A 66,033-nucleotide genomic window follows, 5' to 3' on the forward strand; every position below is an offset into this window, starting at 1 on the left:
TCCCGAGCCCGCTTGGTCAAAACCCGAGGTTCGGACCAAAGTCCTCTTACCCATTCACCCCCGAGCCCGAATATGTAATTAGTTTTGGAATCTGACCCCGAATTGAGGTCTAAATCCCCAAATTCCCGAAATCCCTAGTTTCTACCCTAACCCCTAATTCTACCATGAAACTCTAGATTTTTAGGTTGAATTCTAGTAAAATGAAGTAAAAGATTGAAAGAAACTAGTTAAGGAATACTTACCTATGATTTGGGGAAGAAAATGTCTTTGAAAAATCACCCTAGGCCTCCTTTTTGAAAACAAGAAGCAAAATGGCTGGAGTCCGAATTAAATGCTCACTGCCCAGTGACTTTCGCACCTGCGCATCCGCATGTGCGGACGGGTTATGCTCTTCTGCGGAGAAGGACTGGGCCAACTGGGGCTGCACCTACGGACAGAGTTCCGCTTCTGCGGTCCCGCTCCTGCGGACTAAAGTTCGCATCTATTAAAAAATGAAGTCCAGGCCTGGGTCGCATCTGCGGGGATTTCGCTCGCACCTACGACCAAAGGCTCGTAGGTGCGGGCACACCAGATTTGGTGCACCAACAGCCTTGTTGAGGTTTGAACTCAACTCGCGCATTGCCCGAATGGCACCCGAGCCCTCGGGGCTCCAAACCAAACATGCACGCAAGTCTAAAAAATCATACGGACCTGCCCGCGCGATCAAATCGCCAAAATAACACCTAGAACTCTAAATTTAGCACCAAATCAAATGAAATTCTCAAGAACACTTTAAAATTTCTATTTTTTCAAGTGGACGTCCGAATCACGTCAAATCAACTCCGTTTCTCACCAAATTTCACAGACATGTCTTAAATATCATAATGAACCTGTACCGGGCTCCGGAACCAAAACACGGACCCGATACTAACAATGCCAAATATCAATCAATTCTTAAAAACAAATAATTTTCAAACTTTTAATTTTCATCAAAAATTCATAACTCAATCTAGGGACCTCCAAATTCGATTCCGGGCATACGCCCAAGTCCCATAATTCGATACGGACCTACCGGGATAGTCAAAGCATGGATCCAAGCCCGTTTACCAAAAATGTTGACTGAAGTCAACTAAAATCAACTTTTAAGGTAATTTTTTTTATTTTTATCAGTTTTCAACATAAAAACTTTTCGAAAACCTACCCGGACTGCGCACGCAAATCGAGGAGGGTAAAATGAGATTCGTAAGGTTTAAGAGCGCATATTCGAGTTCTAAAACATAAGATGACCTTTTAGGTCATCACATTCTCCACCTCTAAAATAACTGTTCGTCCTCGAACGGACATAGAAAAATACCTATGCTGGTGAAAAGGTGGGGATATCTACTCCGCATATAGGATTCAGACTCCCAAGTAGCTGCCTCAGTAGGCAGACCTCTCCACTGCACTCGAACTGAAGGGTAACTCTTTGACCTCAACTGACCAACCTGCCGGTCTAGAATGGCCACCGGCTCCTCCTCGTAAGTCAAATCCTTGTCCAACTGGACAGAGCTGAAATCTAACACGTGGGACGGGTCACCATGATATTTTCAAAGCATGGACACATGGAATACCGGATGAATTGAGGATAACCCTAGAGGCAACGCAAGTCTATAAGCTACCTCCCCCACTCTCTCGAGGATCTCAAATGGCCCGATATACCTAGAGCTCAACTTGCCCTTCTTCCCAAACCTCACAACACCCTTCATGGGCGATACCCGAAGCAATATTGTTTCTCCAACTATGAATTCAATATCACGAACTTTACGGTCAGGATAACGCTTTTGCCTGGACTGAGTTGTACGAAGTCTATCCTGTATAATTTTGACCTTGTCCAAGGCCTCCTGAACTAAATCTGTACCCAATAATCGAGCCTCCCCGGCTCGAACCACCCAACTGGCGACCTACACCGTCTACCATATAATGCCTCATAGGGAGCCATCTGAATGCTCGACTGGTAGCTTTTATTGTAGGCAAACTCCGCTAACGACAAAAACTGATCCCAAGAACCTCTAAAGTCAATAACACATTCGCGAAGCATATCCTCCAAGATCTGAATAGTACGCTCGGACTGCACGTCCGTCTGAGGATGAAATGATGTGTTCAATTCAACCCACGTACCCAACTCACGCTGAACTGCCCTCCAAAAGTGGGAGGTAAACTGCGTACCTCGATCATAAATGATAGACACGGGCACACCGCGAAGACGGACGATCTCACAAATATAAATCTCTGTCAACTGCTCCGAGGAATAGGTAACTGCCACAAGAATGAAATACGCTGACTTAGTCAGCCTGTCCACAATAACCCAAACTACATCAAACTTCCTCTGAGTCCGTGGGAGTCCAACAACAAAGTCCATAGTGATGCGCTCCCACTTCCACTCAGGAATATCAAACCTCTGAAGTAAACCACCAGGTCTCTAATGCTCACACTTTACCTGCTGGCAATTTAGGCACTGAGCTACATAGGAAACTATGTCCTTCTTCATTCGCCTCCACCAATAATGCTGCCTTAAGTCCTGATACATCTTGGCGGCGCCCGGATGAATAGAATACCGGGAACTGTGGGACTCCTCAAGGATCAACTCACGAAGTTCATCCACATTAGGCACACAAATACGACCCTTCATCCTCAAAACTCTATCATCTCCAACAGTAACATGCTTGGCACCACCGTTCCACACTGTGTCTCTAAGGACAAGTAAATGAGGATCGTCATCCTGTCGATCTCTGATGCGCTTATATAAAGAAGACCGAGCAACTGTACAAGCTAGAACACGGCTGGGCTCAGAAACATCTAACCTCATGAACTGGTTGGCCAAGGCTTGAACATCCAATGCAAGCGGTCTCTCACCAACTGGAATATATGCAAGGATACCCATAATGACTGACTTTCTACTCAAAGAATCGGCCACTACATTGGCCTTCCCGGGATGATACAATATGGTGATATCATAGATTTTCAATAGCTCCAGCCACCTCCTCTGCCTCAAATTGAGTTCCTTCTGCTTGAACAAATACTGCAAGCTCCAGTGATCAGTGAATACCTCATATGTCACGCCGTAAAGATAGTGCCTCCAAATCTTCAGCGCATGAACAATGGCTGCCAGCTCTAGATCATGAACAGGGTAATTCTTCTCGTGAACCTTCAGCTGTCGTGAATTATATACAATAACATTGACACCCTTTATCAATACCGCACCCAAACCAATACGAGATGTGTCATAATATACTGTATAAGATCTTGAACCTGTGGGTAACACCAATACCGGTGCCGTAGTCAAAGCTGTCTTGAGCTTCTGAAAGCTCGCTTCACACTCGTCTGACCACCTGAACGGGGCACCCTTCTGGGTCAATCTAGTCAACGGGGCTGCTATGGATGAAAAACCCTCCATAAATCGATGGTAATAGCCCGCCCAACCCAGGAAACTATGGATCTCTGTAGCTGATGTAGGTCTAGGCCAGTTCTGGACTGCCTCATTCTTCTTAGGATCCACCTGAATACCTTCTGCTGATACAACGTGACCCAAGAAAGCAACTGAACTCAACAAAAACTCACATTTTGAGAACTTAGCATATAACTGGTTGTTTTTCAGAGTTTGAAGAATGATCCGAAGATGCTGCTCATGCTTCTCTCGACTGTGGGAGTAGATCAAGATATCATCAATAAACACAACCACAAAGGAATCCAAGTAGGGTTTGAACACCCGGTTCATCAAATCCATGAATGCTACTGAGGCATTTGTCAGCCTGAATGACATCATTAGAAACTCATAATGCCCATACCGAGTTCGAAAAGCTGTCTTAGGAACATCGGATGCCCTAATCCTCAACTGATGGTAGCCAGATCTCAAATCAATCTTTGAAAACACCTTGGCACCTTGAAGCTGATCATATAAATCATCAATCCTCGTAAATGGATATTTGTTCTTGCTGGTGACTTTGTTCAACTGCCGATAATCTATACACATCCTTATCGATCCATCTTTCTTCTTCACAAACAACACAGGTGCACCCCAGGGTGAGACACTAGGTCTAATGAAGCCCTTATCAAGAAAATCTTGCAAATCCTCCTTTAATTTTTTCAACTTTGGCGGGGCCATACGGTATGGCGGAATGGAAATGGGCTGAGTGCCCGGAGCCAAATCAATACAGAAATCAATAACCCTGTCGGGTGGTATCCCCGACAGGTCTGCAGGAAATACCTCTGGAAACTCACGAACAACCGGCACTGAATCCATGGAAGGAACCTCCGCACTAGAATCGCGGACATAAGCCAAATAAGCTAGACACCCCTTCTCGACCATATGCCGAGCCTTCACATAAGAGATAACCCTGCTGGAAGAATGGCCAAGATTCCCTCTCCACTCTAATCGAGGCAACCCCTACAAGGCTAAGGTCACCGTCTTGGCATGACAATATAATATAGCATGATAAGGTGACAACCAATCCATGCCCAGTATGACATCAAAATCAACCATGTCGAGAAGGAGAAGATCTACACGAGTCTCAAGACTCCCAATGGTGACCACACACGAACGATAAATATGATCTACAATAATAGCATCTCCCACTGGTATGGACACATACATAGGAGCACTCAAAGAATCACGAGGCACAACCAAATAGGAAGCAAAATAGGAAGACACATAGGAGTAAGTAGATACTGGATCAAATAGAATTGAAGCATCTCTACTGCAAACTGAAACAATACCTGTGATAACAACGTCAGATGACTTAGCCTCAGGCCTGGCTAGAAAAGCATAACACCGGGGCTGGGCCCCACCAGCTGGCTGGAGTGGAGGTGCACTATTATGACTTAACCTCTAGCTGGCTGGTCTCTACCTCTAACGGCTTGACCTCCACCTCTAACTGTCTGGACCCTACCTCTGGCTGCCTGACCCCTGCCTCTGACTAGCTGAGCAGGTGGTGCAGCAACTGGTGCCGGAACTATGGCACGAGAACTCTAATGTTGTGAGTTGTCCGTTACCCGAGGGCAAAATCTAGCAATATGCCTCGGATCACCACAAGTATAACATAACCTTGGATGTTGTGACTGCTGACCCTGAAACTGACCCTGTCGACCTGAATAACTACCCTGATAACTCTGGAGTGGAGGAGCACTATTATGAGCTTGTGGTGCACTGTAGGCTAGCTGGTCGGAATAATGCATCTGAGGGCCACGACCACCTGAGTCATCGTGGGATGCCTGGAGCGCTGAATGAAATGACCTGGGAGGATGGACTCTACCAAAAGTACTCCTGCCTCTAGATGAGGCACAGCTGAACTCACCGGAATGACAAGGCCTCTTGTTAGACCCCTGACCTCCCTGAGTAAGAACTATCTCGACTCGTCTAGCGACATTAGTAGCCGCTTGAAAAGAAATATCACTCCCAGTCTCCTTAGCCATCTGCAATCTGATAGACTGAGCAAGTCCATAAATAAACCTCCTCACCGTCTCTCTCTCGGTGGGAAGCAGAAGAATGGCATGACGGGCCAAATCCACAAAACGGGTCTCATACTGAGTAACTGTCATACTGCCCTGCTGGAGACGCTCAAACTGACGGCGACGCTCCTCTCTCAATGTGATAGGCAGAAACTTCTCTATGAAGAGCTGAGAGAACTGGTCCCAAGTAAGAGCAGGCGAACCAGCTGGTCTGGTCAAGAAGTAATCTCTCCACCATTTCTTGGCGGCACCAGTCATATGAAATGTAGCAAAATCGACCCCATTGGTCTCCACTATACCCATGTTCCATAGAACCTCGTGACAGCTGTCAAGATACTCCTAGGGGTCCTCTGAAGGAGCACCACTGAAGTGAACAGGAAAGATCTTGGTAAACCTATCCAATCTCCATAAAGCCTCAGAAGACATAGCTGGCCCATCTCCGACCTGTGCCGCAATAACCGGCTGAACTAATCCGATTGGCTGAGCTGCTGGAGCCTGATACTGGGGATCTATCTGCTCCGAAGCGGGAGTGGTAAGAGTCTGGGCTCCTCCTCCAGCCTGAGAGACTGCTGGTGCCATAGGAAATGTGCCAGTATGGGCCACAATCTCAATAAGGCCCACCAAACGGATCAAAGCGTCCTGAAGTACTGGGGTAGCAATGAACCCCTCCGGAACCTGAGTTGGTCCGACAGGAACAGTCTGGGCTGGAACCTCCTCGTTAATCTCTATATGAGGCTCTACTGCTAGGGCTACTACTCGAGCCCTAGGCTCAGCCCTGCCCCTGCCTCGGCCTCTGGCATGGCCTCGGCCTCGACCTCTGCCCTGCGTAGGAGTTGTCACTGGAGGTTATGGCTGCTGCTCAACTGAGGAAGCGGTACATGTTCTCGCTATCTGTGAGAATAAGAGTAGAAGAGTTCAATCAGTATTGAGAAAGCAAAATCGCACGATAGAGAAAAATAGAAGTGAAACTTGTTCCTAAACTTCATAGCCTCTGGAAGATAAGCACAAATGTCTTTGTACCGATCCTCCAGACTCTACTAATCTTGCTCGTGAATCGTGAAGCCTAAGAAACCTAGTGCTCTGATACCAACTGTCACGACCCGAAGTTTCCCACCGACGGGACCGTGATGGCGCCTAACATTTCACTTGTCAGGCAAGCCAACGTTAGAGAATCATTAAACCATTTCCTTATTTCGATTCAGTAAATAACAATAATTAACTCAAATAAAAAATAATATGTGCGGAATATCATAAAACTGTATTAATTACTACAACCCAGATCTGGAGTCACAATTCACGAGCATTCTAGAATTTACTACAAGTAATAGTTTGAAAGAAATACAACTGTCTGGGACCTACCGAGACTGTCAAAGCACGAATCCGGGCCCGTTTACCAAAACTGTTGATCGGAGTCAACTAAAATTAACTTTTAAGATAAAAATTCTTATTTTCATCAGTTTTCAACATAAAAGCTTTTCGGAAAACTGCCCGGAATGTGCACGCATATCGAGAAGGGTAAAAATGAGATTTTTAAGGCTTAAGAGCGCAGATTCGAGTTCTAAAACATAAGATGACATTTTGGGTCATCATAGTATTACTTGCGTGCGTGGTTGAATTTAGCTACCGGATGATTTAGAGTGATTTGGGATACTTGGTCCCCAAAACGGAAGCTTAAGTCTTAGGATTTTTACCATAGTCAGAACTGTGTGAAGACAACTCCAGAATGAAATTTTGATGATGTCAATAGCTACGTAAGGTGATTTTGGACTTAGGAGCGTGTCCGAAAAATTATTTGGAGGTCCACAATGGAAGTAAGTTTGAAATGGCGAAAGTTGAATTTTGGAAAGTTTGACCGGGGGGCTGACTTTTTGATATCGGGGTCAAAATCTTATTCTGGAAATTTGAATAGTTTCTTTATGTCATTTATGACTTGTAGGCAAAATTTGAAGTCATTCCGGATAGATTTGATATGTTTCGGCATAAGATATAGAATTTGAAAGTTCAAAGTTCATAGATTTTGTTTTGAGGTATGATTCATTTTTTTGATGTTGCTTGATATGATTTGAGTCTTAGAGTAGGTCCGTGTTATGCTATGGAACTTGTTGGTATGTTCGGACGGGGTCCCGAGGGCCTCGGGTGAGTTTCGAATGCTTAACAGATCGAATTTGTATTTGGAGGAGGAGCTGAAGCAGCTGGACTGCTGGTGTGATCGCACCAGCGTGAAAACGGGCCGCAGGTGCGAGCTCGAGGATACGAGGAATGATTCGCAGAAGAGAAAATGCATGGGCTATCTAGGTACTGTGGGTGCGAAAAAAATTATTGCGGGTGGGAAGACCGCAAGCGCGAAGAAATCATCGCGGGTGCGAAAACCGCAGGCGCGAAGAAATCATCGCGGGTGCGAAGACCGCAGGTGCGAAGAAATCACCGCGGGTGCGAATACCGCAGGTGCGAAAAAATCACCGCGGGTGCGAAAATCCCGGACGGAATGTTAAAAACAGAGGAGTTCCGAGTTTTGCCATTTTTGGGCCTTCAAGCACGGTTTTTGGGGAGATTTTGAGAGAGAATTCAAGGAAAACTTGAGGTAATTCACTTGTGATCATTTTTACTCCATAATATTGAATTACCATCGACTAATTCGACTAGATTACATGTTTTTGAGGAGTAAATCGGGGGTTTGAATTTAGGAATTTGAAAGTAAGATTTGAAGATTTGGAGGTCGATTTGAGGTCGGATTTTGGTAAAATTGGTATGGTTAGACTCGTGGTTTAATGGGCTTTCGGATTTTGTAACTTTTGTCGGATTCCAAGATGTGGATCCCACGGACGATTTTTGAGCGAATTTCGGATTATTTTGTTGGAAAATTAGTATTTTCTTATGGAATTAATTTCAATAAATTTTATTGACTGAATCGAATTATTTGTGGATAGATTCGAGGTGTGTGTAGGTCAAATTCAAGCAAGAAGGAGATTATGGAATATTGGCATAACTTCAAAAAGGTAAGTATCTTGCCTAACCACGAGTGAGGGAATTATCCCTTAGGCATTGAGTCTTATGTGGAAATTGTGTAATTGAAAACCATGTACGCGAGGTGACGAGTACGTACTTGGTTTATATATGCAAATTATATCAGTTGAAATTCGTAGATGCCCTTAAGTATTAAGTTGGAGAATTTTTGTAACTTATTAAATCCCTTATTTGTCATGCCTCATTCTTTGTTTGCCGAAGTTGTTTTTATAGGATAAATTGGTTTGATTGTCACTTGACTTTTATGTGAATTCTGTGTTTATTTGAGTTGCCATTTTTTATGGAAAACACTTTTATTATTGATTTTACCTACAAATAATTAAAATGGAAAATTTAGTCAATAAGATGAATTACTTTTCAGTTCACGTTGTGAAAAATTTGATATTGAATTATAAAGGTCGTGAATCATATTGAGACAAAGTGCCAAATTGTGAAATATTATTCGGTTGAGTTGTTCACTCCCGAATATTTTGTCAAGATGTTGTGCACATTATGATGGAGTCATGACTCCTTATTGTGGAAAAATAATGTGTTGTTGATTTCTGTGGCAAGTTGTAATATTTGAGCACTTGATGTGCAATTTGTGATATGTTGTAATATTTGAGCACTTGATGTGCAATTTGTGACATGTTGTAATATTTGAGCACTTGATGTGCAATTTGTGACATGTTGTAATATTTGAGCACTTGATGTGCAATTTGTGATATGTTGTAATATTTGACCACTTGATGTGCAATTTATGATATGTTGTAATATTTGAGTACTTGATGTGCAATTTGTGATATGTTGTAATATTTGGGCACTTGAGGTGCAAGTTGTATTATGCTGTGATATTTAGGCACTTGAGGTGCGATTTGTGAAATATTATGATATTGATATGCATGCGGTGAGATAAGGGTGGCTTGAAACGCATGGCTAGTAGGGGGACTACTAGAAGTCAAGCGGTGATATAAGGTCTGGGTGTTGAAACGCATGCGGTGAGATAAAAGTGGCTTGAAATGTGTGGATAGTAGGGGAACTACTAGAAGCCACGCGGTGAGATAAGGATGGCTAAAACGCGGGATGCCATTTCGGGAAAAATGATTTCTTTAAAAATTAAATGTGAAGGCTCCCGCGGTGATATAAGAACATGAGATATTCTGAATTTATTTATGATTTAGGACTACGAGGCGGTACCTCGGGAGTGCCCTGTTGATATTTCATTATTTATGTTCCTGTCTTGGTAATTTTGTTTCATTGAATATGTAAATTCTTGTCTTCTTCCGTGAAGTACTAGTTGACTTTATTATCATGTGTTTTGTGTTCCTAGTTATATTGTGTTGGCTTTGGTTTTTTAGCACGTGACTCTGAAGAAGTATATTTCTGGGTTTTCTTACTGATTTTCGATGATTGAGTTGATTTAAATAAAAAGAAATTATTATTTTATTTTAAATTAAATAATTTTATAACCAAACCAATAGTTTATCTGATGCCTTAATTTAAGTGAAATGTTACTTTCTTCACCCAAATGAATTCTAAAAATAAATTTAATTCTTTGTTGATTTCTTACTTGATTTAAAAATTTTAAACTCACTTTAGTGGAAATAGATTGATCATGTGGATCTTATATACATTGAGGATATTTGGCACATGAGTTGTTCGTGCAGTTGAAATATGAATTGAGGGCACGAGGTGCCGGAAAAATATGATGATTTAATTATGGGCACGAGGTGCCGTGGAAATATGAAAATGGGTTGAGACCCGCGTTTACGAAAAATATGAAAATGGATTGAGACCCGTATTTTTTTTATGATTATGAAATGAGGTGTCACATGGTGACTTTTTAATTGAAAGAATTATATTCAAAATATTTATTTGGAGGGATTTTTATTCAAAAAGAATTATATGTGAAAGACATTTATTTGAAGGACTTGATTTAATTGGGTGTAATTGTGTTTATTAATTGTTGAGGGATATTAATGGTATTCTTGTTGTCTGTTGTGCATATCACTAGTTATTTTATCTTGCCCTTATTGTTATTGTTTCCTAGTATTTTGTATATTATATTGCACAGGTTATTAGGCTAGTGAGTGTCTTGACTGTACCTCGTCTCTACTCCATTAAGGTTAGTCTTGATACTTACTGGTACCGCTGTGGTGTGCTCACTCTACACTTCTGCATATTTTTGTGCAGAGCTAGGTATTGGAGGTATCGGACTTGAGCAGAGTTAAAGCGCGATCGTAAAGATTCAAGGTAGAGCTGCTTGGCGGTCGCAGTCCCATGGAGTCTTTTCATTTCATTGTACTGTTAATTTGTAATCAAACAGTATTGTATATTCGATCTTCGTGATTATTCCATGTATTCAGTTAGAGTTCGTGACTCAGTACTACCAGTCTTGGGAGGTTGTATATTGTGATTATTTCCGCTGTTGGTTAATAAAAATAAATGGCTTCAAAAGGTAATTGTAATCGGCTTACCTAGTCTTAGAGACTAGGTGCCATCACGACGCCTATGGTAGGATTTTGGGTCGTGACAGTTTCAGATATTTCGATGAATGTTATAACAGCTCGTTAATTCATGAGAAAGGGTGCACATTTCAGAAAGCGCGTTGTGTTTTGACTTACGGATGTTCATCGGTATTACAGTACTCATCTGGTTAATAAACTGCTGATATTCAAATTATTGTTATGTGGCACGGAAGAATTATGAAAGTATTCCTCATGGGATTATACTGAATGAAAGATGTGTTAGTCATTTTAGTGCTAGGGTTGGGGTCAGTTACGGTGATTCATATGTTCGATAAATTTGGAGACTGGGAGTTCTCAGAAGTATATTGTTTTGGGGTTGCGACCTATTTGAGGTGACTATTTTATTTAAAACTCGGTGGAGGCACTAGTTTCGTTAATAATTTGTAATAGCTATGCGATATGAGTGCGCATATATGTGAGGTTTGAGCCCATGTGCGGGCATTAGAGCAAGTATTCATACTCGGAAGAATGCTTAGGCTATAATATGCTTAGAGTTGACTGTTAAGCGTAAAGTTATAATATTTTCCGTATTCGTACATTTGTTGAGAACTATCTGGGCTATACTTGAGGTTACAAAGAAGATGATTCCCTAAATAAATGGGGTAGTTACTAATTTTGCATTAAAAATTACAGATTTGAATTGTGATAGCAGACTTTGCATACGCTTACACTATGGCGTGCTATTTATACCAGTCTAGGAGCATGATAATCTTATTTTAGTATCATATACAAGTGTACTTGTTTAATTGCTCCTGTATGATATGCTAGGACTCGAGGCCTGTGACCATGCCGGGTGATTCATATTATTGGCACGTGAGTTATCCGTGCCGTGTGTGGGAATTTTATTTCTATGGCAATTTATCTAATTCATTAATTTCCTTCCTCTACAATTGTGCACATTCGCCTAAGGTTATCCTCTTCATGAAATTTGAGGAGTTGGTTGTAACATTGTGGTTGTGGGGGTGCTTGTTGAACTTGCAATATGGTTCTCTTCCTTGAGACATCTCCCATATTTGGGTACACGGATTGCGCAGTGGTGGTTGGAGTTATATTGATATGGTGTATCTATGGAATAGTTGTGTTTAATAATATAAGGTCATTGGACCTAGAATGGATACTATCAGCCTTGATTATGGTATATTCGAGAGGGTTATGGTTTTGGTTGGGGCGAGAGAGCTTCATGGCTAGTTAATCTGATGAGTGATTATGAGTTTTTGATTGTTTCTTTCATCATTGGCAGTGTACGAAGGTTTTGGAATGAGGTTCTGTTAAATGCGGGGTTTTATACTAGTACTTGGTTGGTTTTGAGTAGTTATTGTGATTAGAAATAGTGTTACGAATATGCGAGTTGTGTAGTATGTTATGCGATTGTATCTGGGATTATAGTTACGGCTGGGTACAGATTGTTCAGGCTTATACAGTGGGTAGATGTGAGATTCGACTCTTGAAAAGAATTCTGGATGTTAGAAATTTGGCTCCAAGGTTGTTGGGCTAAGGTTAAATTAATGATTTTTCTTGTTATATTGTGTGGTCAGGCCTATATAGAATAGGGTGACGTGATGATCACCCCCGGGTAGGTGCGTGGTAAGATGGAATAGTGATTTGATGGCTTGGAAACAACTCTTGGCACGTTCGAGGATGAACGTATGTTTAAGTGGGGGAGAATATAATAACACGTCCGTTCGTTTTGAGTATTACAGCACCGTTCCCCCATTTACTGCTCAATTTATGCTTTACAGTCATTTTAAGACTTACCGGGTTAGTTGGTTCAGGTTCGGAGGGAATTCAGAGTGAAATGAGATACTTAGTCTCATAATTAAAAATTTTAAGTTAGAAAAGTTGACCGAATATGGACTTATGTGTAAATGACCTCGGATTTGAACTTTGATGATTCCAATACCTCTGTATGGTGATTTTGGACTTAGGAGCGTGTCCGAAAAATTATTTAGAGGTCGGTAGATGAATTAGGCTTGAAATGGCGAAAGTTGAATTTTTGAGATATTTGACCGAGGGGTTGATTTTTTGATATCGGGATCACAATCCGATTCTAAAAATTTTAATAGGTCCGTTATGTCATTTATGACTTGTGTGCAAAATTTGAGAACAATCGAACTTGATTTGATAGGTTCCGGCGTCGTTTGTGGAAACTTGAAATTTCAAAGTTCATTAAGCTCGAATTGGGGGATGATTCGTGGTTTTAGCGTTGTTTGATATGATTTGAGGCTTCGACTAAGTTCGTATGATGTTTTAGGACTTGTTAGTATATTTGGTTGAGGTCCCGTGGGGCTCGGGTGAGTTTCGGGGTGGTTTCAGACCATTTCTAGGCCATTCTTAGTTATTGGTTTTTGGCCACAGAGGTATGCATCGCGAAGAGAAATTTTGTTGTTTGGGCACTGTGAATCGCGATCGTGGAAACCTTTTCGCGATCGCATAGAGGAAAATCATGCTGCACTGACCCATCTGTAGAACCTTATATCTCGCAATCTATAAGGAATTTGGAGATGATCCAAAAATAAAAGTTGTATCCCTTTGTGTCTAGTTTAGAGAAAGGTAAACCATTTGTCATTTGGATTGTGTACAAAACGTTATGGTGGATACATTATAGGCTGTCTGGGAAGAGTTTGGAAATCTTTGTTGCAGAAGGCTGACTTTGGGAGCATATATCTCACAATCTATAAGGATTGGGAGGTGAGAAATAAATAAAAGTTATAGCCCTTGGTGTCTAGTTTTCAGAAAGTTAAACCATTTGCAATTTGGAGTTTTGTAAAAACAGTTATGACCATTAAACTAGAGGCTATTTGAAAGAGCTGGGCACTTGTTCTTCGCTATCGCGAAAGGAAAATTTTGGGCTGGAAATTTTTGTGCTTAGCGATCACGAAGAGTAAATGACTGGACAGAAGATAAAATCGTGGGTTTTGGTTTTTTCCTTCTTTTTTGGATTTTGGAGCTCGGATTGGGCGACTTTGGAGAGGAAATTTTCCATACAACTTGGGGTAAATGTTCTTCACTCCCTTGTGATTACATTCCATGAATTAATCTTCATTTTCAGCGTTAGATTATTGATTTTTCAAGAGAAATCGGAGGAATTTCTATAATTTCATAAAACAAATTTTCGAGATTTGAACACCGATTCAGAGTCGGATTTGAGTGAAATTAGTATGGTTGAACTTGTAATTGGATGGGTTGTCGGATTTTGTGAGTTTCGTCAGATTCTGAGAAGTGGGCCTCAAGGGCGATTTTTGAGCTAAATTTTAGATTTTGTTGGAAAATTAGTATTTTCTTATGGAATTAATTCCAAGAAATTTTATTGACTGAATTGAATTAATTGTGGCTAGATTCGAGGTGCTTGGAGGCCAATTCACAAGGATAAGGCATAACAGAGTTAAGAATTACACAGTTTGAGATATGTAACACTTCTAAACTTGGTTTTGAGGGTATAAATCCCCAAAATTTGGTATGATATAAATTGTTTGGAGGTGACACACACGGTAGGTGACGAGCATGTAGATGCACACCACAGAAATTGTATCTTGAATAAATCCTGTGCAGTTATAAAATTTATGAATCATATTATTATCTGAACATGTTCCACGTGTTAGAGAAATTGAGCCGAGGCTCTTATTAAATATCGTGTTTAGGCTATGTGCCAGTATTTTGGGACCCATGGGGTCGTGTTGCTGTTGAATTAATTATTTTAAAAATATACATTTCACACTCAGTCATATTCGTTCATCGTGAGGATATTTATGGGATCGAGTTGCGCACCGTAACAGGACATATTGGCTTATTATATGTTATGAATAAATGGATCGGGGTTGCCCGCCTGCAGCAGGCTAGAATAACTTTATACATTATTATTATATGGATCGGTGTTGCCCGCCTGCAGCAGGACTTATACGCTTTGTTATTATACGGATCGGGACTGCCCCCCTGTAGTAGGCCATATAGGCTTTATATCACGCTTGGGCTGAAGGAGCTCCTCCGGAGTCTGTACACACCCCTAATGAGCGTAGACGATTATATATATATTCGGGATGAATTTTCCAGGGCATGAACTTGCCTTACTTATTTATATTGTAATGAATTTACCTGAACATGGATCTTGTCCGTATTATTTATATTTGGGGATAAATTACCCTAGGGATGGATTGGCCTTATACGGTACTGAGTGACTAACTATCAGTCGATATATACGGGTTGGAACACCCCTGGGCTGGATTGTCCATAACCAGTACTGAGTGACCGAATAATTGGTGACCAATATTTACTTGAGGTCTTTCTACTGAGATGTCGTATTCCTCATATCATGCAGTATTGATCTATTTTACTTGTACTGAGTTTAACTGTAGAACTTGAAAGCATGCCTATATTGTTGTACCATTATTTATACTGGACTGTACCTGCGGAGCTCGTCACTACTTTCAGCCCAGGGGTTAGTCTTGTTACTTATTAAGTTAGTTGTACTCATACTACACTTTGCACCTCGTGTGTAGATCCAGGTGTTCTCAGATACGGCGACTGCTAGATTTCAAAGTTAATTCTGTTGGGAACTATCAAGGTAGCTGTTTGACGTCCGCATACTCGATTCCTTTCCTGTTTAATTATTGTAATATTCTATATTTTCAGACAGTGATTTTTATCCGTCAGACTTTGCATTCATATTAGATGCTCATGTACTTAGTGACACCGAATTTTGGGAGTGTTATATTTGAAATTGTGAGTTTCTTCCGCTGAATTTAATTATTTTGTTCTCAAGCTTAAAAGATATGGTGGTTTATTTAGATTGTTGGCTTGCCTAGTATTGAGATAGGCACCATCACGACATGTGAGATTTTGGGTCGTGACAGAATAATATACTTTGGAGTTTATATCTCCATTTTGAGGGGGTTTGGTTAAGTATAGAATTGGTTTTAGGTTAAATTTCAGATTGAAACTCAAAGAAGAAGAAGTTGCAGGAATTGTGTCATAATTGTATAGTAATTGCATCTGATACATCAATACCTAAAACATAATTATATCATACTTGTACCACAATTGTATCTAACTTGTATTTTATACATTAATATCTAAAACAATACCTGATACAATACAAGCACAATTCTCATACATTTGTGATACAAATTGCGACACATTTACGAAAATTCGTGATACAATTGTGATCTTCATCTTGTTCAAGTTTCAATCACAACTCTAAACTTAAAGTCTGATATAATATTATATTTTAATTGTATCAGATATTATTTTATGTATAAATGTATCGGATACAAGTAATATACAAGTGTGATACAATTCTAAAACAATTGTGATACATTTATCATACAATTCCTGCAACTTCGTTTTCTTCAAGTTTCAATATGAAATTTTAAGTAAAACCAACTCTAAACCTAATCAATTTCCCTCTAATTTGAGATATAAACTACAAGGTATATTCTCCATTATTTGCAAGAATACCCAATCCAAACAAATCATAAATTCGTAAATTTCTAACAATGAATTCAAAGTTTCGAAACTTTTTAATGAATGTCGATGGAGAATCCTTTGCTGCTGCAATTTTATAGATAAAAGTTTGGCCATTTTCGTTGACATTGCGAGAGAAGTACCGATTTTGAATGATAAGTATGAGGGAGAGAGAATGGGATGTCAAATCTTTTGGAAAATAGATAAAATTCGAATTTTTAGAAGGGGTTGGTGAAGGAAAGAGAATGACATGCTAAATTTAATGAATCTTCTTTTTTTATTTTTTTTATTTTATGATTTTGTACATAAATGGTAAATATAGATATAGAATGTAATTAAGTATGAACCTAAGCAAAAATTGTAAATAAATTTTTATTATAGTATAGCTAGGTAAACTTTCCTAATAAATAAATATCAAATTATTTAATTTCATGAGGGCCGTTAGTTTTAAGGGAGAATCAGATTAAGCCAAATCCAATGCCAAATTTTATGATTAAATGGGCCAAAGACTCCTCATAAAATATGAATATTTATGTGTAGATATTCTGATATAATTTCTAATTAAACGATAGATTATAATAGAATTAAAGAAATTATATGTGCAATCATAAACAAGTTTACGGTCTTTAAATCAGAAGATTTATTTTCTGATATCATATTGTTAGAAAGAAAGATTGCTTATGTCTTGGTATGGAAAATAGATAATTGAAAGACCCAACAATCTCCACGGTAGTCAATGGATTCAGCTAGGCTTCTGCTTTTAGTTTATTTTTTATTTATTGACTTCACGTGATAGATCATGGAAAAGATGATGATCTTAACTTAAGATAATTTTGTTCCAATAGATTGGTTTATGGCTCATTTTTTACTTTATCTTGACCTATCTATCTCAGCCCTCTATTGATCAGTTCATTTATTGATTCAACCATTTTGACCCTCCGAAATTTAGTTTAATCTGCCTATTTGACACCCCTTCGCTGGGCATTGGTCTTAGAATGTCACGATCCCAAATTTCCTCCGTAGAATATCGTGATGGCACCTAATCTCTAAGACTAGGTAAGATATCAATGCGGAATAATAATAAATATCTGAAATAAATAAACTATAATTCAAACAATTTCAACTCCCCAAACCCGGTAGAAATAAGTCACAAGTTTCTAAGAATTTATTCTCTATGTCTCTATACATCAGAGTCTAAAGCAAATAAGGAAGACAATATAGTAAGATAGAAGGGGACTCCGGAGTCTGCGGACGCTGGCAGATATATCTCGAAGTCTCCTCGTACAGCTAGTTTACTGATACCTGGTCTGATAAGATATACCTGGATCTGTACAAAAAAATATGCAGAAGCATAGTATGAGTACACCACAGCGGTACCCAGTAAGTACCAAGCCTAACCTCGGTAGAGTAGTGACGAGGTCAGGTCAGGCCCTACTGGAGAATAAATAATGGCATGGTAAAATGTTTAGATAATATTATAAGAAAAAATGATAATAGAAATGAATCAAGTAGTATGTCACATTTAGTTACACCAAATAATGGCAAATAAATACCTTGTGGAAACAAAATAAAATTCTTTTCAGCTTTAAGAAAATCACAGCAATAATCAAAGGCAACTGCGGCCATAAATCAATATCAACAAAGGCACTCCCGAGGTACCGCCTCGTAGTCCCAAATCAGAAATAAATTCACAATATCTCATTTTCTTATCTCACCGCTAGAGCCTTCACAATTTATTTTAAAGAAAATATTTTTTCCGAAATAACATCCCGCGTTTTAGCCATCCTTATCACACCGCATGACTTCTAGTAATTCCCCCTACTAGCCACGCGTATCAAGCCACCCTTATCTCACAGCATGTGTTTCAATACCCAGACCTTATACCATCGCATGCGTATCAATATCACAATTTATCACAATTTGCACCTCAGGTGCTCAAATAATTTAACTTGCCAAAATAATTCAACAACAATATTTTTTCACAATAAAGAGCTCACGGCTCATGTCAAAATTATTTAACAATAATATTTTTTTCACAATAAAGAGCTCACGGCTCATGTCAAAATAATTCAACAATAATATTTTTCTACAATAAAGAGCTCACAACTCATGTCAAAATAATTTAACAATAATATTTTTCCACAATAAAGAGCCAAAATAAATCATCAACAATATTTTTCCACAATAAAAAGCTCATGCCAAAATAATTCAACAATAATATTTCAAAATCTTTAATACGGTGATTCAATATCAAGTTTAAAAATGTCAAATACTTCATATTAATAATATTTAATTTAAAGAAAATCAACTTTCAAATAATGCACAGAATAAAAGAAATCAAGTTCCAACTAAGCAGATAAAATAATTAGGAAAAGGTCAAGCAAATTTAAAAATATAAACATTAAATCAATAATGAAGAATATAACAAAATGAAATAATTTAATTAATGCGCAACAGTGATCTACACAATTTAAAACATAATCTTTCACATTTAGCCCGTGTACACACTCGTCACCTCGTATACACGACTTTCCATACATTACAATTATCAATCCTAGGGAAAATTTCCTCCCCACAAGGTTAGACAAGGCACTTACCTCGACTTGCTCTAATTTAACTAAGTATTATGCTTTTTCCTCGATTTTGCCGACTCCGATCGACTCATATCTAGTCATAATTAATTCGATACAGTCAACAAAAATTATAGAAATCAATTTCATAAGAAAATACTATATTTTTCAATAAAATCCGAAATTAGCTCAAAATCGCCCGTGGAGCTCACGTTTCAGAATCTGACGAAACTCACAAAATATGACAACCATTCAATTACGAGTCCAACCATACCAGTTTCACTCAAATCCGACTTCGGATCGATACCGAAATCTCAAAAATTCATTTTTATGAGATTTCTAAAATTTTTCCAAATTTTTATCTCAAAACCCTAATTAAATGGTGAAAACAATGATATATTCGTGTATATTAACCAAATCCGAGTTAGAATCACTTACCCCAATATTTTTCTTTGAAAATATATCAAATTCGCCTCTCTTCAAGCTCCAATTCGTCAAAAATGAAAAATGGGATGAAGTCTCCTGTTTTTTATAACTTACAGATTTGTCAGGGTGCCCGATTTTTTAGGGAGTCCGATTTGTCACGAAGCTCGATTTATCAGGGAGCTCGATTTGTCAGGGAGATCGATTTGTCAGGGAGCCCGATTTGTCAGGGAGCCCGATTTTGTCACGAAGCTCGATTTTGTCAGGGAGCTCGATTTGTCAGGGAGCTCGATTTTGTCAGGGAGCTCGATTTGTCAGGGAGCTCGATTTAGACAGGCATTTCTAGCAGAAAAATTGCAGCAGCTAAGTCTCACTTTTGATCCGTGAACCATCCGAAACTCACCCGAGGCCCTCGGGACCTCAACCAAATACACCAACAAGTCCTAAAATATCATACAAATTTATTTGAAACCTCAAATCACATCAAACAACGCTAAAATCACGAATCGTGCTCCAATTCAAGCTTAATAAAACTTAGAATTTTCAACTTCTACATTCGATGTCGAAACCTATCAAATCATATCCGATTGACCTCAAATTTTGCACACAAGTCATAAATGACATAATGGAGCTGTGAAAATTTTCAGAACTGGATTCCGATACCGATATCAAAAAGTCAACTCCCCGGTTAAACTTCCAAACTTAAATTCCTATTTTAGTCATTTCAAGCCTAATTTCACTATGGACTTCCAAATAAAATTCCGATCACGCTCCTAAGTCCAAAATCATGATACGAACCTACCAGAACTGTCAAAATACTGATCCGAGTCTGTTTGCTCAAAATGCTGACCAAAGTCAACTCAGTTGAGTTTTAAAGCTCTAATTCATATTTTAATTCATTTTTCACATAAAAACTTTCCGAAAAATTTTACGAACTGTGCATGCAAGTCGAGAAATAATAAATAGTACTTTTCGAGATATTAAAATATATAATTAATTATTAAATTTAAAGATGACATTTGAGTCATCACATAGAATTGGTTGAATTGTTCCTTCAATATGATCAATGTGTACGAGAATTCAATTTGAGGTTTGGAACAATACTCTCAAAGGACACCTCATACTACCTTGAACATAAAGTACCACTAACAAGCATTTTGTTATGTGGAGTTCCTAGCTAAAACATAGATGTGACTTTTCTATTTCTAGTTAATTTAGTAGGCACTTGGACATAAAAATTATAATTTTTGAAAAAAATAATATTTGAAATTAAGTTAAAAATTTGTATTTGAAATTTGAAATTATGTTTGGATATGCATTTCACTTGAAAAAATGTTACAGTTTTGTAAGCGGAGAAAAAAGTTTTTTCTAAAAATTTTGATTTTGAGAAACACATTTTAAAAATAAAAAAAATTTATGGACAAACGGGGCCTTGATTAAAATAGGTGGAAGGGTAGTATCTTATAGTCCTCTTTTAGTTGAACTTGTTTCGATATTTTAACTAAGACTGTAATTTTTGTGTGTTATTAAGACAAATTAGGGGTGAAACCAAAGACGAAATTCAAGCAAAGATACACAAAATTTGATATAGAATATTTAAGTTTCTTGTTGTTATATATATATGTTGTTATTGATAGTAAAAAAACTCTCCTAGTTGCCATAGATTATTAAGTACGTACTATATTTCTTTTGAGAAAAACCCTCAAATTAAAAATACTACAAGACATAATGGTATGCCATAAAATTGAGTGAGAGAATATAGATGTTTTGGTCATTAGTTCAACCTTTCGGAATCTTATGAATAATAAAGCTTATCCGCTCATATTTGTAAAAAGTAATACAAAAAGAAAATTCTATGAATCATACATGCTTGTAAAAGCAAAACAAACAATTTTATTAGTTACGTACATGCTTAACGAACTGAATTACAAACTTACAATACAATAAAGGTTTACCACCATAAAATTACGTTCCACAAACTAATCAGAAAAGAAAAGAATATCCATAACAGAGATCCCATAATTAAACATAACAATACAAAAAGGATTAAAATTTGGCAAGGGAAATAGCTTATCAAAGTTTCTCTTAGTTTCGGAAGGCACAATGCTTTCTGATTTCACCTGCTTTACCAGTAAGAACTCCAATTTTGCCCATTTTTATCATTGATTCTCCAAAATCTTTGAAGAAAGTGGATCCATAGGGATTTACTTGAGACAAAACATAAGCTTTTGTTTCACTATCAGTGAGAAGAGCTGCATCAGATGCGAATAACCCTCTTCTTTTGCTAACCATAGTGTAATAATCTGTGTCAAAATTCTTGAAACTTCCGGGGTCCATTTCGACAATGGTGGTCACATCTCCTGACTTACATTTGATCTTCAAACGACCTATGTAGTTCTGATCCATGTTCGGGTCCATGTCACCTTTGCCAGTGAAATTGTACAAACGGCTTGAGAAGGAAAAACAATGTGACATTCCAATAGTGTGTCCTCCTACGAATAAACAAGGAGAAAATAAAAGAATATGAATTTTGGATTTGTTGAATTAATGTAATTCTTCCACATGTAGTTGTTTCACGGTAAAATATCAATTTTACCTGATAAAACAACAAGGTCTTTGACATTTAAGCCCAAGGAGCCAAATGTTGTTTTAAGAGTAGTAAAGTTATCAAAAGGAGTTGGCAAATTCTTTAAGGCATCTGAGAGTATTGAAACTCTCCCATCTCTTCTTCCCAAGGGAACTGCCCAAGTTGGTCCATTAATCTGAAATAACCCTATAATATGTTAAGTATTTGAAATTCTAATAAATTGTTTGAATTTACTAAGTATTTATTTAGTTACCAGTTCAACAGCATCACGGGCTGCTAAGGCTAAAATATCAGAGCAAGATACAATGCCAGGACACTCTTTCTCTAAAGCAGATTTAGCAGCATCAATTACTTGGAATCCCCTCAGGCTTTGATTTGGAATTGCATCTTTCTCTGCTTGATTACCTTTTGTTGAATTCAGTAGTACCGAACCATCACATCCCTGCATCATTAAGTGAATATGTTATAGTGCATTCGACATGAAAAAGATCAAACAAACTAAGGTAAATACATAAGGCATTAAATCGCGGTGCTTACCCTAACAAAACAATCATGAAAATGCATTCTCAATAAAGGGGCAGCCAGAGTAGGAGCGCGAGAAATGTAGTGAGCTGTTGTTTGTTTGACAATTGCCTCTACATTTGGACATGTTTTCTTATAGAACCCTACTTCTACACCTTGACAATTAGCAACCTCTAATATGCAAAAAAGTTGAAGAATGAGAAATGAAAGAAACTTAAATGTTGCCATTATCTGTTTTGGACAAAGGATTATGAAAATCTCAATGTACTTTCTTGCTTAAAGTGATGATTGGGACACTCAAATACATGTCCTTTAAATAGGAAGATGATTGTGATATACAAATCCTTTAGTTTGATTTGTTAAATAGGCATAGCTGCAGTAATGGTAAGTTGATTTTTAAATTTAGCAGTTAGCACCTTCTAAGTGAAGCATTTTTTAATGTTATTATTGCTAATATATGCGAAATGGACTGATTACCAGAAAACAAAACAATCAGAGAACAAAAAGGAAAATGAGAAAGAAAAGATTTTATAATTTTTCTTGCCACTATTGTATGATTGATTTGTTACTATTCTGAAAGAAGATTCAGCAGACTATTAACCACATCAAATGCATGTCATTCATGTTTAGTTTGCAAACAAGATTATACTGGGATTAATATTATGCCTCTTTTAATATATATACTTTATTTTGTCGTCTTATTTATCGTTATCAATGTTTGCTTTGTTTGCTTCCGCATGACATCTTATTTTTTTCGGTTCCAAAATGGATAATCTAAACATGTGTTTAATTTTAGAATAAGGGAAATTTATTGCGATCCATTTTACTTGTATGTATCCAGGTATAACTAATTGTTGGATTGTTATATCACAACGGTACCAAGATTCCAGTATAAAATCATATTATTATTAGTAGTTATATGTTTACTTATATAGAAAATAAAAATGCAACCAAACGAAGTAAAAAATGATACCGACTTTTATACCGGAAATATTATCATAATCATGGCAACCAAAAGTGTAATATTATTCATTTTGAACCAAATCTGTACGGTTTTTTCCAAAAGATCTCGCACCGGAAAGGGAGCATAGTAGAGGAGTTCTAAACTTACAACTCGTTCAAGTTAAAATTTGATAAAACTGTAATCGACTATAAAACAGACTGAAGTTAAAAAATAATTCACTTAAGTACTATAAAGTTCTATAATAAAGTTCTTGGTTTAAGTACAAGTCAAATATTTGAAGATAACGCTGTGATATATACAAAGAATGCGTTGTTTAGGTAGTGTAGACGGATAGAGTTGAGTTAGTATGTTTGTATGTCATTTATATATCCCAAGTCAAATAATGAAGAAGAATGCAGCTAACCAGTTCTTCAAAGGGCAAACAATTGAACTGGTTCAATTGCATGGTGCCAACGAAATCGAGTGCTAATTATCATTTTATTGAATTAAGCGATCGACGTGCTAGCGGACATTTATTTTGAATTCGATAATTTTTGCAAAAATATTTCGACATATTTATTTATTTTAATATTATGGGAATCAATCCTACTACTTATGGTTCTGGGGTTTCCACGTTTGAAAAAAGAAACCCCGGCTGTGTCATCTAAATCATCGATCCGATACTACATATAGCCTTTCCCCCGAGCAGGATGCCAAATATTTATAATGCTCCGGTGGTTCAAGGTCTAGATAGTGTTGGTCAACTAATTAATGTGGCTTGTGAGGTACAACAATTATTAGGAAATAATTGAGTTAGGGTTGCAGCTATGAGTGCTACATACGATCTAAAGAGAGGAAAGAAAGTGATTGACACAGGAGCACCTATAAGTATTCCGGTCGGGGGAGACTTGATTAATAAACAAGGATATGCCATAAGCATCTATATTTGAGCTGTCCTGGCTGCTAAAGTAGCGGGTATTTGTTCATGTTTGTTAAAAGTACTTGGACTTCACATGCACCATTATGAACACAGATGATAGATATACTACAAGAGCAGGTCGAGGCGGATGGAGCGTTACAACCAGGTTTATCTGAATCCAGTGCTTTCGAAGCAAAACATAAATTTATGTATAATCACCACTATAAAAGACGGGGAAAACCGACCGCCAAAACCGACCGATGTTGATCGGTAATTGGCAAAAATTGACCGAAAACCGACCGATTTGTGGCGGTCGGTAGAGCTAACCGACCTACTTTGGTCGGTATTTTTCGACCGATTTCGGTCGGTCAATTAAATTTCAAAATAAAAATTACCAAAAAAACTGACCGAAGTCAGTCGGTATTTTAATTATATAATTAAAAAATACACCATCTGGGAATCGAGCAGGCGTCTGTACTGTGGTAGAATACTATTCTATCACTAGACCATTAGTGCATTTAGTTTTAAGACTGTCTTTTATTTCATTTATACTCTTTAAAAATAACAGACCGATGTGGGTCGGTTTTATTAAAAAATAAAATTACAGACCGAATTCGGTCTGTTTTTTAACATGACCGGTCGAATTAACCGACAGATTTCGATCGGTTCTTTTAAGCTTTGTATAGAATGTAATATAAGTTTAGCGAGAAAAAATCGCGTCCCTTACAATGACAACTGAGCTCATTATTTATAGATACGTCTAGGGAAGGAGGTCATAGGATCGTGTCCTCCTTTAATGTCGATTATGAGGGTCATTGGTGAAGATGTAACGGTAAATATAAATGCCAATTTTTCTGTAACGGACCGTCGCTCTTAATGCTTCAAAATATTCCTTATTAAATGCTACCTGCCGCAGAGCATTTAACACATTTTTATGAACGTTATCCTTTCCGGTGATAAGCGGAATGCTGCGTTCGGTCTTCGGCCATCCCCGTCTTGAGTTCTACGGGTTTTCCTTTTAGTCGACCACGTGTCATATTATATTTCACCCATATACATTTTCATAATCACAGCAACCAAAAGTGATACTCCTATTATTAGTTTTGAGGCCAAATCTGGGCGGTTTTTTCCGAGCATAGTAAGAAGAGTTCTAAAATTACAACTCGTTCAAGTTAAAATTTGGAAAATAAAACTGTGATCGACTATAATACACACTGAAGTTAATAAACAATACACTTAAGTACTAAAGAGTTCTATAATAAAGACGTACTTGGTTTAGGTACAAATTAGATATTTCAAGATAATGCTGCAATACAAAGAACGCGCTGTTTAGGTAGTGTACACGCATAGAGTTGAGTTGGTAAGTTACTCCTTTAGTTGTCTGTTATTTTGTATATCCCAAGTCAAACATATACTGAAGAAGAATGCAGCTAACCAGATCTAGGGCAAACAATTGAATTGGTTCAATTGCAGGGTGCCAACGAAATCGAGTGCTAATTCTCATTTTATTGAATTAAGCGATTGACGTGCTAGCAGACATTTAATTTGAATTCGATAATTTTTGCAAAAATATTTTGGCATATTTATTTATTTATTTATTTTATTATTATTAGAATCAATCCTACTACTTCTGGTTCTAGAGTTTCCATGCTTGAAAAAAGAAACTTGGGCCGCATCGTCCAAATCATCGGTCCGGTACTAAATTTAGCCTTTCCCCAAGCAAGATGCCAAATATTTATAATGCTCCGGTAGTTCAAGGTCGAGATAGTGTTGGTCAACCAATTAATGTGGCTTGTGAGGTACAACAATTATTAGGAAATAATCGAGTTAGGGCTGTAGCTATGAGTGCTACGGACGGTCTAACAGACGGTCTAATGAGAGGAATGGAAGTGATTGACACAGGAGCACCGATAAGCATCTGGTCGGGGGAGTGACTCAGGGACAAATTTTTAACGTGCTCGGAGAGCCTACTGCTACTATGGATTGTCACCAAATTAAATATCAGAAAAATGACTTATTTTTCACAAACACATTTTGTTTCTCAACATGTTGAAAGAACATGTTTATTTTCATGGGCAAGTGTTGCATTTCCAAGTATATACAATTAATATCTTAAAAGTTTTTATAAAGAAAATTTGTGCTTGCTTGGTTCCTACTTTCTTCTATCTATAGCGAAGACTGCATCTCACTGTATATATATGAAATAGAACAAGTAGCAAAACAGGTCATAGACTTGATTAATAAACTAGGATATGCCACAAGCATCTGTATATAAGCTGTCCTGGCTGCTATAGTAGCAGGTATTTGTTCCACTTTGTTAAAAGTATTTGGACTTCACATGCACCATTATGAACATATATAGATGATAGATATACTCCAGGAGCAGGTAGAGGCGGATACAATGTTACAGCCGGGTTCATCTGAACCAATGCTTCAATGCGGAACATAAATTTATATATAAAAATTCACTTAAATTATAATGAATAGTAGATTTGAACCCATAATTCTAAAGATACGTACAATGGATTCAATGCTAAAAACTTTAAAAATTGAATTTATAGATCTTAAATCCTGAATCTGTCTTTGCTACAAATAATGTTATATACCTATTGAGTTAGTACTATTCAACTTTGATGCATGTCATGGCAAATGTTTTGATAAAGAAAAGACAAGAAAGATGATTATAAGCCCAACGATTTGGTTGATTCATTATTGGGAAGGTTAATTGGTCAACGTGATTATGATATAAATGATCGATATGACTGAGCATGTGCAATAGGGACAGACTATAACTAATGAATTTTCTAATGAATTAAAAAACTACAGAAAGAAAGAAGAAAAAGAGATGGTACTAAAATAAACACATGTTAGTTGGATCAAACAAGCAAAGTGCCTATAAATTTGCTCTAATGCATGCTGTTTGAGTACAAAAACGCAACAAAACAAAAATCTCTTTGAAAACTAAGTAGCATTCCAAAATGGCTACATTTAGCTCTTTGAGTTTTCTAGTATTGATTTTTGTAGGAATCCTAGGGTCTAGCCATGCCCAGTTACAACTCAACTTCTATAGCAAGAGCTGCCCAAATGCAGAGGAGATTATTCAAGACTACGTCCAGAAACACATTCCTAACGCTCCGTCTCTTGCAGCTGCCTTACTCAGAATGCAATTTCATGATTGCTTTGTCAGGGTAAGTATATACATACATTTATTGTTATTGTTATTGTTATTGGATTGAGATGGAATTAAATAGCATGTCATGAATGAAGATTCATATAACTGACGTAACATGCTTGGGATTGATGCATAATTGTTGTTGTTCACAATTACGCATAATAGACCATTGTGCTCCGGCCCTTCCCCGGACTCCGCACATAGTGGGAGCTTAGTGCATCTGACTGTCCTTTTTAAATTCTTTCTCTTTTTGGCTATTGGCAGGGTTGTGATGCTTCTGTGCTCCTGAATTCGACTAAGAGTATAGGAAATCAGACCGAGAAAGTGGCAATCCCAAATCAAACACTGAGGGGATTCTCCTTCATTGATGGTGTGAAGAAAATAGTTGAAGCTGAATGTCCTGGAGTTGTCTCTTGTGCTGATATTGTTGCCTTGGTTGCTAGAGACTCTGTAGTTGTCACTGTAAGCAAATATTTTAGCAAATAAATAATTAACTTCTTGAACCATTTCTCTTTTCACATTCTTCCCAATGATATATAGGGAGGTCCATACTGGAAAGTGCCAACTGGTAGAAGAGATGGAAGAATATCAAATGCCTTAGAAGCCTTAGCAGACATTCCAGCTCCAACTAGTAACTTCACCAGACTTCAGTCATCTTTTGCCAAAAAAGGACTTGATCTAAAGGACTTGGTCCTATTGTCTGGTAAGTCAAAATACACAATCTTTTAATTTTTCTAGTCCACATGTACATAAGATTTAATAAGACTTGACCTCTGCTAATGAATTACGTGACCATCTTATTGAAAAGTTAGCCGGCTTTTATTTACTACTATATTTTAACATGTTTCAGGTGCTCACACTATTGGAGTTTCTCATTGCCCATCATTTTCCTCACGTCTGTATAATTTCACTGGAACTTTTGGTACTCAAGATCCATCTCTAGACAGTGAATACGCGGCCAATCTTAAGGCCAAAAAATGCAAATCCGTTAATGACAATACAACAATAGTTGAGATGGATCCTGGTAGTTTCAGAACATTTGATCTTAGCTACTTCAAGCTTTTGCTCAAGAGGAGAGGTTTGTTCCAATCTGATGCAGCCTTAACAACGAGTTCTACGACAAAATCATACATCGACCAACTTGTAAAAGGATCACTCAAAGAATTCTATGCTGAATTTGCTCAAGCCATGGAAAAAATGGGAAGAATTGAAGTGAAGACAGGTTCTAATGGTGAAATTAGAAAGCAATGTGCACTTGTGAATTAATAGGTTAAAGTTCTCTTTGATTTCTTTGGTACCAAGTTTCAATCATTTTGTGTTTTGTATTTATGTGTGTTGTGTGACAGTGTGAATGATTTGAGGTACATGCATCATGTTTGGTTTTGTATATATTCCTTACTATTTTTGTAACTGTATGGTTTTTTCTTGATAATAAAACCAAGATGGTACTGTCTCCATAACCTACTGCTCAAGTTCAAGTTGTTTACATTAAAATTAAGGAAAGATAAAAAAACATAAAAATAAAATGATTCCTGAAAACTTGATCTTTTCTTCTTAAAGTTTTCGAATATTAAACAATTTCCATGGATTTTATATTTTTCTTTTTTAAGAATAATCAAGTAATTAAGAAGTTCCAAGGTGAGAAATGTTCTCTGTTATTTTTAAACGATTAACGAGAGCTATCGGCATAAAATACTTACTCCCTCTCTTTCAAAAAGAATGAACCTATTACTATTTGGGAAGTCAAATAAGATTTTCTTTGATCATATTTTTTGCAAATAATTTTTACTTATTTAAAATGTTAACTGTTATAGCTTATAGTACTTTTTATATAATTGTAGTCGAAAAAGTATATTAAATTTGTATAATTTTTGTATATAACATACTAAATGTATATATATACAAAAATATATAAATTTTATACATTTTTACGATTATTATATTTACTACGGCTATACAATGTCATTTTTCCTTTATAGTTTCTAAATATGTAAATTTTTATTTTAAAGAACTAAAGAATCTATGTCCAAATTTACACCGATATTTAGACAATTTGATTATCATACTCCGCAAAAATTCAAATAAATTGTAATATAATATAGTTTTTATTGAATAAATTATACTCCATCCGTTCTAGTTTATGTGAACCTATTTCCTTTTTAGTCCGTTCTAAAAAGAATGACTTTTTTCTAAATTTGGAAATAATTTAACTTAAACATCCAATTCTACCCTTAATGAGAAACTTTTATAACCACACAAATACTCTGGATCTTTTTTGACTTGTTTAGGACCACAAATTTCATAAATTTTTTATTATGATAAAAGTAAGCCGTAGAAAGTTGACTTTAGTACCTTTGTCATGTTAAGTATCTTTGTCTTTGTCACTTACATTCAATCTCCCTCTGACACCGATTATAAATTATTTAACGGGGATGTGGAAGGTATAAACATGTGCTACAAGCGAGAATCTTTAACATATGATCAGATTCCTAATCTTCTTCATTATTATCCCTTTAAGTAACAAAAACCGTAAGGCTCACCTAAATCTTTTAAGTTGACTTTGTGTGATCTATAAGTCACGATTTTAAGCCGTAAAATCAGTCGCTAATATTTGTATTAGGGTAAGCTACTTACATTATACCCCTTGAGTTGTAATCTTTCCCGTGACCCGGCAGAACACAGGATGCTTTGGGCTGCCCTTTTTAAAAAATCTTTTTAAATCCAAAACTCCATAAACAGCCCCTTGGAATTTTCTTGGATTATTTTTCAGATATTAATTTTTAGAGTTATCATTTGAAATATAATCAACATTCATGTTGAAAGCGGAAAATGAGCTGAAATCAAGGGAAATTTGCTCCAGGATTTACTGTGTTCGAGAGAAAGAAAGAGTTTCTCTCATATCTGTGCAAAATGTATACTTTCATTACATTTGAGACAGACCTCTTTGGTCTTCTTATATGTCACCCGGCCCAGACTATAGATTGTGGGCAAAAATCATATCAAAGAAGTGGTCTTAGCCCAATACAAATAATAAATTATTTCTAACATGTGGGCCTAACTAATCCGGATTGTGGTCAATATTTCCAACAGCCCCTTCAAGTTAGAGGGTGATAAAAACCCCCAACTTGGTTAGAATGCCATGATGAGCAGCACCGGACAAGATTTTGGTGAAGATATCAGTCAATTGAGTAAAGGAAGAAGTGTGAAGCAACTAAATAAGGCCTTTAGCAAGCTTGGTTCTGACCAAATGGCAATCCAACTCGATATGCTTAGTACGCTCATGAAAAACAGGGTTCTTGACAATATGAATAGTAGCTTGGCTGTAACAAAATAGAGGAATAGCAATAGAACAAGGAACACCCAAATCCAGAAGCAATATGTGCAGCCAAGTAACCTCATAGACAGCCTTGCTCATGGCCTTATATTCAGCTTCAACAGAAGACATTAACGCCACACGCTGCTTCTTAGACTTCCAACTTATAAGGTTGCCCCCTAATAACACACAAAAATCTGTGACAGGCCTTCTAGTATCCGGGCAGCCAGCCTAATCACTATCACAAAAAGCAGAAACAGAAAAATCAGGGACATTGTTGAGGAAGATGCCAACCTCAACAGTACCCTTCAAGTACTTCAGCAAATGGAAACCAACATCTAAATGAGGCACACCAAGGAGACTGCATGAATTGAGAAAGGTGTTGCACAACAAAGAAGATGTCTGGCCTTGTGTGAGTGAGAAAATTGAGTTTGCCAACCAAATATCTATTCACCTCAAGCCTGGGAGAAGACACACTCTCATTGGCTTTAAGTTTGACAGACAAGGAAAGAGGACAGACCACAGGTGGGGCATCAGAACAATGAAACTTACGGAGAAGTTCATGAATGAACTTCTTTTTATGCAACAGAACACCTGAAGCTGAGTACAACACCTCTATGCCCAAAAAATAGTTGAGAGACCCCAAATCCTTGATTTTGAACTGATGGCGAAAGAAAGACTTAAGAGTAGAAATCTCAGCTCTATCAGTGCCACTAAAAATAATGTCATCCATATAGACTGCAAGCATAACAATAGAATCTCCAGAAACCTTGTGAACAAGGAATAATCATTGAGAGAATGGTAATAACCTCTATAATATAAGGCATGAGAAAGCTTGTCATACCATTGCCTGGAGGCTTGCCTAAGCCCATAAAGAGATTTATGCAGCCTACAAACCATCTGCCCAAAGGTAGAAGGGGAAGAAATATTGTAACTAGGAGGCAGCTTCATATAAACCTCCTCATCAAGGTCACCGTGCAAGAAGACATTGTTTACATCTAGTTGAAATATAGGCCAATGTTTCTTGACTGCAACTTCAATCAGAGTCTTGATTGTAGACATCTTCATCACAGGGGAAAAGGTCTCATGAAAATCAATATATTCAATTTGAGTATCCCCCCTGATAACCAATCTAGTCTTATATCTCTTAATATCCTCATCTGTCTTGTGCTTGATCTTGTACATCCATTTGCAACCAATGGGCTTCTTTCTCGGAGGAAGCTCAACAACAGACCAAGTGCCATTGGCTTCTAAAGCCTCAAACTCCTTGGTCATGGATTCCTTCCACTCAAGCATACAAGAAGCCCGAGAGTAAGTGGTCGGTTCAGACAAAGGTTGAGAAGAAGAGGAAGCTGACAAGAAGGAATAGGGAAAAGTAGAAGGAAGAGAACAAAACATAATCCTTGAGATATCCTGAAGGATTATGAGGCCTAGAAGACCTCCTCACATAAGCATCAACAATAGAGGAGGAGGGTGGAAGATCAGAAGAAGGTGAAGGGGAAGAAGCAACAAGAGTAGAAGATGAGAAAAAGGTGGAGATGAATTAGAAACAGAAGGAGGAATGAAAGAAAAATTAGGAGGAAGGGAATAAGGAAAGGTAAATACAGAATGAATAGGGGAAGGATTGGTAGAGAAAGGGAAAATGTGTTCATGGAATTGAACATCCCTAGAAACAAAACAAGTCTTGGAAGCAAGATTATACAGTTTGTAACCCTTCTTGGCAAAAGGATACCCTAGAAAGATACAAGGAACAGACCTAGGGTCAAATTTGTCCATATGGACCTTAGGAATATTAGCATAACATAAGCAGCCAAAAGTCCTAAGGTGAGCATAGGATGGGGTAGAACCATAAAGCAACTCAAAAGGGGTTTTATTCTTTAACAAGGGAGAAGAGAATCTGTTAATAAGATATGTGGCAGTCAAAATGCAATTCCCCCAGAAGGAGATGAGGAGCTTATATTGAAATAATAAAGCTCTAGCAGACTCAAGTAAATGCATATGCTTCTTTTTTACCACACCATTCTGTTGTGGAGTATGGGGACAAGTGATCTGATGAATGATGCCTTTATCATAAGAGAATTTGGAACCAGCGGAACTAGAGCAATGAAAACTTTGAGTAAGTCAAAAGCATTGCTCTTAGCACCCATCAAGTGAGTCCAAGTAGCTCTAGAATAGTCATCCACATTGGTAAGGAAATACTTAGCACCATGAGAAGTAGAAGAGTGATAAGGGCCCCAAGTATCAATGTGGATCAACTGGAAAGGAGCTGTGGAATGAATGATACTGTCAGGTTGAGGGATATGGGTTCACGTGAACCCATATTCCTCTCCCTAAACCATGTATAATAATGTTATATTTCTTCAAAATTACTTAAATATATGTGCATGAACCCATACTCAATGACTCTTATGGAGTTATGGTACAATTATTATTGGGTGTACCTCTACAAGTGAATTGGTAGTTCAAATTCCACTCTAAACGATCTTATTTTTGGCACGGAGTATAAATATATATGTAAAAATTACTAAAATTTCTAAAATAATATAATTTCAAAAGTGTAATGGGTTCATGGTAAGAAACTAAAGTCAAACCCGTCAAATATAAATTCTAGATCTACCTCTTCACTATAGTGCACCCATCCTCTTGAAATCCTAAATCCGCCTCTGAATGGTGCTATCAGGGAGAGGAAGTCTAGTCTGCCTAGTTAGAGGGAATATGGGACAAGGAAAGGATTGTTTAGAGGAGAAGGAGGGACTAAGAACAAAAATCTCTTTCATTCTAGAGAATGGTATATGACCAAGTCTAAAATGCCAAACAATATCCATTTTATTAGAAACAGTAGGTGCATTATAATAATAAGAAGCAATAGAAGTACCAGAACCATTACATTCAGAAGAAGAAATAGGAAATACAAGAGCAACATTAGAAACACATCTATCAGGACTATGAAAGTGCAAGAGGAGGGGGTTTGAATTGTAATTTTTTCTTTCTTTTTTGAGGTAGTCGACTAACTTGTATTCTAGTTGTCTAGGCTTTTCAAAACTGAATATAAGAAAATAAATTATAGAAAATAAATGACACAAAATATTTTATACTGATTCGGATTCAGAGTAAATCCTACGCCCAGTCCCCTTGGGTTGCAAGGGTGATCTCTTTCAAGTATGAAGTGGCTTAGTACAAATGAGTTGATGTTGTTATACACCAACAAATTTTGTCACTTTGTTCTTCTCTCTTACAATCGATACAATGCATCACCAGTGTTCTTTTCTCTCTCTCTTCTTTCTCAATTACACAGGAAATCTATAGCATAGTATAGTGCTTGTTTGAAGTAGAACAAAGAGATTGAAATTGGTTCGATCAAAGTATATCATTCCTTGGCATCTTCTGTAGAATATATATATGGCGAGTTGATCTCCATTCTTCACTGCGTGATAGTGTAATGATTGAACGACAACTCAAGGGAGTTGATTCTCAGAATAAATTAAGATGATTTTATTCCAGAAATAGAATGGACTTTTCGTTTCGTTGCTTCTTTGATTTCCCTTTCCTTGCGAGTCGTTAAGATGAATATTCTATGAGGATCTTTTGTTTAGATGATTGATCATCTTCACTGATTGATTGGTCTTCTTATACTGATTGATTGATGCCTTCCGTAAATGGTTGATTCGATTATCCAGTTTCCATAGAACGCGTGATCACATCAATTGTACTCCTTGATTGTTTCCTTTGGATCTTTACTTGCACGTTTGCCTCCTTAATTTTTGCTTTCAGATCTTTTGCTAGAATCTTTCTAATTCTCATGACATCCTTCTGTGGAATTGGTTTCCTACAAGTAGAATTAAGTTATTGTCTATCATTAAAATTTATATTTAACAATCTCCCCCTTTTTTATGATGACAAAAAAAACTTAATTCATTTTACTTTCCTGTTCTAGTCGGCTCCCCCTCAACTTGGTGTGAGGTAAGATGAGTACTTAGAGTTGACTCCCCCTCATTCAGATGCTCCCCCTTACTCAGATGCGAGTAGTTGACTTTACTCAGTCAACTGAGCCGTATCCTGCAAGTTAGTATGCTAATTGACTTTTGCTCAATCAGTCGACTATATATCCTACATCCTGCAAAGTTAGTGTAATGTATTATACTTCTCCTCCTTTGGCATCAATCAAAAAGAGAGCTAAGCAAGATTAACTACTAGCAGATAAGATTAGCAGATAGTATGCTTAATTACAGTCATCCACAAAGTATCCAAAAAAAATATACAAAAGAAAATTATCCAGAGAGACCAAAAGAAATTATCTGAACAGCTAACACATATTAACGACGGAGGAAATAGGTAAGGATGTTTCAGATAGCTTCTTTGAGGTGATCAAAACTAGCGTTCATTATGACTGAGACTCCATCCACTCGATCATGCACCTCCTTGAAAGCTTTCACTGCCTTTTCTGCGGTTTTCAGCACCATAACTCTTAACTTGGACACGTTAGATCCTATTTCCTTTACAATTGCATAGATATCTCTAACTGAGGTCTGAGTGGATAGAAGTAGTTCATTGACGACAATCAGCTTGTCATCAAGTACAATTATCTTTTCCAGCAGCTCTGGATTATTGATGGCAGTCTGAGGGTTATCTACCTTTACCTTAGAACTGAAGGGGATCTCTTTGGCTTAAACTTTCTGCTTCTTTACCCAAGTACCATCCATAACGACATATCCCATACTGACAAACGCCCTATTGTTATAGCAATTGGAAACAAATACATAGGGATAGTTAGAGAGATGGATATTGAAGGCCTCGAGGAGGTGAGTAATGACCATCCCGTAGGGTAGGCTTGAGGGATCTTCAGCACATTCAATCATGAAATTTATTACCCAGGAAGACAATTTTACCTTGTGCTTGGTGAGAAGACAGTAGACCAAAAAGGTGTCCCTTTGAGATAGAGTGGTGTAGGAACCAGTTCTGGAAAGAATGGTGGTGGCAACAATATGGGCAAGAATACGGGTTTTAAAATTGATGTCATTGGGTCCTAATTGGTTTGGCAGGGGACTAGACAGGGAATCGGCAAGACATTCTTTGGCTTGTTCAAATGACACTTCAAAATTATTAGGCCAAGAGTTTTTAAACAGAGTAGAATAACAAGAACTTTTACACTTAAAAAAGGTATCAAAAGTAGAATAATCTAGAATAATACGCTGACCTAGTGACTCAATTTTATCATATTTCTAGGAACGAAGATTTGCATAGAACATGTGAACCAAATCTTCATAGACCTTTGGAGGGGTTAGGGCAAAGAAATTTTCCCAACCTTGAAAAGGGAAGAAGTCTTTTACCTTAGTATTTAGGGCTTCCATCTCTTCCAAGTTGATGATCCTTCCCATGAGCAATTGTCTTACCTTTGAATGAGACGAACTTATCTTTATTGGGAGAATCCTAATAGTTTAGTTCAGACTCCAGTGCACTGTCCAGGTCTATTTTCACCTTTTTTGGAGTGTACGCTGTTGCTCCTTCTTCCATGGGTCGCTTCCCTAGTGCCTTTTCTGCTTGAGCATTGTTGGAGATGATTTCTTAAGAAGACGAAAAACCCTCAGAGTGGTCAAAGCCAATAGTGTCTGGTTCTGATGGTTGAAAAAGTGTTTTCGCTTTGTCTCGGGTGCTTTTGCGAGTGGAAGCAAAGTGATTTATTTTAGGCTTTAGCCATTGAAGAGGATGATTGAAGGGTGTATACAGAGAACTTCATAGGAGAGGCAGACTTATAGAGGTGGAGATAGGAGTGAAGCGACGTGACTGAATCGACATGACTGTCGGGGCAGAGAAAGGCAAGAGACGTGACTGATTGGTTTAGTTTCCATCTCGGTAAACCAAAAAGGTAAAAAGAAGGGCTAAAAGTGGAGGCGCATAATTAATGCTACAGGCACTAATAATAAAATAACACAGTACAAAATTTTTTTAACCAAAAGTTATTTTGACACGCAATCTTTCAAGTAAAATAGAAATTGAAGCCTTATTTGGAAAAGGTAATAATGCTAAGTAAATCCCTAAGGGTTTGAAACCTATCCTCTAGAAGAGGCTTAGTAAAAATATCAGCTAATTTATTTTTATGTTAACAAAAGATAATTCAATGTCACCCTTAAGAACATGATCTCTAATGAAATGATGCTTGATATCTATATGGTTTGCTCTAGAAAGATGCACATGATTTTTTCAAAAACATATAGCTCTAGAATTATCACAAAATATTTTAACAAACTTAAATGAAAGATCATAATCACTGAATTGATGAGTCATCCAAAGTAGTTGAGCACAACATTGTCCAACGGCAATGTATTCATCTTCAATTGTAAATAATGCAACTGATCCCTGTTTCTTACTGTTCCAGAAAATAAGTGATTTGTCAAGTAGTTGACAAGTTCCACCTGTGCTTTTCCTATCATCTTTATCACCGGCAAGATCTACATCTGAAAAACCTTCAAGCTTAAAATTGTTAAGACGTGAATACCATAATCCATGTGAAATAGTTCCAATAAGGTATCTAATAATTCGCTTCACAATAGTTAAATGTGACTCCTTTGGAGCTGCTTGGAACCTGGCACGTCTGCATATGCTAAACATTATGTCAGGACGACTAGTAGTTAAATAGAGTGGAGATCCATTCATTCCACGATATTTTGATTCATCTACTGATTTTCCTTCTTCATCTTTGTCAAGAGATATAGCTGGACTCATGGGAGTCCCAATTGCATTGGCATTGTCCATTCCGAATTTTTGTATCAGCTCCTTTGTGTACTTTGCCTGACATATAAAGATCGCTTCATCTGATTGTTGAATTTGGAGTCCAAGGAAGAAAGTTAATTCTCCTATCATGCTCATTTCAAACTCATTTCGCATGAGATGTGAGAATTCCTTGCATAAAATAGGGTTAACACTTCCAATTATAATATCATCAACATAAATTTGAATAATGAGATTTCCTGAAGATGATCTTTTGATGAAAAGAGTAGTGTCAATATTACCTCTCAAAAATCCATGACTAATCAAAAGTGAGCTTAGTCTTTCATACCAAGCTCTAGGTGCTTGTATTAGCCCATAAAGAGGCTTAGTCAACTAAACACATGATAAGGAAGCTATGAGTTTTCAAAACCAGGAGGTTGTTTAACATAAACCCCCTTATCAATGAAGCCATTTAAAAACGCACTTTTAACATCCATTTGAAATAGTTTAAAATCTTTAAAATAAGCATATTATAATAAGATACGAATTGATTCTAACCATTCTATCGGAGTGAAGGTTTCATCATAGTCGACTCCTTCCTGTTGAGAGTAACCCTGAGCAACTAGCCTTGTTTTGTTCCGGATAACTTTAGCTTCTTCATTCAGTTTATTCCTGAATACCCATTTGGTTCCTATGATTGCTGCATTTGCTAGTTTTGGCACCAATGTCCAAACTTGATTTTTATCAAACTATTCAAGTTCTTCTTGCATAGCCTGTACCCAACTTAAGTCTTTCAAAGCTTCGTCAACTTTCTTTGGCTCTATTTGATATATAAGCGTGACATTAGCCTTTTTCTTTAAAGCTCCTCTTGTTTTTATTCCATCGGTTAAATTTCCAATGATGAACTTCTGAGGATATTCTGGTTCGCTTCTCCACTCGTTTGGTACTACTTCAGTACGTTGATTAGTCGACTCATTCTGAGGTTGATCATGCTCACTAATGTCTTTATTAGTCGACTATGGGGTTTCAGTCGTACTGTCATCAGTTTCTTTTGAAGCTTTCTATTCATTAATCTTTAATTGATTTTGGCTGATCTCTTCATCACCTGCAAAATCTCCTTTTTCAGCTATAGAGTTATTATCATAAAAAATAACATGAACTGATTCCTCTACGCATGGAATACGCTTATTATAGATTCTAAAAGATCTATTGTTATTCGAGTAGCCGAGAAATATATCTTCTTCACTCCTTGGGTTAAACTTACCAAGATTATCCTTGCCATTGTTATGGACAAAGCATTTACTTCCAAAGGGGTGAAAGTATCCAATATTTGGTTTCTTACCTTTCCATAAATCATATGGGCTCTTCTTCAAAATAGGTCGAATTAAGCACCTATTGAGAATGTGACAAGCTGTGCTAACTGCTTCTGCCCTGAAATGATTTGGAAGGGAATGTTCTAGTATCATGGTTCTTGCCATATTCTGTAAAATTCTGTTCTTACATTCAACCACTACATTTTGTTGTGGTGACCTAGGTACTGAGAAATTATGAGTGTATCCTTGACCGTTGCAGAATTCTTCAAAAGCTCCACTTTAAAATTCTCCTCCATGATCACTTTGAATAGTTGCGATAAGATGCCCCTTTTCTCGTTTAATTCTTTTACAGAAAATCTCAAAATTTTTCAATCCTTCATCTTTATGAGATAAGAAAATCACCCATGTAAAATGTGAATAGTCATCAACAATAATAAAATCATATCGTTTACCTTAAATGTTGGCAGTTCTATTAGGTCCAAACAGGTCCATGTGAAGCAATTGTAAAGGCTTGGTAGTAGATACAATGTCTTTGATTTTGAAAGAGTTTATAGTTTGTTTACCAATTTGACATGCACCGTATACATGATTTCTAAAAAAATAAACTTGGGAAGACCAATAACTAAATCATGCTTGGAGAGCTTTTCAATTAGATGCATGCTTGCATGACCAATTTTTTTATGCTAGAGCCATGGATCATCAGATATGGATGCTAAACAAATATGGATATCTAGATTTTCAATGCCATCAAGAATGTAGACGTTTTTATAACATTTACCCGAAAGAATGATCTTACCTGCCTCATCTTCAATAGCACATCATATTTTCTTGAATTTAACTTTGTACCCTGAATCACACAGTTGACTTATACTTAGAAGATTGTAATTGAGTCTATCCATAATATATACCTCTATAATATCGCAATTATTATTGAATGGAACTGTGCCAGTACCAACTATATTTCTTCTTAAATCATCTCCAAATTGAAATTTCCTCCATTTATTTTTGTGACTTTTTTGAACAGACTTTTGTCACCCGTCATGTGACTGGAACACGCACTGTCTAAATACCATTTTCCTTTGCGGCGCTTTTTGTGGTGTTCCTGCAAAATAGAATTATCACCTTCTTTTAGGTACCCCAAGTATGCTTAGGTCCTTGTTGGTTAGTTTTACTAGAATCAGGGTTATTTTTGGGTTTCCAAATCCATCCTGAAACATTAGATTATGAAATCTACAAAATGAGTATTTATGTCCAACTTTGTTACAGTAATGACACACAGGGGTTGATCCAGTTTTCGATCTCCCACTTGGGGACTCAATTCTAGGCAGTCTTTTTCCAGTTAACTTGTAAGACGCCTGATTAGATTTGACAGAACTGTGACTGGTGGACTTGCGCATGCCATTAAGTTGAATTTGTAATTTCTGAACTTTATCTTAAAGTACATCTATTTCGATTTCACAGACTTCAAGCTTAAGTTCCTAGTCCTTCTTTTCCATATTGAGTCTCCTTAGTTCATTCAACACTTTTTGAGATTCCTTCAGAGTAAGGTCAAGAATATCCTGCAATTCATTATATCCGTCACAATTATATGATCTTACCTCTCTCGTTTCACCTCGTTCCATGAAATAATTTTTAGTGTCTTCCTTGCATTCATCGTCTGATGCATCTTCATCAGTCCAGCAACCAGAGTATTTGTTCATGTCGTTCTCCAAGATGGTCATGAAGCACAGATTTGCTATTTCTTCATATTCTGAACTGACTTCATCACTCTAGCTTCCGAAGAATTTATTTTTATTGAACCCTCTGGACACTTTTCTTTTAAGATCTGGTCATTCAGCTTGGACATGCCCATACCTTCCATACTCATAACACTTCCCGTCATTCTTATTTTGTTTATTGTATTGCCTAGTTTGCCTAGATGGCATCCTTCCCTTTCTTGTGTTTCTATAACTTCTCATCAATCCATCCATGTTTTTTGATATCATGGCAGTTTCTTTTTCAAGAGCTTCTGAGTCGTCATCAATATCATTTTCAGGTCCTTCAGTTGTAGTTTTGAAGGCAACTGTTTTCTTCTTTTCTTCCTGCCTTATTTTCTTGAGATGGATTTTCTCGAATGCCATAAGATCTCCTTGTAGTTCTTCGTATGAAAATTTGTTTAGATCTTGAGATTCGAGTGCGACTACTTTTGTCTTCCAAGTGGTAGGTAAATTCCTTAGGATTTTTCGAACTTGATCACTACTTTAGTAGGGTTTACCAAAGGCTTTTAGATCGTCAATGATTTTACTGAATCTTGCGAACATTTCCTCAATGGATTCTCCTTCTTTCATTTGGAAGAGTTCATAGTCATGAACCAACATGTTTATCCGAGTTTCCTTCACTTTGCTTGTTCCTTCATAAGTGACTTATAGTTTGTCCCACATTTCTTTGGTTGTATCACAACTTGAAAAATTTTCATACTTTTCTCCACTTATAGCATTATAGAGAAAGTTTTGTGCCTTAGCATTAACCTGAACGACCACCATTTGCTCGTCTGTGTATTCACCTATATCTTTTGGATCAGCGGATGGTTGAGTTGTTGTTGGTATTAGATAGTTTTCCTTTTTGATAACGCGCCATACTTTGACATCATAGGATTTTGCATAAATTTTCATTCGCACTTTCCCGCGAGAAAAGTGTTGTCCATTGAAATATAGTGGTCTGACTTGCGATGTTCCTTCTTGGAAGAGTACTCCAACAGTTACTTGATTTGCCATGATTTTTCTCACAAGCTGCTAAGTAAAAAGTGTAGACCTGCTCTAATACCAATTGAAAGTGCAGGGGGGTTGAATTGTAATTTTTCTTTTCTTTTTCGAGGTTGTCGACTAACTTGCGTTCTACTCGACTGCGCTTTTCAAAATTGAATATAAGAAAATAAATTACAGAAAATAAATGACACAGAATATTTTATACTGGTTCTAATTTAGAGTGAATCCTACGTTTAGTCCCCTTGGGTTGCAAGGGTGATCTCTTTCAAGTATGAAGTGTCTTAGTACAGATGAGTTGATGTTGTTATACACCAACAACTTTTGTCACTTTGTTCTTCTCTCTTACAATCGATACAATGCCTCACCAGTGTTCTTTTCTCTCTTTCTGTTTTCTTCTTAGTTACACAAAAATCTAAAGCAGACTACAATGTTTGTTTGAAGTAGAACAAAGAGATTGAAATTAGTTTGATCAAAGTATATATTTTCAAGACTGGTGCAATAGGTATTTATACTTCTCGAGGCCTTCATGTCTTGTACGTCTTTTTGAGAGATTGCAATGAACGGAAACCCAAGGGAGTTGATTCTCAGAATAAATCAAGATTATTTTATTACAGAAATAGAATGGACTTTTCCTTTCGTTGCTTCCTTGATTTCCCTTTTCTTGCGAGCCGTTAAGATGAATATTCTCTGAGGATCTTTTGTGTAGATGATTGATCTTCTTTACTGATTGATTATCTTCTTATGCTGATTGATTGATACCTTTCGTAAATGGTTGATTCGAATATCCAGTTTCCATAGAACGCGCGATCACATCAATTATACTCCTTGATTCTTGCCTTTGGATCTTGACTTACACATTTGCCTCCTTGATATTTGCTTTCAGATCTTCTGCTAGAATCTCTTCAATTCTCATGAAATCCTTCTTTGAAATTGATTTCCTGCAAGTAAAATTAAGTTATTGTCTATCATTAAAATCTATATCTAACAGACTAAGCATGGGGACTTGCAGCCTATAGAGCCCATTGTCCAGTTTACCAAGAGCTAGTGGCTTCTTCAGAGAAGGGCCCTATAACACTCACAAAGCCTTAGTAAATTGTGCAACGCCATCAAACGGATCAACCAACTGATGAACAGAAATTAGGTTATAATGAAAATTAGGAACATAAAGCACATTGTGGAGAGTGAAATTGGGAAACAAAGTTAAAGAGCTTGAGTTTGTAACTTTAATTTTGTAACCATTTGGAAGAGAAACAAGACAAGGGATAGTAAGAGGTTGAATGTTGAAAGAAGAGACTTAAGTAAGGTCATATGATCAGATACCCCGGAATCAATAATCCAATCAGAAATACTGACTTTGGAAAATAAAGCAGGCTTAATAAGAACACTATGAGTAGCTATCCTACCAGCAAAATGTGCAGATGCCGTTAGTGAATGAGATGAGTAACATGAGTTTGTTGTATGAGCTGAATTAACTGGGAGCATTGGTATTTTGTCAGGCCAGGAAAACCAAAAAATGAGTCAGAGAAGCCAGTCTGAACAGCACCACCAGTGGGCTAAAAAGCAGATGCCTGAGATGCAGAAAAATCAAGTGCACTATGTGTTGAAACCTTCCTGGGACCACCACCCTTAGAGAACTTGAAATTTCGTGGATAACCATGGAGTTTATAGCATTTTTTGCCCAGGCTTCTTGCAGTATTTGCAGGTGACTGCACCCCTCTCATTATCAAAATTCACTTTAGGAGTATAAGGCTGTTTAGAAGACCAATCATTAAAAGAGGCAGATTCTGAGGAGAAATGAGATGCAGCAGACACCTGTCTCTGTTTCTCATCACTTCAGAGAATACCATAGACGGTGTCAATAGAAGGAAGGGGATTTATCATTAAAATGTTGCTTCTGACTTGAACATAGTTATCATTCAGCCCCATAAGAAACTGATAAATCTTTTGTTTTTCCTCAGACCTAATACTTCCCCTACAAGTGCACATATCATCTGAACTGGCAGAAAGAGAGGATGATTCATCCCAAAGTTGTTTGAGTTTGTTAAAATAAGAAGGACTATCAAGAGCACACTGATAAATGTGTGCTACCTCTTTCTTTAACTCAAAGACCCTAGCTTTGTCAGCTTTCCCATACCTAGTCTCAAGTTCCTTCCAAATATCCTTGGCAAACTCGGAGTAGACAATAATACGATGAATTTCCTTAGTCACAGAGTTGTCTAGCCATGAAATAACTAAATCATTGCATATCTGCCATTGGCGAAGAAGAAGAGACCCCTCTGGAGGTCTCTCAGAAGTTCCATGGATGAATTCCAAATTGTTTCAAATAGATAATGCCACTAAAATGGATCTACGCTAACTCCCATAATATGAGCCATCAAAAGGCTCAGTGACCAAAGAAGAACCTAGCAAGTCAGAGGAATGCACATATAGAGGGTGACAGGGATGCGTATAGTCATCAGGATGAAAGGGAAGGCGACTTGCAGCACTATGGTCAATAGGAGTAGAATGGTCCGTAGAAGAGGAAGATGATGTACTCGATGGAATAGCCATCAGATAATACTCACCGTTATACACACTTAACCCCACGATTTGATGAATTCCATCTATAGAAGAAATAAACCCTAAGGCATGCAATCGATGACAAAAAAAAACAGCACGGGAAATAATATACCATAACTCTTCGCAACCAAAAGAGTACGGCCTTGAAAAGAGAAGAAAAAATACTCAGCAATACTCCAAAAAATAAAAAAATAGGCGATGTCCCCAAATGTTGACCCCAAGCTCAAAGGAGAAGCACAACTGATGAACACCGAAAAGCTAACTTGAAAGGGAGAAAGCCCGAAGATAAGCAGAAATAGCAGCAAAAAAACTTGAAATATCTCCGAGAAAGCAAAAATTGATGATCCGACGAGATCTTGGAATCAACAGAAAACTCCAACGATACTCTTCAAGGGTAATATCGGACGATAGAGGGCAACCAGATCTACGAGATTCCGGGCTCTAATACCATGTTGACAGCGGAAAATGAGCTGAAATCAAGGAAAATTTGTTCTAGGGTTTACTGTGTTCGAGAGAGAGAAAGAGTTTATTTCATATTTGTGCAAAATGAGTATTTACATTACATTTGAGACAGACCTCTTTGGTCTTCTTATATGTGACCCGGCCTTGACTATACGTTGTGGGCAAAAATTAAAATCAAAGAAGTGGGCTTGGCCCAATACAAATAATAAATTATTTCTAACATGTGGGCCTAACTAATCCGGACTAAATATTTCCAACAATTCATAAAGTAATTGAAAAATAATTATAACTTAAAGAAGCGATAGAAAACCTGATTTGTTTTCTATTTATTCTTCTCCGCTTCTTCTGCACTTGGAGTCGAAATATTTGGTTTCTAGACTACAGTGCACATTGAGCACATCTCAATTCATCAACCTTTTGCACCGTTTACAGAAGAGGCCGGAGAAATCTAGCAAAATTAAATACTAAATACTAATTATCACTCAAATTGTAGTGGAGGGTCTTGTCTATCTTTTGAGAATATGAAAGGGAAAAAAATGGAAAAAAACAAGAAAGATGCATGTGGTAGATATATTACTATGAATTGTCTCGAACAATTGAAAAATAAAAAGGCAACACAAAGCATCATGTATTCACGTAGGGTTCGGGGAAGAATCGCACCCCTATGAGTGTGATGTAGACAGCCAAACATTAGTGACTGCTTTCACAACTCCAATCTATAACATGTAAATCACACAAAGATAATTTTACCATTGCTCCAAGATTCCTTCAAGAATAATTGAAAAATGACATCTTGAAATGTCTAAGTATCACAAGATATTTTTTCACATGCTTGTGATCAGAACACAAAGAATGTATTTTACTTGTATAAGTTTCAAATTTTATGACAACACATCAATCAAATTTTTTATGTGACTATTTTTCTAATTCGCTTTTTTAAAGTTGTGATTATTTCTTTATTACTTTACATATTCTGACTATATTTTATACAAAAACCCTGTAAGTGATAGCATGGTACTATTTTTACAATTTTCTATCAGTAACTACCCAATTGGAGAACAAAGTAGCTAGTTTTGGACGATATTAGAATAACGAGAATCAGGTCTACCATCCATAACTACCCAATTGAAGAATAGGGTAGTTAGTGAATATTAATTTTTTTCTAAACTCTATCCAACATAATCTAAATTGGTTTAGTACACAATTATTATGGTCTAACAAGCCCTCTTTTTAATCATGATTTAGGACATAACTCAACTAAAAAAACTAGTTCGAGCGGAGAAACTTGTTTACACGGGGCCAAGGGAGTGATTTCTTTGATCTTTGTGAATATTTCATAAATTTATGAAATTTCGAGATGATCTCAAGTTTCAAGATTCGTTTTAAAGGGAATATATAACCCTTTTTATAGGAGTGACCTAGGGTTATGGTAGAATAGTCTCCAACTTAGAGTTTTTTTAGAGTAACCTCCAAGCAACCCTAATAGACTCCTAGAATTACAAGAGTCGTCTTGTAGTGTCTTGAATTTAGGATTTAGCCCAATTTTCATATGGACTTAATCCACTAAAATTTTGATGTCTACACTCAAACTAAATTATTTATAACCAAAAGAAATAATTAGCATATATAGCTAACTGACAACTAAAGGAATAATATACAGGCTCTACTATATCCATATGCCCTACATAAACAACGCGTTTTTTTGTATCGACAGCTTTATATATCTTCAAAAACTATTTAGTTTAGACTTTAGAGCTAAACAAGACATTATTATAGGACTCTACAGTTCAAGTGTTGCAAACTTCAATCTGTATGATATTAGTCCCTTTCTGGTTTCAATCTTGAGTTTATTTGTCTTCTTATTTCTTCCACGTATGTCAGCTTATTTTACCAGTTTTAGCAAAGCAATGTTACAAAATAAAAAAATAAAATTAAAAAAAGAGCATTGAAATTGGATTAGTACATGATACAATCTAGATAGTCATCGTGTAATTTGGATTCTAGTTGGAGGCTACTTTCATAATAGGGCGGCTACATGAACAATTTCGCCAACAATTAAAGTCTATATTATATTTGGTGGCTATACTTGTAATATTTAGCTCCCTAATATAAATAACCCTTAAGGCTCTCATTTTAGACTTAGCTTATTTTGATATGATATTGATGAGTGTTGAACTCCTTGAGTGAGTGTAAGGATGAATTCCTTGGTTGATTATAAACTTGTTAAGGTGGCTTTTATGGGGATTCTTCCCCTTGAGGGTTATCCTATAGTCTAGGGTTAATTAGGTTTTAATTGAATGGGTATTTGAGATAGATTTCAAGTGTCTTTCAATTCCCTAATTAGTTCTTTGCTAAATTCTATCTTTCTATCCTTTTTATTTGTGTTCTTGTATTTTTGCTTCCGCGTTCTTATCAGTACACAATTATTATGGTCCAACATGCCCTCTTATTTATCCATGATCTTGGAGTTGAAGGATTGATATAATAATCAATGGTGGTTTTCATATATCTCACTTTACCAATGTACCATTGTATTAAAAAAATGAACGTTGGACATAACTCAAATTCCATCACCTAGTTCAAGTCGAGATCAGGATAGTCCATGAGTATATTAGGAGAACACAAGTATACAACCCATATGATTAATCAATATGTGATTCTTATAACGTACCCTTGGAAGTTCAAATTTGTACATCTGGCCGTGGAGTAACATTATTATTACATAGGTATACCAACATTGGATAGTCCACAACATCAGTAATATTTTTAATTGAAATGTTGTGTTGAGAAATAGACCTTAGATGTAATTCTACCTTAAAGTAAGTTCGAGTAGATATGATTGTCCAAAATCATATAAAGAGATTATAACTCATGATACGCTTAAGTAATGTGAGATTCCAGCACAACGAGAAGGAAGTGAGAATACACTTGAAGCAAGGTTTGTGAGCATTGGCAAGGGCGAATCTATACTAGTATTAATTTCGTGTTCACGTGTGAATCCAGTAATTTCTATTCATGCCTTTTATTTGGAGGCACACTAACTGAATCAAATCTCATGTTCATCTTTTAACTTTATATTGTGTGATCATTGATGTGGTTTATATTGTGCATTTGTGCATATATATGATCAATTCCAAACTCTATACATATGTATTAAAAAATTCATTAAATATGTACATATTATAAATTTCAGAATCCATAAATTTTAAATCTTGGACTTGCCTCTAAATTGTAGGTATATGATTAGAACCATACGAATTTGCAAGGTGTATATGAGTAAAACCGAAGGTAACATATATCCCGATTTCCCGGTGGGTCAAACGAAACGGAGACATGACTGCATGGGATCAGAATCGAAGCCAGGGACTTCTCGTACCATGGGTCGAACGGAGTGTTCGCCATCGTACCTGGCAAGACAACACTCCCCCGACCCAGAGCGAATTCCTAAACCTCGGGAAGCACTACGAACGGTTGTACACGACTAACAGAAAGCCCTGATATCTACTCCCAGCCGAGTATCATGGCGCGAATCTTGCCCGATGTCGGTAGCATATCAGTAATTGACAAGAAAGGAGGATTTTTTTTTTACCTTTTTTAGAGTTGTACTAGGGATGAAACTCTCCTACTATATAAAAGGGAAGATTTTCTATTCCATAAATATTGTAACAGGCATATCAAAGGAATATAAACTTTTTTTCCTGCTCTCTAGTTGCTGAGAATTTCTTATTTTAATGATAGTTCTTCATACACATTTGGCTCCGAATCCAGGGTCCGGTCGAGGGCAAAACTATTGTTAAGTTTAAATCTGAGCCCGGACTTAACGTCTCAGCTGCTTCGGTTTTTTGTTTTATCTTTAATTCGTTTATCTAACGTTCTTGATTACTTGTGTCGAATCAATCCACATATCCTTAAAATCGCGTCTAAATTTAATTGTTATCTATTTTAAGGGTAAACACAAGGGGCCGAGGGAGTTGGTTATAAATTCTCCTGCTGCATTTGAAAGCGAATAATTTATAAAAATGTCAACGCTACCAAACTTGATATTCGGTTTACTGAATATCAAGCTTATAAAACATGTCAAACATTTTTTTTATTAGCTATTTTTCTATATGTTTCGAGTAAATTTTCTCCCACTATTATCGACAGAGATTCAGAAATATTTGTTACGTAAAAAGTTAAATTTTTCTCTACATGAAAGATAAATAAGAGAAAAGAAAAGAAAAATGCTTAACTTTAAAAATATGAAAAATAGTCTTACCAACTAAGAGGTTATGAGTTTTTAATACAACCTTTTAAAAGAACATCAAAATGAGTATTTTGCCCGAAAAGATAGAATAGCGTATACTCTCCATCTCTAGGAATAAAGGAAGTTTTTTTTGTCACGTAAATCAAATATAGGCAAAGTAACGAAATTATCCTTTTAAATAGGTGGAAGTAAGACTTTCAAAAATAAAAATGCTCAGATTAAATAGTTTTGAAAAATGATTTAAATTATATACACCGCCACAATTGTAAAGACTTTTAAACATACCAAATTCATTGGGGAGTAATCTACGTTCAACTAGCCTTAATCTGACTTCTGCACTTAAGCGTATTCTCGCGTCGATGGCACTTGATATGGTTGATAGAGTACTGAATCTTTTTTAAAAACTATATTTAACAAATCAACCACACAACAGTAGCATGATAAAATATTAAAGCTCTTCGTTGTCTTTTTCCTTTTTGTTCTCTGATTGTTTTGTTTTCTGGTAATCAGTCCATTTCGCATATATTAGCAATAATAACATTAAAAAATGCTTCACTTAGAAGGTGCTAACTGCTAAATTTAAAAATCAACTTACCATTACTGCAGCTATGCCTATTTAACAAATCAAACTAAAGGATTTGTATATCACAATCATCTTCCTATTTAAAGGACATGTATTTGAGTGTCCCAATCATCACTTTAAGCAAGAAAGTACATTGAGATTTTCATAATCCTTTGTCCAAAACAGATAATGGCAACATTTAAGTTTCTTTCATTTCTCATTCTTCAACTTTTTTGCATATTAGAGGTTGCTAATTGTCAAGGTGTAGAAGTAGGGTTCTATAAGAAAACATGTCCAAATGTAGAGGCAATTGTCAAACAAACAACAGCTCACTACATTTCTCGCGCTCCTACTCTGGCTGCCCCTTTATTGAGAATGCATTTTCATGATTGTTTTGTTAGGGTAAGCACCGCGATTTAATGCCTTATGTATTTACCTTAGTTTGTTTGATCTTTTTCATGTCGAATGCACTATAACATATTCACTTAATGATGCAGGGATGTGATGGTTCGGTACTACTGAATTCAACAAAAGGTAATCAAGCAGAGAAAGATGCAATTCCAAATCAAAGCCTGAGGGGATTCCAAGTAATTGATGCTGCTAAATCTGCTTTAGAGAAAGAGTGTCCTGGCATTGTATCTTGCTCTGATATTTTAGCCTTAGCAGCCCGTGATGCTGTTGAACTGGTAACTAAATAAATACTTAGTAAATTCAAACAATTTATTAGAATTTCAAATACTTAACATATTATAGGGTTATTTCAGATTAATGGACCAACTTGGGCAGTTCCCTTGGGAAGAAGAGATGGGAGAGTTTCAATACTCTCAGATGCCTTAAAGAATTTGCCAACTCCTTTTGATAACTTTACTACTCTTAAAACAACATTTGGCTCCTTGGGCTTAAATGTCAAAGACCTTGTTGTTTTATCAGGTAAAATTGATATTTTACCGTGAAACAACTACATGTGGAAGAATTACATTAATTCAACAAATCCAAAATTCATATTCTTTTATTTTCTCCTTGTTTATTCGTAGGAGGACACACTATTGGAATGTCACATTGTTTTTCCTTCTCAAGCCGTTTGTACAATTTCACTGGCAAAGGTGACATGGACCCGAACATGGATCAGAACTACATAGGTCGTTTGAAGATCAAATGTAAGTCAGGAGATGTGACCACCATTGTCGAAATGGACCCCGGAAGTTTCAAGAATTTTGACACAGATTATTACACTATGGTTAGCAAAAGAAGAGGGTTATTCGCATCTGATGCAGCTCTTCTCAGTGATACTCAAACAAAAGCTTATGTTTTGTCTCAAGTAAATCCCTACGGATCCACTTTCTTCGAGGATTTTGGAGAATCAATGATAAAAATGGGCAAAATTGGAGTTCTTACTGGTAAGGCAGGTGAAATCAGAAAACATTGTGCCTTCCGAAACTAAGAGAAACAAAAGCTTAGTCACTTTAATTCGTATTGTTATGTTCAATGAGATCGTCGTTGGGATAAGTTTTTTTTTCTTCTTTTACCTAGCTGCAGATGTTGTGGAAAGTGTACCTCATGGTAGTAAATCTTGATTGTATCGTAATTTTGTAATTCACTTCGTTGAGCGTGTAACTAATAAAATTGTTTAAATTTGTTTCGGTTTTACTAGCATTCACGATTAATAGACTTTTCCTTTTGTTTTACTTTCTTAGTAGATGAGGGGGTTAAAATATGATAGAATTTAAGGGTCCACCAAACTATAGAACCAGGGGTTCTCTATTTGTTCCTACAAAATGTACGTACACTGCAGTAAGTAAATGGCACAATAGAGTTTTACGTGGAAAACTCCCAGCTCAACGGGATTAAAAACCACGATCTACCCTTGTAGAGTTTCAACTTTACTACTGAGCAACTTTCAGATTATAACCTATGTAACCTAGGAATTAACCTCTTAATCCTTCACTAACTTATAACAACTCTATTACAAGCCACCTTGTAATAACTCTATTACAAAGATTTAATCCCTCACTAACTTGTAGTACACCTATTACACGCCACTTTGTAGTATACCTATTACAAAGACTTCAACACATGACTAACTCTAGCCACGACACAAACATTGAAGTTTATGGTTTACAAAGGTTTCCCACACAATGCTTCTAACTAAGCTAAGTAGGAATTACAAGTAAAGAACTTTAACAAAGGTGCAACACAACTAAGGACATGTGATGACTTAATGCTGGAAACTGGTTCTTCGTTATGTTGCTCTTTGTTCTTGACGCCTTGAAGGTCACTTGCAGGTTGACAATACACTTGAGAGAGGGCTTGATAGATTCTGAAGTGTGCAAGTGTTGTTTTGCCTTTCCTTCATGTTAATATTGCATAAGTGACCTCACTTGAATGATGTAAGCATGTTTGGTATAAAGGCATTCCCCATAAAGTTGACTGCTCTACTGTTTACACTGTTGCGTATATGCAGAGGAACAGTTGCAATCACTTTACAGTTGTGGGTGGTTGACTTTGTACAGTCACTTCGGGAATTGGTAGCTATCTGTTCCCTCTGTTGTTCTTTTGACTCGGAAGAGTTGAACTGTGTCCCCAACTGGAGACTTGTTGACTTGTACAGTCACCTCGGGAACTGGTAGCTCTGATGTTCCTTTGACTCTGAAGAGTTGAACTGTGTCTCCAACTGGAGACTTGTTGATCTTTAATTTCTTGAGAATGTGTATCAGGTTCCTTATCTGGTTCTTGACAGTAAGTTTGTTAGATCATCAAAACATAATAGGGATACACATATAACCTATCAAACTATATCGTAAATTTTATTCATATCTGATATGAAGAGACCGCGTAGCCAGGACCGGCTCTAATGTGTTGAGTAGTAAGGCTTGTGCCTTAGCCCCCAAATTTTGGGGCCCTATTTTCTAAAAATAATAGGTTTATAGATATTTAAAAAATAATATTTAGTACTTTTAATTCAAAAGTAGAGTTTTTAATATAAAAGGAAAGAAAGCTCTTTGATACATAAATAAAGTAATAATTTGACTTAATTAAACATAGGTAAATGAATAGTTTTTCCAACCTTTCAATTTTTCACTTCTTACTCCTTCGTTAGATTACGTGTAAAAAATTTACTCTCCCTTTCTTTATTTGTCCAAGTCAATCTTTCTTTTTCCGATTTATTCATATTTCAGAAACCCCTACATATTTTCTGTCTTTCTCTTTAATATTCTTACTCACCTTCATTTTTCAAAAGCATTTATGCTTTCAATAGTTCTATACGTCCAGTCCCTTTGGGTTGCAAGGGTGATCTTTTTCAAATATGAAGTGACTTAGTACAGATAGGTTGATGTTGTTATACACCAACAGTCTTTTGATCACTTTGTTCTTCTCTCTTATGGTTGATTTAATGATTCACCAATGTTCTTTTCTCTCTCTCTCCTCTTCTTAGTTACACAAGAAATTTATGACAGACTACAATGCTTGTTTGAAATAGAACAAAGAGATTGATTTTGGTTTAATCAAAGTATGTGAATCCTTGTCGTCTTATGTAGAATATATATGGTAAGTTGGTTCCCATTCTTCATGGAGTGATAGTGAAATGATTTAGCAGCACCCCAAGGGAGTTGATTTTCAGAATCAATCAAGATGATTTCATTCCAGAAATAGAATGGACTTTTCCTTTCGTTGCTTCCTTAATTTCCTTTTCCTTGTGAGCCGTTGGAGAGAATATTTTCAGAGGATCTTCTATACTGATTATGATGCCTTCCATAAATGATTGATTCTAATATCTACGTGATTGATCTTTTATACTGATTGATTGATCTTCTTATGCTGATTGATTTATGCCTTCCGTAAATAGTTGGTTCGAATATCCAGTTTCCATAGAACGCGTGATTACAACTTGATTCTTGCCTCCTTGGTTTGTGCTTCCAGATCTTATGTTAGAGTCTTTTTTATTCTTATGACATCCTTTGGGATTGGTTTTATGCAAGTAGAATTGTTGGGCCAAGTGAAGTTTTGTTTTGAAGATTAACAAAGGAAGCTCAGGCATAAACCAGGTCCATCCCCTGTGTAAACAGACACGAGCAGATTCGAGCATGAGGAATGCACGTGAAGGAGATAAGCTTAACTTATTATATCTGATATCTCCTGATCGAAAAGGTTGCATACTTGATAAGGAGAAGGACTTCTTACTCAAAGAGAATACTATCCAAGATAAGGGAGGAGTTAGAAGTTGAGGATAACTAGAACTCTTCCACCAAGGAAGAGTAACATTATAACTCTAGTTATTTCTTATTCTACTAACTCTATATATTGCAGGATGTTCTCATTCTACGAAGACGCACAAAAGCAGAAGTTAAAAGTGAGTTGAGAGAAAAATAGCAAAGCATTTTGCAAACAATTCTTGTGTGATTCAAGTGTGCGAACCTGAAGCTACATGAATCAGATAGAAGAACCAGTTCCAAGTGTCTGTCTTTTATTCTAGTTCAATTGAAGTAGATGGTTTTCAATTTGTACCTTTCATCTTTATCTAGAGGCAATTGTAATAGGTACTCTAAGTATTCAAGTTAGAGTTAAGTTGAAGTTGTCGCAATAGTTAGAGGCTGGCTGCCACAACGGGATTAGAGTTAATCCTTAGGTTTACAAAGAGTTTTGTAAATGCTATTTTTGCTCATTGATTTAGTGAAGTGTTGGGGAAAATCCTACTGAGTAGTAGGTCGTGGTTTTTTCACCTTTTGAGCCAGGTATTTTTCACGTAAAAATACTTGTGCTCTTTACTTTCCGCATTTACTATTTCAGCAACAGTAGGTTAAGGAACACTTAGAAGAACTAGGTCCTTCAGTAGTCAGTATATGTGAAAATTAGACACCACACAAATCACCCACCCTTCTTGTGTGGCATTGACGTATAAAATTTTAATTGGTATCAGAGCAGGTTATCCTTGAAGAGGATAACACCTTAGGAGAAGATCAAGATGAGTGCACCACCTGGAAACTGGGAAGGGCAATCCACTGCTAGGCCACCACTCTTCAACGGCCAGTATTACTCTTGGTGGAAAAACAGGATGAGAGATCACATCATAGGAGAAGACTATGAGCTATGGGACATTGTCACAGATGGCCCACTGGCTACCATGAAGATAAATGCCGAAGGAGAAAAGGTGCCAAAGACAAGAGCTGACTGCACTGCTGACGACTTGAGGAAATGGGAAAAGAATGTTAAATCCTAGAAATGGCTTGTTTGTGGACTCGGTCCAGATGAGTACGGTAGAATCCAAAGTTGTACCACTGCTAAGGAAATCTGGGACACTTTACAAGTGGCCCATGAAGGAACACTTCAAGTGAAGATGTAACGACCCGACCAGTCGTTTTCAGTATTATAATCCCATTCCCCCATTTATTGCTCAATTTATGCTTTATAGTTATTTTATGACTTACCGGGTTAGTTGGTTCGGGTCCGGAAGGATTTTCGGGGTGAAATGAGACACTTAGTCTCATAATTAAAAACTTAAGTTGGAAAAATTAACCGGATCTTGACTTATGTGTAAACGATCTCGGATTTGAATTCTGATAATTTCAATAGCTATGTATGGTAATTTTGGACTTAGGAGCGTGTCCGAAAAATTATTTGGAGGTCCGTAGTGGAATTAAGTTTGAAATGGCGAAAGTCGAATTTTTGTAAAGTTTGACCGGGGGGTTGACTTTTTGATATCGGGGTCGGAATCTGATTATGAAAATTGGAATACCTTCATTATATCATTTATGACTTGCGTATAAAATTTGAGGTCAATCGGACGTGATTTGATAGGTTTCGACGTTATTTGTAGAAATTTAAAATTTCAAAGTTCATTAGGCTTGAATTGGGGTATGATTCATGGTTTTAGAGGTGATTTGAGGGTTCGACTAAGTTCGTATGATATTTTGGGACTTGATGATATGTTTGGTTGAGGTCCCGGAAGGCTCGGGTGAGTTTCGGATGCTTAACGGATCGAAATTTGGACTTGGTAAACTGCTGAAAATGCTGATTTTCTATCACTAGTTTCCTTCTATACGATCTCATGAGAAGGTCCACGATTGCATAGGCTTGTTTGGGCAGAGGTGAGATTTGTTCTATACGATCACGTGAAGGCACCCGCGATCACGTAGGCTTGTTGAGGCAGTGTTGATTTTTGTTCTTTGCGATCGCGTGAGGTCAACCGTGATCGCGTAGGTTGGGCCAGTCTGTGCTACGCGAACGCGTGGGAAATGCCGCGTTCTATAGGGGAACTTGAGAGGAAGCCGGGCCACGCGTTTTCTCTATGCGATCTCGTGAAGAGGGCTGCAATCGTGTAGAGCTGGGATCCTGTGCTTCGCGATCGCGTGAAGGACACCGCGATCGCTTAGGGTCTTTTCTGGGCAGTAGAAAATTGTGCTTCGCGATCGCGTATGTTTGTCCGCGATCGCGTAGAGAAAATGCGTGGCCCAGCTTCCTCGGATTGAGGCGCTTTTTGGGAGATTTTCAGAGAAAATAACGGGGCACGTGTTCTTAACTCAATATTAGTTAAATTACCCGAATCCATGATTGTTTTTAACATTTAATGGGTGAATTAAGTTGGAAAATTTAGAAAACCCTCTTGGTTTAAATTGAAGATTTGAGGGTCGAGTTGAGGTCGGATTTTGGTAAAATTGGTATGGGTAGACTCGTGATTCAATGGACTTTTGGATTTTGTAACTTTTGTCGAGTTCCGAGACGCGATTTTTGAGCTAAATTTCTGATTTTTATGGAAAATTAGCATTTTATTATGGAATTAAGTCCAATAAATTTTATTGACTGAATAGAATTAATTGTGACTAGATACGAGGCTTTTGGAGACCAATTCTCGAGGCAAAGGCGTAGCAGAGTGAGAAAGTACATGGTTTGAGGTAAGTAACATTTTTAAACTTGGTTATGAGAGTATGAATCCCCGAAATTGGTATGATATAAATTATTTAGAGGTGACACACACCATAGGTGGTGAGCACGTGGACGTGCACCATAGAAATTGTGTCTTGAATAAATCCTATGCAGTTGTAAAATTAATGAATCATGTTATTGTAACGATCCGATCGGTCATTTTGAGTATTATAACCTCGTTCCCCCATTTATTGCTCAATTTATTCTTTATAGTTGTTTTATGACTTACTGGGTTAGTAGGTTCGGGTCCGGAAGAAATTTGGAGTGAAATGAGATACTTAGTCTCATAATTGAAAATTTAAGTTAGAAAAGTGAATCGGATATGGACCTATGTGTAAACGACCTCGGATTTGAATTTTGATGATTCCAATAGCTTCGTATGGTAATTTTGGACTCAGTAGCGTGTCCGGAATATTATTTGGAGGTCCGTAGTGGAATTAGGCTTGAAATGCCGAAAGTTGAATTTTTGGGAAGTTTGAACGGGGGTTGACTTTTTGATATCGTGGTCGGAATCTGATTCTGAAAATTTGAATACCTCCGTTATGTCATTTATGACTTGTGTGCAGAAATTTGAGGTCAATCGGACGTGATTTGACAGGTTCCGGAGTCATTTATAGAAATTAGAAATTTCAAAGTTCAATAGGCTTGAATTGCAGTGTAATTCATGGTTTTAGCGTTGTTTGAGGTGATTTGAGGATTCGACTAAGTTCGTATAATATTTTAGGACTTGTTGGTATATTTGGTTGAGGTCCCGAGGGCCTCGGGTGAGTTTCGGATGGTTAACAGATCAAAAATTGAACTACAATTGATGCTGCAATTTCCTTCTGTTGGAAATTTCTTCAGCCAAAATCGAGCCCAGAATCAAGCCACGATCGAGCCCAGGGTCGAGGGCCACGATCGAAGGCAGGGTCGAAGACAAGATCGAAGGCTAGAGTCAGGATCTAGGCCCAGGATCGAGACCTAGGATCGAGGACCTCGATCGAAGGCCAAGATCGAGGCCGAACCGAGGCTGTCTGGGCAGTATTATAAAATAGGGACTTCGTCCCATTCGCCATTTTTGATAAATTGGAGCTTGAGGAGAGGCGATTATTGATAGATTTTCAAGGAAAACTTGAGGTAAGTCTCTTGTGATAATTTCTACTCCATAATATTGAATTATCATCGAATAATCCGACTAGATTACATGATTTTGAGGTGTAAATCGGAGATTGGAACTTAGAAATTTGAAAATAAGATTTATAAATTTGAGGGTCGAGTTGAGGTCGGATTTTGGTAATATTGGTATGGGTAGACTCGTGGTTGAATGGGCTTTCGGATTTTATAACTTTTGTCGGGTTCCGAGATGTGGGCCCCACGGGCGATGTTTGAGCTAAAATTCAGATTTTTATGGAAAATTGTATTTCTCATATGAAATTAATTCTAATAAATTTTATTGACCGAAAGGAATTATTTGTGACTAGATTCGAGGCTTTCGGAGGCCGATTTGCGAGGCAAATGTATAGTAGAGTAAAAAATTTCACGCTCTGAGGTAAGTAGCAGTTTTAAATCTGGTCCTGAGGGTATGAAACCCCGGATTTTGTGTCATGTGATTATTTTGGCGGTGACGCACATGCTAGGTGACGGGCGTGTGGGCGTACACCGAGGGAATTGTGACTTGATCCGTCCCGTGAAATTGTAAAGTTGAATAACTTGTTGTTAGCTATATGCTCTCTATGTGTTAAAGAAATTTGACTGTAAATCATGTTAGAAATCATGCTTAGGTTATCTGATAGTACTGTTGGGACCTACAGAGGTCACGTACTTGTTGAATTATTTGCTAATTGCTATCTTGTGCTCAGTCATGATTTTACTTGCGTATCATACCTCAATCTTTCTTGATATTTGTTGATGCACTATGTTATCTTTGTTTGGGCTGATCTTTGTGACTTCTGAGAGCACAAGAGACTAGAGAGGTGGAGGACTGAGTAAGGCCGAGGGCCTGTTAGTGAGGTAAGGATATTATGGCACGTGAGTTATCAGTGCAGGATATTGTAGCACGTGAGTTGTCCGTGTAGATTATGGCACTTGAGCTGTAGGAGCCCCTCCGGAGTCTGTACACCCCCAGTGAGCGCGGGTACCCATTGAGTATTAATGCTGAGGGCTGAGAGCCGAGTGATGAGTTGAGTGGCCTTTGCCTAAGAGGTTGTACTTGCTTTACATTTGTTGTTGCACTTGGTTGCTATCTGTAATTGTTGTGAAATCTCTGAACGATTTTATATCCGGATGACATATTGAACTGTATAAAATTGATTTGACTTAAACTGCCGGATTTGAAAGCATGTCTATTCTTTGCTGGAATTACTGAAAGTGAACTATAACTGTGTAGCTTGTCATTATCTTCAGTTCCTTAGTTATTATTGTTACTTGCCGAGTTGGTTGTACTCATACTACTCCCTGCACTTCGTGTGCAGATCCAGGTGTTCCCGGACATAGCAGGTGTTTATCATTTCACACAGTTGATTTTCAGGAGATTTTGAGGTAGTTGCCGTGTTCCCCAGACCTTGTCTCTCCTTCTCTATCTCCTTGTTTACTCTATTTACTCTCAGAGGAAGATAGACCGTATTTTCCAGACTTTTATTCATATTAGATGCTCATGTACTTAGTGACACTAGGTTTTGGGGAGTGTTCGTGTCAGTATTTGTGGAATTTTGTATTGTATTAAATTATTGTATTTTCAAACTTAAGAGAAATTATGGTTTATCGAGATTATCGGCTTGCCTAGTATCGAGATAGGCGCCATCACAACAGGTTGGGATTTTGGGTTGTGACAAGTTGGTATCAAAGCCCTAGATTACATAGTTCTCGCAAGTCATAAGCAGGTTTAGTAGAGTCTTGCGGATCGGTACGGAAACGTCTCTACTTATCTTCGAGAGGCTGCAGAACCCTTAGGAAAATTTTACTTTCTTGTATTCTGTCGTACGAATTTGTTGATTCTGGAAACTAAATTTCTGCTATTCTATTCTCTTACAGATGGCAAGGACACGTACTACCGGATCAGAAGGTCAACCACCAGTGCCACCAGTTAGGGCCGCGAGAGGCCGGGACCGAGGTAGAGGTCGAGGTGTAGCTCGTACCACAATTGGACCAGCACCTGTAGTACCACCAGTTGCTCCAGCTCAGGAGCAGATTCCAGATATAGCTGAGCCGATAAGATCAGCTCAGGCACCAGTTGTGCCCATTGAGATTGGCAGCTTGCACTGGTCTGGCTCATGTGGTTTTGGCTCAGGCCGCACCTGCCACTTCTCAGGCCGGGGGAGGTACTCATACCCCTGTAGCCCGTACTCCAGACCAGGTAGTACAGGGACTTCAGATACCAGGGGCACTACAAGCCCAGCCGGCTGCAGTTGCTCAGGCCCCGGTAGTTCCTGTTATGGCAGATGATGAACAAATGAGACTTGAGAGATTTGAGAGGCTTCGACCTCCACCATTTAGCAGTGCTGAGTCAGAGGATGCCCAGGGTTTTCTGGATAAGTGTCAGCGGATGCTTCAGACAGCGGGTATTCTAGAGACCAGTGGGGTCTCATTTACTACTTTTCAATTTTCTATGTCTGCCTTCAGATGGTGGGAGTCTTACGAGAGGTGTAGGCTGGTCTGTGCAGCACCCCTTACCTGGCAGCAGTTCTCCGGTCTATTCCTGGAGAAGTTCATGTCTCAGTCCCACAGAGAGGAGCTGCGCAGGCAGTTCGAGCAGATTCGTCAGGGTGATATGTCCGTGACACATTATGAGATGAGATTTTCAGAACTGGCCCGTCATGCTATCTGGTTGATTCCCACAGACAGGGAAAGGATCAGGAGGTTCATATATGGCCTCACTTTTTAGCTGCGATTACTCATGACTAGAGAGAGAGTGTCTGGTGCTACTTTCGATGAGGTTGTCGACATTGCTCGTTAGATTGAGATGGTTCGCAGCCAGGAGCGGGTTGAGAGGGAGGCTAAGAGGCCTCGTTGTCCTGGTGATTTCAGCGGTGTTCCTTTAGGGGGTCAGTTTTACCGCGGCAGGGGCCGTTCTTACAGACACGCTCAGGCGGGTCGTCCAGCTCATCGTGGTACATCAACTAGCCACGATTCTTACAGTGCTCACTCAGGCCAGTCTCATTCAGTGCACTACCAGCGCAGAGTTCTCATCATGCCTCGTCTATTCAGGCTTCTACAGGTAATTCTTCGAGTTATCAGGAGCAGCAGTTCTATCAGAGGAGGGGTTGTTTCGAGTGTGGGGAATTGGGTCATTTCAAGAGAGATTGTCCTAGGCTGTTGAGTGGGGCTCCACAGCAGAGTTCTCGACCAACGGCACCAGCACCAGCAGTTACACTACCCGCCCAGCCAGCTCGGGGTATGGGTCAGGCAGTTAGGGGTCGCCCAAGAGGGGGGGCCGATCAGGTGGCGGGGCAGGCTCGATTTTATACTTTTCCTACCAGGCCAGATGCTGTTGCCTCAGACGCAGTGATGATCACATGTATTGTTTCAGTGTGCCACAGGGAGGCTTCTATATTATTTGACCCTGGTTCCACTTATTCATATGTATCATCATATTTTGCTCATTATCTGGATATGCCCTGTGAGTCCTTAGTTTTACCTGGTTGTGTATCTACACCGGTGGGCGATATTATTACTGTGGATCGTGTGTATCGATCGTATGTGGTAACTATTGGGGAACTTGAGACTAGAGTTGATCTTTTAATACTCGGTATAGTTGATTTTGATGTAATCCTAGGTATGGATTGGTTGTCTCCATGTCATGCTATTCTGGACTGTCACGCAAAAATCATGACGTTGATGATGCCGGGGATGCCAAAGGTTGAATGGAAAGGTTCTCTAGATTTTGTTCCTAGCAGGGTAATTTCTTATTTGAAGGCCCAACGTATGGTTGAAAAGGGATGTCTGTCATATTTGTCCTTTGTGAGAGATGTTGATGCAGATACTCCTATTATTGATTCAGTACCGGTCGTGCGAGACTTTTCGGATGTATTTCCTGCAGACTTGCCGAGTATGCCACCCGACAGGGATATTGATTTCGGTATTGACTTGGTGCAGGGCACTCAGCCTGTTTCTATTCCTCTGTATCGTATGACACCAGCTGAGTTAAAAGAATTGAAAGAGCAACTTTAGGAACTCCTTGAAAAAGGATTTATTAGGCCTAGTGTGTCACCTTGGGGTGCACCAGTTCTGTTTGTAAAAAAAAAGATGATACTATGCGGATGTGAATTGATTATAAGCTGTTGAACAAAGTTACAATCAAGAATAAATATCCATTGCCGCGTATTGATGACTTATTTGACTAGCTTCATGGAGCAAGGGTGTTCTCCAAAATTGATTTGAGATCTGGGTATCACCAGTTGAAAATTCGGGATTCGGATACTCTGAAGACGGTATTCAGAACTTGTTATGGCCACAATGAATTTCTTGTGATGTCTTTTGGGCTAACCAATGCCTTAGCAACATTTATGCATTTGATAAATAGTGTATTTCAGCCATATATGCACCTCGTGTGCAGATCCAGGTGCTTCTGGATATGATGGCTGCTAGATTTCAGAGTTATTTCTGTTGGAGACTATCAAGGGACGTCCGCAGACTTGATTCCCTTCCTGTTTAGTTATTATACTGTTCTATACTTCAGATAACGACTTTTATCAGTCGGACTTTGTATTCATTTAAATGCTCATGTACTCATTGACACCGGATTTTGGGAGTTTATATTTGTGTTTTATATTTGTGTGTGTGAGGTTTTCTTCCGCTGAATTTAATAATTATGTTTTCAAATGTAAAATATATGGTGGTTAATTGAGATTGTCGGCTTGCCTAGTATTGAGATAGGCGCTATCACGACATGTGAGATTTTGGGTCGTGACAGAAGAGGTCCAGAGGAACTCTACTCTATTCTCAATATGAGAACTTTACTATGAAGGAAGGGAAAACCATTCAAGAGATGTACACAAGGTTCACTACATTGACAAATGAACTAAAGTCTCTTGGAAGGAGTATTCCCGAAGAAGATAGAGTAGAGAAGATTTTAACAAGGGTTCTACCTGTTACTTGGGAGAGCAAAATCACTGCCATTTAGGAATCAAAGAACATAGCCACTCTCCCATTGGATGAGTTAATTGGAAATCTCACTGCTTATGAACTTAGGAGACAAACCATGAAAATGGATGTACCTAAGAAGGAAAGGAGCTTGGCACTCAGAATCATTGAAGGTTCTGATCTAGAAGATGATAAAATGGCTATGATCACCAAGGATTTCAAGAAGTACTTAAGGAGAGGAAATGGTCCTTCAAGAAGTGGAAGCTATAGTAAATCAAAAGTTCCTGAGAGGCAAACCAATGATGGATGTTACAAATGTGGAAAGACTGATCACCACATCAAAAACTGTCCCCAATGGGAAATTAAGTGGAAGAAGGAAAGAGGTGAACAAAGGAAGAAGGAACAGGTTCAACCCAAGAAAAGAAACAACAAAGGATCAACCAAGGCTAAGGTCGCTGCTTGGGGAGAAAGCTCAGATGAAAGCTCAAATGATGATGATGGGGATGAACAAGAACCTATGGCCATTGGAGAATCTGATGAAGAAACTGACGTAAGTATAATTCATCTCAAAGACAAAATTAAGTTATTGTCTAAAGAAAGGTTGTCTGAGTTACTTATAGAACTAATTGATGGATCTGAGGATGTAAACAATAAAAAGGAACAACTGTCTAAAGAATGTGTGATTTTGAAGGCTAAGTGCAAAAACCTGGAACTTAAGGTTAGTGAAACTGTAAGTAAAAATATTGTGTTGAAGAACCAGGTTCATGCACTTGACTCAACTATCTTAGAGCTTACATCTGAAAATCTAAAACTGAAATTAGGAACAGGTAAAAGGATAGCCGAGCACACACAACTCACTCTAGAAGAAAACGTATGTAAAATGAAAAATGAGCTGTATAAAAGGGATGAGCAGGTAAGAATTCTAAAGGAGGATTTAAGCAAGGTCAAGCATGAGCTAGACAGAACTTGCAAATGGAACAGGTCCTCCGATGCACTTTCATGGCTATAGAAACATCATAGTAGCAACAGAATAGGACTTGACTTTGGGAACCTGGCACCTAAATGGAATCCTAAAAGCAAGTACCTCACACTTTCTGAGAACAAGATTTTCACACACTGTGGTAAAACAGATCACTATAAAAATGAATGCACTTCAAAAGAAAAGGCATGCCAAAAGAACAAAGAATTTGTTCAAGGGAATACCAAGTTGGGCTAAAAAGAATTTAATTCATCCTTTTGCCAATAGAAAGGGACCCAAACTAGTTTGGGTTCCTAAGACTAACCCCTGATTTCCTTTTGCAGGTCCAAGTGAAGGGGAGCAGTCAAATATGGTACATAGATAGTGGCTGCTCAAAGCATATGACAGAAAGCAAGAACCAGTTCCTTTCACTTGAGGACCTCAAAGGAGGAAATGTCTCCTTTGGAAATGGGAAGAAAGGTGATATCATTAGGGTTGGAAAGGTAGGTAAGACTGATTCTCACTCTATTGAGAATGTCTACTTGATAGATGGACTAAAGTACAGTCTAATAAGTGTATCACAATTGTGTGATAGAGGTAACATGGTAGCATTCACCTCTACCAAATGCTTTGTGATTAATCTTACCGCTAACAAGATTGTTTTGCAGGGTAAAAGAGTGAACAATATATATATTGTAGATCTGTCCACACTTTCAGAAAATAAACTCACTTGCTTTAGTGTGTTGGATAATGATCCCCTCCTTTGGCACAAGAGACTTGGACATGCCAGTCTGAGTCAACTCAACAAATTACTCTCCTAAGACCTGGTGATAGGGCTGCCTAACATCAAGTTCAAGGAAGATAAAGTTTGTGATACTTGTGCAATGAGGAAGCAGGTAAAATCCTCTTTTAAATACAAGAAAGTGGTAAGCATCGCCAGGACGATGGAACTGGTCCATATGGATCATTGTGGTCCAATGAGAACATTAAGCAGAGGTGGTAAAAGATATATGATGGTACTTGTTGATGGTTATTCTAGGTTTACTTGGACATTATTTTTAACATCTAAATATGAAGCATTTGACATGTTTACTTCTTTTGTTAGAAAAACTCAGAAACAACAAGGTAATCAACTTGCATCAATCAGATTTGATCATGGCACTGAATTTAAGAATGCTAAATTTGCTGAATTTTATGATGAGCATTGTATAGATCATAATTTCTCTTCTCCTAGGACTCCACAATAAAAATAGAGTAGTTAAAAGAAAGAATATAACACTTGAAGATATGGCTAGGACTATGCTTCTTTCTAGTAAACTGCCCCATAGCTTCTGGGCAGAAGCTGTAAACAATGCATGTTATATCATAAATAGGTGCATGACTAGATATTTTATAGAGAAAACTCCCTATGAGTTACTTAAAAGGAGAAGACAAAACATATCCCACCTACATGTTTCTTAATACCATAGCAATTTCTTCTTCAAGAGCTTCTGGATCGTCAACAATATCATTTTCAGGTCTTTCAATTGTAGATTTGAAGGCAGCCGTTTTCTTCTTTTCTTCCTGACTTGTCTTCTTGAGATGGGTTTTCTCAAATGCTATAAGATCTCCTCTGAGTTCATCATATGAAAGTTTGTTTAGATCTTGAGATTTGAGTGCAACTACTTTCGTCTGCCAAGTGGTAGGTAAACTCCTTAGGATTTTTCGAACTTGATCACCACTTGAATAGGTTTTACCAAAAGCTTTCAGATCGCTAATGATTTTCCTGAATCTTGCGAATATTTCCTCAATGGATTCTCCTTCTTTCATCTGGAAGAGTTCATAGTTATGAACCAACATGTTTATCCGAGTTTCTTTCACTTTGCTGGTTCCTTCATATGTGACCTCCAATTTGTCCCACATTTTTTTAGCTGTATCACAGCTTGAAATTTTCTCATACTCTTCTCCACTTATAGCTTTATACAATAAGTTTCGTGCCTTAGCATTAACCTGAATGACCACTATTTGTTTATCTGTGTATTCATCTATATCTTCAGGATCAACAGGTGGTTGAGCTGCTGCTGGTAGTGGATAGTTTTCCTTTTTGATAACATGCCATACTTTCACATAATAAGATTTTGCATAGATTTTCATTCGCACTTTCCAGTGAAAAAAATATTGTCTATTGAAGTATGGTGGCCTGACTTGTGACGTTCCCTCTTGAAAGAGTACTCCAACAATTAGATTGGCCATGATCTTTTCTCATAAGCGATTAAGAAAAACTATGAGACCGGCTTTGATACCAATTGAAAGTGCAAGATGGGGGGTGAATTGTAATTTTTCTATTCTCTTTCGATGTAGTCGACTAATTTGAGTTCTAGTCAACTGGACTTTTCAGGAATAGAATATAAAAGATAAATTGCAGAAAGCAAATGACACACTATATTTTTATACTGGTTCGGATTCAGAGTGAATCCTACGTCCAGTCCCCTTAGATTGCAAGGGTGACATCTTTCAAGTATGAAGTGGCTTAGTACAGATGAGTTGATGCTATTATACACCAACAACTTATGTCACTCGTTCTTCTCTCTATAATTGATACAATATCTCACCAGTGTTCTTTTCTTTCT

At 37.5% G+C, this 66,033-nt stretch overlaps 4 protein-coding genes across 4 annotated transcripts; 2 read left to right on the forward strand and 2 right to left on the reverse strand.

The window, feature by feature from the left end:
- Positions 1-21,314: 21,314 nt before the first annotated feature.
- Positions 21,315-22,868, reverse strand: LOC107831777 (peroxidase 27-like). The gene is made up of 4 exons (XM_075242185.1): positions 22,569-22,868; positions 22,285-22,473; positions 22,041-22,206; positions 21,315-21,936 (listed from the first exon to the last, which is right to left on the reverse strand). Exons 1-4 carry the CDS (start codon positions 22,779-22,781, stop codon positions 21,530-21,532), a joined length of 975 nt encoding a protein of 324 aa, XP_075098286.1. The 5' UTR covers positions 22,782-22,868; the 3' UTR covers positions 21,315-21,529.
- Positions 22,869-27,329: 4,461 nt separating this feature from the next.
- Positions 27,330-29,047, forward strand: LOC107831776 (peroxidase 3-like). Its single transcript, XM_016659569.2, has 4 exons — positions 27,330-27,603; positions 27,852-28,049; positions 28,128-28,290; positions 28,438-29,047. The coding sequence occupies exons 1-4, from the start codon at positions 27,394-27,396 to the stop codon at positions 28,851-28,853; spliced, it is 987 nt and encodes a 328-aa protein (XP_016515055.1). The 5' UTR covers positions 27,330-27,393; the 3' UTR covers positions 28,854-29,047.
- A 1,751-nt stretch (positions 29,048-30,798) lies between these two features.
- On the reverse strand, positions 30,799-40,618 carry LOC142175332 (uncharacterized). Its single transcript, XM_075241915.1, has 9 exons — positions 40,517-40,618; positions 39,715-39,765; positions 38,385-38,621; positions 37,145-37,998; positions 34,639-34,726; positions 34,137-34,200; positions 31,798-32,252; positions 31,217-31,669; positions 30,799-31,131 (listed from the first exon to the last, which is right to left on the reverse strand). Exons 1-9 carry the CDS (start codon positions 40,616-40,618, stop codon positions 30,799-30,801), a joined length of 2,637 nt encoding a protein of 878 aa, XP_075098016.1.
- An 8,972-nt stretch (positions 40,619-49,590) lies between these two features.
- LOC107831775 (peroxidase 27-like) lies at positions 49,591-50,988 on the forward strand. Its single transcript, XM_016659568.2, has 4 exons — positions 49,591-49,893; positions 49,989-50,177; positions 50,256-50,421; positions 50,526-50,988. Exons 1-4 carry the CDS (start codon positions 49,681-49,683, stop codon positions 50,930-50,932), a joined length of 975 nt encoding a protein of 324 aa, XP_016515054.2. The 5' UTR covers positions 49,591-49,680; the 3' UTR covers positions 50,933-50,988.
- Positions 50,989-66,033: the final 15,045 nt, after the last annotated feature.

The sequence above is a fragment of the Nicotiana tabacum genome, chromosome 21 (assembly GCF_000715075.1).
Source record: "Nicotiana tabacum cultivar K326 chromosome 21, ASM71507v2, whole genome shotgun sequence".
Lineage (NCBI taxonomy): Eukaryota > Viridiplantae > Streptophyta > Magnoliopsida > Solanales > Solanaceae > Nicotiana > Nicotiana tabacum.

Bases quoted from the DNA above. Each gene is read 5' to 3' on its own strand.
- LOC107831777 (XM_075242185.1), bottom strand. From the start codon at position 22,781: ATGGCAACATTTAAGTTTCTTTCATTTCTCATTCTTCAACTTTTTTGC. The intron at 22,474-22,568 runs GTAAGCACCGCG...TTAATGATGCAG, and splicing joins TTCATGATTGTTTTGTTAGG to GGATGTGATGGTTCGGTACT. The intron at 21,937-22,040 runs GTAAAATTGATA...GTTTATTCGTAG, and splicing joins AGACCTTGTTGTTTTATCAG to GAGGACACACTATTGGAATG.
- LOC107831776 (XM_016659569.2), top strand. From the start codon at position 27,394: ATGGCTACATTTAGCTCTTTGAGTTTTCTAGTATTGATTTTTGTAGGA. The intron at 27,604-27,851 runs GTAAGTATATAC...GGCTATTGGCAG, and splicing joins TTCATGATTGCTTTGTCAGG to GGTTGTGATGCTTCTGTGCT. The intron at 28,050-28,127 runs GTAAGCAAATAT...AATGATATATAG, and splicing joins GAGACTCTGTAGTTGTCACT to GGAGGTCCATACTGGAAAGT.
- LOC142175332 (XM_075241915.1), bottom strand. From the start codon at position 40,618: ATGAACAAATACTCTGGTTGCTGGACTGATGAAGATGCATCAGACGAT. The intron at 34,727-37,144 runs GTTTGTTAAAAT...TTCTACTTGTAG, and splicing joins GATTATGATCTTTCATTTAA to GAAACCAATTCCACAGAAGG. The intron at 31,132-31,216 runs GTACTTGAAGGG...GATAGTGATTAG, and splicing joins GTTGGTTTCCATTTGCTGAA to GCTGGCTGCCCGGATACTAG.
- LOC107831775 (XM_016659568.2), top strand. From the start codon at position 49,681: ATGGCAACATTTAAGTTTCTTTCATTTCTCATTCTTCAACTTTTTTGC. The intron at 49,894-49,988 runs GTAAGCACCGCG...TTAATGATGCAG, and splicing joins TTCATGATTGTTTTGTTAGG to GGATGTGATGGTTCGGTACT. The intron at 50,422-50,525 runs GTAAAATTGATA...GTTTATTCGTAG, and splicing joins AGACCTTGTTGTTTTATCAG to GAGGACACACTATTGGAATG.